The sequence below is a fragment of the Rhinolophus ferrumequinum genome, chromosome 4, assembly GCF_004115265.2.
Source record: "Rhinolophus ferrumequinum isolate MPI-CBG mRhiFer1 chromosome 4, mRhiFer1_v1.p, whole genome shotgun sequence".
Classification (NCBI taxonomy): domain Eukaryota; kingdom Metazoa; phylum Chordata; class Mammalia; order Chiroptera; family Rhinolophidae; genus Rhinolophus; species Rhinolophus ferrumequinum.
The window spans coordinates 86,657,625-86,719,904 of NC_046287.1; the positions used below are offsets into that span (position 1 = coordinate 86,657,625).

A 62,280-nucleotide genomic window follows, 5' to 3' on the forward strand; every position below is an offset into this window, starting at 1 on the left:
GGAAGACCAATAGTCACAGATCACTTAGGGTCGGAAATTGGACAATTAGGAAATTTTACAACTCTCCCAATTCTGGGATTCTGTGATGTGTTCTGGGATAAGTCAAATATTCTGCACTCTAGTCATCCTCTCCACTGCCTTGGAGCCTCGTGTCTGTCCAGAATGCTCTTGTTTGCCTACCCACTTCCTTCCCAGCCTCCTTCCCCCTGAATTGGCTGAATTGCTTAGTACAGTTTAATGGTTCACACAAGGACCAAGCCAAGAGTGCAAGCTTTCTGGCTTTCAGGTTCAGCCTCTTTTCACCAGGTTTGGTTAGCTGTTGCAAGACCCAGGTTCACCGGTAACTCCCGCAACACAGCCAATCACGTTGGAAAACACTGAGCTGCTTGAGCAGTTGTTCTACTTGCTTCAGAGCACAGGGCTCCACACCACTGAGTTCCAAGTTCACTACCATGTATTAGTTTCTCACATGTGCCAAGCACAGCACCACTTGCCAGGGGTTCAAAGATAGAAATAAGTCCCAATGCCCATGCTCAAGGAGCCCAGTCTAAGGGATAAAACCAATCATCTTGACGTATGTTGGGAAAACACACAGCCTACTGTGGGTACTTGAGAAGGGAGCTCTTGGCCCAAACTGGGGTCCAGGGAAGATTTCTTGGAGGAGTTGACACCCAAACACTCCACTGCCTCCCATTCCTTATGATCAGGAGTGTTCTTGCTATTTACATCTTGCTAGGTCAATGGATGTATTCCTGGGGCAAAGCTCCAGTTACTGGGTTGTCATTGCACCTTGATTTATCTTTCAGAGCTACTGTGAAGTGCAAGATGCTGTCGTGATGTCCAGCGTGTATGATGACATCAGCATTAAGCTCGTTCAAGAGGCCTGCAAGGATCTGGGTGAGCGTGAAAATGGCTTATTTTGGTTTCCTAGGGCTGTCATAGAAAGTATGATCAATTCTCATTATTCAGAGCAATTCTGTTCTATAAAGGCTTTGTGAACACTGAATTAGCAAATACTGAGCCATTGTTCTTAGGGGAACTACAGAGCCAATTCCCGGGAACCTCTGGTTACAATATTTTCATCAACTGATAAATATATAATCTTGTTTTGTGAATGTTTCTACTTAAAGACCCTTTACTAATATATATTGCTATTCAGTATCATTGGGCTCGCAGCTAGCAGCATATTAATATAACTCATGCCTGAATGAAATTGATCTAAGGTACATATTTTCTCCGCGAGGCATGTCACAACCTTGTTGGCACTGAACACTAGACAGCACTTCAGCACCAAGCTTGGGAACATTTGAAACAGCAGTCACCAGCAGAAAGTACAAAAATGCAAAAATGTAGTGCTAAAGAGACTGCCGAAAGAACACCTGTTTATAGTATGAGAATGGAAACAGAAACGCAGTGCATTCGTTGCCTTGTCTGACTGTAGCTAGAAATGTGTGTTGGACAGTTCAACATTTTATGTTTTGCATGTGACTGTGAATGACTCTGAAAGCTCTGTGAGTATTGATGTTGGGTTGCAAATAAATTCTAGCAACAGGTAGGTAAATTCGTACACACTCATTTGGAATCTGAAAATAATGAGGCTTGACTGTACCTCAAACTGGGTAGCTTAAAACAGCATTGATTCTGTCATAGTTTAGAGGATTAAAAGTCCACAATCAAATTGCTGGCAGGGCCATGCTCCCTCTGCAGACTCCAGGGAAGAATCTTTCCTCTTCCAGGTTCTGGAGTTCCCAGTTGTCCCTTGTGCAGCATAACTCCAGTCTTTGTTTCCTTCTTCACCTGACCGTCTTTTCCCTGGGTGTCCATGTTTCTATGTCCAAATTTCCCTCTTCTTATAAAGACCTCAGTTATATTGGATTTAGGACTCATTCTAATCAAGTATGATCTCATCTTAACTTGATTACATCTGCAAAGACCCAATATTCAAATCAGGTCACATTCACAGGTTCTGAGTGGTCATGAATTTTTGATGGGCACTATTTAACCCATTACTGGGCTCGTATTTGAATAGCCTGAGACTTTTGATGGACAAAAATTATGAGTGTCACTGAATTTCATCATCTGTACGACCATTGTGTTTGGCTTTGATATTGGCTTTGACAGCTGTTGCAATACCTTTGAAATGAACAGTCACGATTACCTCTGGGTGTCTGGAGGAACAGCACTGAGAATCCTGCTAGGCCAACCACACTCATGTTTATTTGGAAATGGACATGGTGTATTTTGTAGGGTGCTGAGGTCCCTTCTTCCCTTCTGCTCAGCCATGGGACATCTTCTCGTCTGCCTAGACACTAAAATGCCATTCACCATGTGTGGATGGTCCTACTTACAATGAACATGTGATACCAGGATGATTTCGCCCACGGATGTATCAACAAAGGATGGTTTATTATATTAACTTGCCCACGTCCTAGGCGCCCAGGGGAAGAGGAACAGGACAAAGGGAGAATTTAGCTCTTCCTCTTTCTAGTTTGATGACCAAGGACAAGTTATTGACTCAGTCCAAGGTTTCTCATTGGTCAGATGAGAATAACATCTACCCTTCAGAGTTGTTTTGAGGATTACATGAGGTAATGTATGTGAATATATCAAATGTGGTATCTGGTATATAATAAGCTCTGAAATTTTTTTTCCTCTTTCCCTTTGTATTAATTTCCTAGGGCTGCCATAAAAAAGTACCACAAATTGGGTGGCTTCAAACAACAGAAATTTATTTTATCACAGTGGTGGGGGCCAGAAGCACAAAACCAAGGTGTCAGTAGGGTGAATTCCTCCTGGAAGCTCGGAGGGAGAACCTGTCTCGTGACTCTCTCTCTCCTGGCTTCTGGTGGTAGCTGGCAATTCTTGGCTTAGAGCTGCATCACTCCCATCTCTGCCTCCGTCGTCACATAACCTCTGTGTGCCTTCACACAGCCTGCCTATAGGGACACATCATTGGATTTAGAGCCCACCATAATCCAGTATGACCTTATCTTCATTTAACTAGTTTAGATCTGCAAAGACCCCATTTCCAAATAAGGTGACATTTGGAGGTTCCAGGTGGACGTGCATTTTAGGGGACACTATTCAGCCCAGTACAGCCTCTTTTCCTTTATCCTTCCTTCTCACCAGCACCGAGCACACAATGAACTGGAAAGGAAGGGGCGTGGGCAACCTCGGTGTCCCAGGCTCTAGGGGACTGCGTGCAGGAAGCAGAGGAAGCCCCTGGCACTTCCAGGCTCTTTGACAACATGCCGCTTTCGGTGCCAGTGGAACTTCCTTTGCCCATTCCTCACAGACAGAGTGGCTTTGGGTCACAGTGAGACACTATTTAGGCATAATTGCAGGTGGACACTGCATCAGCATCCTCGCCTGGCACCTGAGACCCTGGGGCAGAGATGTTGGAAGTGTAGGTGAGACCTGGGCGTGCAGGACATTTAAGCTGGTTCCTGTGTGGCCTGTGGAGGGTCAGGTGGCAGGGGCTGTGGTTTTCAGCTGGTTTTCATGGTGTCTGTGAGGGCCCACCAAATTGGCCTGCTGTCCTTACGAGCGCTTCCTGAAGCAGTTACAGGTTAAAGCCAGCCCAGGCATACAATAACCAGCCTACCAGGTGTGCTTGAAAACACATAAGGGCAGCCTGCTAATGCTAAGCCTGCAGGGCCAGGTGGCTTTTCCAGACTACAGCAGTGATGTGTAATGTGTCTGTGTCGGGTGAGGCATAGAGATTATTTCCCTTTCCCTTGGATCTCAGAAGAATCCTTTGATTAAAAAAAAAAAAAGTGGCAGTTGATCTCATGCAGCTGGATCGGATAGAAAAGAGGCTCTCCCTCTATTCTCACATGGCAATTGGACTGACACCTGCATCTCTTCTCATGTTCCTAGTCATCTCCCTGATGCAGAAAACCTTCCGGGCATCGGTATCTGGGAGAAATCCCAAGTTGCTGCAAAGCCTGGAGTGGGAAGTCATTGAGGCTTAGGGAGCTCACTGTGTGTGATCAGCAGATCTACTCCAGCAAGGGGTGCTCACCTGCTGCCCCTAGTTCATGCAGCCACTCTGATCTGTCTTGGAGCCACAGAGCCAAGCAGGTGCCGGAGGTGCCAATGGGCGCTGGCAGGATGATGGTGATTGGAGCTAGGAGGAGTCTGGACCACCAGCTGGTCATTAACTTCCAACCAGATGTACGTTAGCTCCTGGCCACTCAGCACCTGCACCTCCTGATAGAACTAGACAAGGTCCTGTCTCAGGCCAGAAATAAGGTGCAGGGAGTGAAACGTTCATTTGTTCCTTCAGCTTCTGGAACTCAGGCTCCAAGAGCAGCAAACTTCCCAATGCCTTATAAAGCTGGTGTGACCCTCTGAGGGAGGACACAGGCAGGGAGAAGGCAGGGCTCATGTGGCCTCCCAACAATCACAGGGGGGCACCCCCTGCCTACTACCCCTTCCAATAACCCCACAGAACGAGTTTCCAGGAAAAAGATGGGCCAGGACCTAGGGTACCTGCCAACCCCAGTGGTACCTGCAAACCTTTTCCTGTCCAGCCTGTTTGGGGGGCTCCCATGCCCCTTTGTCGCTCCTATAGCTGATGCCAGGGGTGGGGGGTGGGTTTGCATGGAGCTGGGGCTATGAAGCAGCAGGTGGAGTGGGAATTATATGCAGGAGCTGGACACCAGGTGTGTCCTCTTCATAGCTCTGTGCCACCCCCAGATCCAGAGTCAGCTCAGCTCCTGTAAGTAGCAGCCTTCCTGCTTCACATGTAACAGCGTCACAGCGATACCTCTCGGTCTTCTGGTTGAACATACCTGACAAAGATAATGTGGTTTATTTTCTTAAACATCACTTTTTAAACCTCTAAAATATGGAATTATGATGTTAAATATGCTTTTTAAAATCAAACAGGCAGACCTCTGGCCCCCCCCCGTTATACTAATTTGCATACCTCACATGAGCCTAGAGGCCACCCTTCGGTGGGCAGCTCTGCAGGATTTTGAGTGTGAGCTGCTGGCCCACAGGCAAGTCTGAATGCTTACAGTTGTCTGCTTTCTTCCAGCAGAGTAGACGGGGCATCCAGTGACTTTCCCTCCACACAAGGGATAAAAATCTCTAGGTGGGAATTCTGTACTTGGAGGTGTCTACTGAGACTTGACCTGCAAAGCTAGAGTTTTGACAGAGTTTAGAAAAGATAAGAGCAAAGAAGCTTGGACTGGGTGGTGGAATGAAGCCCACCTTCAGTCTTTTCATGATTTTTATTTCAAAGGATCCCAGCAACAGAAGGCTGCAGTGGCTACATCCTGTCCCTCTGCCAAAGGGCATCTTGTCATTCGGGATGAGCACAAGGGGTTGGATTTTGCTCTGTCATGCCAGCTGTGTGACCTTGGGCCAGCGACAGAATTTCATTGAGAGTTGATCTCCTTCTCAAAGAGGAACAATCCCCCTAAACGTCATGGGAAAGAGTGAATTAAATCAGATAACAAATATAAGGCACTTAGCAACCTGCAGGTCACAGAGCAGGCGCTCAGCAAATGTGAACCGAATGGTGGATCTGAAGGGGAGGCTGGGGCATTTCTGTATTTTTTACCTCTGGCTGTTGCCACTTACAAGTAGAGACAAGATTTGCCATTCACCTTGAATGAGTGTGCTACAAAATAATGTTCTGAACCCTCTGAGTAATAGTCAGCAAACTACACACAGCCCACGAGCTAAATCTGGCCCCCTGCCTATTTATTTTTGTAAATAAAGTTTTTTTGGAACACAGCTATGGGTATTGTCTGTGGCTGCTTTTGCACTATAACAGCAGAGTTGAGTAGTTGTGACAGAGACCATATACATGACTGTAAACCTGAAAATATTTACTGTCTTCCCTTTACCAAAAATGTTTCGTCGTCCCATGCTCTAGAGAATGGATCTTTCACACAGATCTTTTTCAAAATTTTAAAAACCTCATTTTACTTAAGAACTATGATAGACTGAATTATATCCTGCACCCTTCCACCCCCCACATATTCATACGTTGAAACCCTAACCCCCAATATGATAGTATTTGGAGATGAGGTCTTTGGGAGATAATTAAGTTCAGATGAGGTCATGAGGGTGGGGCCCTTATCACAGGATTAGTGCCCTTATAAGAGGACACACCAGAGGGCTAATGCTCTCATCTCCCACCCCGCACAGCACAAACCATGTGAGGAGACAGTGAGAAGCCAGGAAGTGAACTCTCACTAGACAACCTGACCATGCTGGCACCTTAATCTTAGACTGCTAGCCTCCAGAATTGTGAGAAAATAAATTTCTGTTTTTAAGCCACCAGTCTACAGTTCTGTTATGGCAGCCTGAGCAGACTTGTACAGAAACTCTAATTAGTTTTAGATCTCCAGAAAGAAATACTACATATGTCTAATATCGTACCCAGGTCATTTTTGTAACTGTGTGATGGTGAACACTGTGGTGTGGCAATACCTTTAGCAGAGAGATGCCATCACACACCTGCCCTAATGCATTCACAGATCCAAAACAACCAATGCAATATATACAGAGGCAGCAACGAATTTATAGATCAGTGGGTGGGCTGACTCATATTATCTTTCTGCCAAAAGTTAAGCATATCACTGTGATTTCTCTCTGTCTAGCTTTGAAAATCAGAAGGGTGTTTTCTTCTTTTTTTTTTTCTTCTTTTTTTAAATTTTATTGATTAGGGTGACAATGGTTAGTAAAATTACATAGGTTTCAAGTGTACATTTCTATAATACATCATCTGTATATCACATTGTGTGCTCACCACCCAGAGTCAGTTCTTCCATCACCATATATTTGATCCCCCTTTAGCCTCTTCTACCATCCTCCCTCTCCCTTACCCTCTGGTAACCACTAAACTCTTGTCTGTGAGTTTTTGTTTCTCTATTTGTTTTTTTTTCTTTGTTGCTTTCAGTTTTGTATCCCACATATGAGTGAAATCATATGGTTCTTGACTTTCTCTGTCTGACTTATTTTGCTTAGCATTATAATCTCAAGGTCCATCCATGTCGCAATCCATGGCAGTATTTCATCTTTTCTTATAGCAGAGTGGTAGTCCATTGTGTATATGTACCTCATCTTCTTTATCCATTCATCTATTGAAGGACACTTTGGTTGTTTCCATGTCTTGGCCACTGTAAATAATGCTGCAATGAACACTGGAGTATATATATCTTTATGGGTAAATGTTTTCAGATTTTTTGGGTAGATACCCAGGAGAGGGATTGCTGGGTCATATGGTAATTCTATTTGTAATTTTTTGAGGAACCTCCACACTGCCTTCCATAGCGGCTGCACCAGTCTGCATTCCCACCAACAGTGTATGAGGGTTCCCGTTTCTCCACAGCCTCTCCAACACTTGTTACTATTTGTCTTGTTGATGATAGCCATTCTGACTGGGGTGAGGTGATATCTCATTGTGGTTTTGATTTGCATTTCCCTAATAGCTACTGAAGTTGAACATTTTTTCATATATCTGTTAGCTGTTTGTATGTCTTCTTGGGACGAGTTTCTCTGCCCATGTTTTAATTGGATTGTCTGTCTTTTTGTTGTTGAGTTGTATGAGTTCCTTATATATTTTGGGTATTAGCCCCTTATTGGAGGCATTGTTTGCAAATATCTTCTCCCATTTGGTTGGTTGCCTCTTTGTTTTGTGATGGTTTCTTTTGCTGTGCAGAAGCTTTATAGTTTGATATAGGCCCATTGATTTATTTTAGCTTTTTACTTCCCTTGCCTTTGAAATCAAATTCATAAAATCCTCTTTGAACCCAAGGTCTATAAGTTTAGTACCTATGATTTCTTCTTTCTATGCAGTTTATTGTTTCAGGTCTTATATTTAGGTCTTTGATCCATTTTGAGTTAATTTTGGTATATGGTGACAGATAGCAGTCTAGTTTCATTGCTTTTTGCATGTGGCTTTCCAATTTTCCCAGCACCATTTATTGAAGAGGCTTTCTTTTCTCCATTGTATGTTTTTGGCTCCTTTGTTGAAAATTATCTGTCCATATTTATGTGCGTTTATTTTTGGGTTTTCAATTTCAAAATCAGAAGGGTATTTTCTTCTTGATTTTTATCTCAATAACATGTGTTGTCCTATACCTGGAAGTTGTGTGTGAATATGGTGAGTGCATTTTTAAAATAAAAAGCTGAGATTCAAAATCAGGTAAACGCATGCGAGAGACTTGGAATCAGCATGGCCCTGGGGCATGGGCCGTATGCTCTGCCTATCTATCTATCTATCTACCTACCTACCTACTTTCCTATCTATCATCTCCTGTGAGTCAGAGAGAACAAAGCTCTGCCAGATGGAAGTTTGAAGGAAGGAAATTAAGGACATTTCACAGTTTAACAAAATATGATGGTCAGTTACGACGAATTTCCCCCTTAGACAAAGAGAAAAAGCATCCTTAGTTACCACCCGTTAGTGTTTTACCTTCCAAGTAGGCCCCAGAATGCCATTTCCTACCTTACCCATTGTTGGGAGTTTTCCAGACCACTCCGCCACTGCACAGCTCTGTGCTTTCTAATTAGCATAATTCAGGCTGGGACCAGATGGCAGGTTGAGCATTGCATAAGGAATTGTTCTGTGTATGAATAAGTGCCTACTTAGTGTGTAAGTGGGTTATTAGTGATCTGAAGTGACAATACACAACAGCCATTTGGCACAGCTGTGTCAGTCTCGACTTTGCTTGCTAAGGCACCAATAGTAAAACACCTTTCAACAGTTAGTTATCAGCAAATGCCAACAAGCAACTACCTTTTTAAAAATGAGGGGAACAATGTAAAACTTACACAGTCCTGAAATCAAGCATTAGAATATGTGCTCTTTATTATGGCCCTCTGAGGTGGGACAAGTGACCCAGGCCATGTGACCAACTGAAAATGGAAAGGAACTCAGGTGTCCCGACTCAGAGGCCAGAGGCTGGTGCCGAAGCCCACAGACTGGAAGATCAGCTGATTGGGCGGGGCTGAGGGTGGGGGCATGAGGTCTCTATGAAGGGCTTTGGAATCAGACAGACCTGCATGAGCCCCCTGGCTGTAGGGTCTCCTCATAATGTCACCTGGAGCTGTTCCCCATTGGTAAAACAGCAATGATACCTACAGCGCCTACCTCAGAGGGTTGTCCGAAAGATTGAATCTGATAGCGTGAGCTAAGTACCTAACACAGAGTGGGTACTCAACAAAGCAGTCCTTTCACCCTGTCCCCGTTCTCAGCTCTGCTAGCAGATTCCTACCCCTGTGCTCTGGTTCCTCGTTGGGCTGACTTCTCTGTTCCGAAGTTTGCCCGGAAGCAGGCAGCTTCTCCACCAGACTTACGGGAGACAGCCCCTCACTGCAGAGGCCCTCACCTGAGCTGCCTTACTCCTTTCTGAGCTTGACCCCTCCCCCATCTATGTCCTGATGAGCTTATTGCTACACCTGGAATCCAACCCTCTCAGTTTAGAGTCCGTTTCCTCCTAGCAACCTCTTGTACCGTGTCTCCCCGAAAATAAGACCTAGCCGGACCATCAGCTCTAATGCATCTTTTGGAGCAAAATTAATATAAGACCCAGTCTTATTTTAATATAATATAGGACCGGATCTCATATAATTAATATCATATAATATATAATACCAGGTCTTATATTAATTTTTGCTCCAAAAGACGCTTGGTGCTGATTATCCGGCTAGGTCTTATTTTCGGAGAAACATGGTATCAACAAGGATTACTGTTCCTCTCCTTTTCTTAAACTCCTCTCTCTCCTACTCACAAAAGATTTCCCATCCACTATCTCATGCTTGGCTTAAATGATACCATTTGAGAAGGAGAGTACTCTAGATGAATGGCTTTCTTCAGATATCTGAAGCTTATTCCTGTAGATACCAAAGCTTTGGGAAAATAAAAATAAAAAAATCAAACAAACCATTTCCAATGGTAAACTTTCTAATATGTTCAGCATACACTTCCCTGTCTTGTGGAAGAACACATGCTTCTCTGGCTGCCAGAGGTGGGTCACCATGAGGAATAGCTCTTGTGACCTGTGTGCTGGGTGACGGGAGGTGGGCTGGGATCTTAGGAAGTCCAGCCCCGAGTGTGCCTTTGGCCCAGGAACTCCGGCAGAGGCAGCTGTGGCGCTGGCATTCCTCTGCCAGCCTGCCCTCACTCAGGGTTTAGCAGTTATCTTCTCCTACCCTGGGCAGCCCACCTCAGCTGTTTCCAGTTGCTTGAGCTGTCACCCAGCAAGAAGTAAACATTTCCTGGTGACACTGATGAGCCAAACTTGTTCAATCAGAAACTCTGAATTTATACATCATTCCAAAGGAAAAGCTTCTTAGAAGTTTCCATACCTCTCCAGGGAAGCCAAGTGTAGACACTTAGTGGCAGTTATTTTCCTGTCAACAAAGAAGTCTCCTATTTTTTAAAAAAACAAACACTTTTTAATAGAACGTTTCACATGAACACTAAAGTAGAGCGAATTGAAGCCCATGTATCCTTGCCCCAGCTTAATAATAAAAAATATTACTGTTTTGCCAATCTTGTTTCATCTCTCTGGTCCCTCCACCCTTTTTCTGGTTTTGTTTTTGCTGGAACATCTGAAAGCAAATCTCAGGTTTCCCCTAATTTTACTTCTAAGTATTTCAGTATGAGCGTCTAACAAGATAAAGACATTTAAAAACATAATCATAATGTCCTGATTATACCTAACAAAATTCATCACATTGCAGATGTCTAGGACCCAGCGTATCTCAGTTGGCTACGGATAAATGTGGTCTTTGTGGTCTTATTATATGAGATTTCCTAAGGTCTTTTCAGGACAACCAGCAAAAACGTTTCGCTTTGACATAATTTCAAACTCACAGATGATTTGTAAGAATAGTACAAAGAATTCCCATATACTCTTCATCTATATTCCCCAAATGTTAATATTTAGCATATATCCTTGTCTCTATATCTATACCTGTAATACTTTTTCTGAATTGATAGTATATGCAGATACGATGTCTCTGTATCTCTAAAAATTCTCTTATATAATGCCAGTACAACTCTCCAACTAGGAAAATAGACATTGGTACAGTGCTTTATCTAATGTACAGACTTCACTGAGATTTTTCTAACTGTCCCATTGTGTCCTTTAGAACAAAAGAAAGCCCCAGATCATGTCAGTTGTCACATTTCTTCAATCTTCTGTAGTCTGGAACAGTCTCTGAGTCTTTCTTTGTGTTTTATAATACTGATATCTTTGGAAAGTTCTGGTCAGCTATTTTGTAGAATGCCCTTCAATTCAGGCTTATGTGATACTTCCTTCTGATTCAATTCAGGTTATGCTTTCTTGGCCGGAAGACCACAGAAGTGATGTTTTGCCTTTTTCAGTTCATCATATCATGAGGCATATTTATGTCAGTTTGTCTTATGATTGGTGTTAACTTTGATCGCTTGGTTAAGATGGATTCTGTCACGGTTCTCCACTGTAAAGATACATTTTTTCCCCTTTGTAATGAGTATCTTGTGAGAAGATACTTTCAGATTATGTAAATACTACCTTGTTGCTTCTCAAACTCCCCCTTCTCTAGTTTTAGTATTCATTGGTGATTCTTGTCTGAATCAATAATTCTGATGGTGGTCAAATGGTGATTTTCTAATTATACCATTCTTTTCACATTTACTAGTTGGATTTCCACTATAAGGAAGAATTTTCCCCTTTGTCCATTTATTTATTTATATCAATGTGAACTCTTGATTCTTGTTTTTTAAAATAGATGGAAATCCCTTTCTTTCACTATTTATTTTGATACTCAAATTCTCTGAGATTTAGGGGGTGGGAGCCTCTCCAAGCTGCCCCTTGTGTCCTTTAACATGTCCCCATCACTCGTTGGACACATTTTTACTTTCTGGAATGAGAAGATGTTATAAACTTATCCTTTCCCTGCCCTAGCCCTCATATTTGCCATTTCTCCAAAGAACCCTGAATACACACACACACACACACACACACACACACACACACACACACACACCCGTCTGTCTATCTATCGATCGATCTATCTATCTATCTATCTATCTATCTATCTATCTATCTATCTATCTCTATCCATTTATTTACCTAAACCCATGATCAGTCTTATGGTTTTATTAAGGTAAGTTTCCTAACCTACACCACAGGATTCATTCTGTTCTTCTTTCCATAACTATAACTTTATTCTCACACAGTGAGAAACCTGGATCCCATTATCCATGATATATTTACTTATATGCTTAGTCCTCGAATGTTCAGAAAGTTGTTTCAGAATTGCTAACCCTCACCATTGCGAAAAGGAAGCCTGCTAACTACAGTTAAATATTTGTTTAATATTTATTTTCTCTGTCTTTAGCATGAGGACAAAGCATTCAAAATACTATGTTTCAATGTGACTGGGTTAATTTTTTTCTTAGGTAATTAGGTTATTTCAAACTGTTGTGTTGGAATATTGTCCTGTTAATCTGTTTCTGTGTGTATTCCATCTTCGGGCTTTCCCTATCCTTATTGATCTTCGTTATTTTCTGTGAGGATATGAGTCATTAACATGATACTCTAAAACCAGAACCGTTCAAAAAGTTATGCTCGAGGGGATTGGAGGGCAGTCGGTGACCACAGGATGGCCACGGGGTTTGAAAATTAATCTGGGGAACGTAATTTAGTGGTTACCAGAGGGTAAGGGGGTTGGGGGTGGGAGATGAGGGTAAGGGGGATCAAATATATGGTGATGGAAGGAGAACTGACTCTGGGTGGTGAACACACAATGTAATTTATAGATGATGTGATACAGAATTGAACACCTGAAATCTATGTAATTTTACTAACAATTGTCACCCCAATAAATTAAAAAAAAAAAAATGTTCATACCTAAAAAAAAAAAAAAAAAAAAGTTATGCTCAACCAGTGTGAGTCCCCTGCCCCAGGCCACAATTTTCTAAACTTTTCACCTCATTCCCACCAATGCTTTATAGGTAACCAATCTCAATAGCCCCTGATTTATCTTTCTGGTGTTTAATTTTGCACAAATAAACAGATAGATGCCTATTTCCTTATTCCCCTTATTTGTTACATAAAAGATAGAATGCTAAGCATATTATAGATTCTCCTTTGCACTATCAAAAATATGTTAAGGACCCTATGACTTGTGTTTAGTTGTCTTTTGAATTTTTATATATATATATATATATGCAAATGTATATATATATGCAATATATATGCAAATATATATGCAAATTATATATATAAATGCAGACATGATGTCTCTGCATATACTATGTACATATATATATATATCTATATATGTATATATACATGTATATAAATGCAAAAGACAACTAAACACAAGATGTATATATATAGCGAGAGATATAGATATAGATATATAGATATATTCCTGACTCCTTGTGACTAGAGAGCTCATGGAATCCTAAGTTCATTGAGATGAAACTGTATAACAACACAATACATGTGTTGGTTTTAAAAAGTGACCTTCGTGTTCTGCTAGACAAGCATTCTCGACCAAGAATTCTAGAACAAACCCCAAACCCAGCACAGATGGAAAACACCACACCCAAATCCAAGATCCTTGTTCAAGGAACAGTCTGTCAGCCAGACGTCCTTTCCTATTAACAGAACTGGGCACCCAGAAACAAAATAACCAAGGTCTGGAACAAGCAACTTCATGGATTTTTGTAGGTTTACAAATTTAAAAGAACAGTCAAGGAGGTAGTCTTTCCACACTGGGCCGCCACAGTCACTTTCCTATAATTTGGCTTGGCTTGCAGACAGCCCAGGCCTCCTGGGAGAGGTCCCTGGGAAAAGGGAGGCCTCTGGGATCTGTACTTTCCTGGCAGGTAACAGGAGGCATCTGCTCAGAGCTCCAGCCTATGGGACACAAAACACAGCTGTTTTTTCCTCAATGTGAATGAGCCAGATTTAGCAGGAAAGGAGGGGTTGAAGGAGGAAAGAGGAAGGAACAATTTGACTCCTGTCCATGCACTTTTCAGGAGTTCTCCTTCCAGGGTCTCATATTCATTGAAAAGGACTTCAGTGGAATTAATTTCAGTTCCCTTGGGAGTTAGCAGGTGGCTCTTGATTGCTCTTATAGACAAGCCTGCCTGCATTCAGCTAGGAATGGACCCACAACAGAGAACTCAACGGAGGCAATACACACAGGCCATTATCACCTCCCATCTACTGTCCTGAGCTTTGTCTCAATTCAGAAGACCTGGCTAATCCATTGTTGGGACGTATGTATAACTCATCTCTGACAAGGCCAGACTAACTCAATGGGGACTCTATCTTGCTCAGATTGCAGAATGATTATCTGCCCTTCAGTCTGGCTGTGGACAATGAGTTATAGGGATTCTGTCAGACCAGCTTAGGAAGCAAGTAGAGGCTGGAAAGACCTCCTCTGATCCCCTGCCACCTCTGTAGGAATTGGTTGTGGATAACTCGAGAGATCTGGAAAGACCCTGCTGTGAATTCCAGACCAGTCAGAGAATCCTTGGCTCCTTCCAGGATCCAGTGAAGGATGCTGGTGATGGTGAATCTGGCAGGTCTCCCATCAACCTGGGTTTCCAGACCTTTCCTCAGCCCCCAGGACTTACCGTGACTCATCACACCACGTAAATAAGAGAATGTTCTCTCACAGATGATCCAGACTACCAGCATAGATGGTTGCCCTGTCTCCTGTGTCAATGATGTGAAAATCCATAAGCAGTCCCCCAAGTGTTTCTCTGACTGCTGCTCCAGACGCTGTGGGATATGGTACAAAAAGCACCAAATTTAGAGCTAGGGCTTCTGCCACTCTGTGGGATTTGGGTCAATTCACAAAGATGACTCTCATCTTCAGTGGGTTCACCTGTAAATAAGGGGACGTGATGTTAAAATTTTTTACGTTACAAGGTTTTGGGAAGCATTGAATAAAGTAGCATTGGTTAATGTGTGTTTTAGAAATTTAAAAATATTCTTAAAAAACACTGGCTGTCTCTCCACAGAGCAAATGATGGCACACTATCTATTCCAACAGCGCAGGAATTTATCAAGCACTTCTCTTTGTGTCTAGCATAGGAAGGTTTAGGACGAGGTCACTGCCCTTCAGAATTATCATATAATTAGGAAGAAAAGAAAAGTGCAACATGTAGGAAGAGAGGATTCAGTGTGACTTGGGATATTGAGAGAAATCTTTATGGATGATGCGATGTGAAAACTGCACCTCAAAGGGAAACGAGCATGTAGAGAAAAGAGAGAGAAAGGGGAAGTCATTGCAAGCATTTGATATCATCTTTTGGATAAATCAGGATAATGTAAGTTTGTCAGTATTGTTTTTTGGTTGCAGTATTAGTTATTTCTCAGAGGTAGCTTTTTACTTGGTTAAAGACCATTGTATAATATTTCAAGATTTCTAGAGGTGGCAGGAAAGATTACATTCACGGCCCTGCCAAGAGTGAATCTCATTCTGGATTCAGCCTTCACAGGGTCCTGCAGCTCTGCATCCCCTTCTGGACTGCAGAGAAATTTCCACCATATCACGGAAAAGATTGGAGTAGAGTTAGAGGGGACTCATGTTTAATGAGCACCTACCAGTTGCCAGAGCTTCACTGGGTTCTTTACAACATAGATGTTATCATTGGCATTTTACAGGTGAGGAAAGAGAAGTCTTGGAGAGAAAGTCAGTAAGTAACGTATCACACAGCCAGGAGTTGAACTGTTTGGAAGTAAATGGAGACCACCTAAATGAGAACAAACACTTGCAGGTGCTTTTATTTTGGGGGTCTGCTTTGGATTCCTCAGGTGTCTCCATGGAAGCCATTCTGAAACTATTTGGAGAATATTTCTTTGAATAAGTAAGAATCTGGCTATGACAGGATGTTACGGACATTGGGAGGAAATCTCATGGAGTTTATTGAAAACCTAGATGCCCTCCACAGTTTCCTTGCACTCTCTTATGGTAAGGTGTTTGAGTCTGGTCTTGGTGGCTCGTAAAGGAAGCAAGTGCCTGTAGCCATTCTGAGTCCTTCCGGGCCATCTCCCCACTTCCCCCAAGAGGGGTCAGCTGCAAGGGGCCTGCAGAATCCTTGGTACCTGGAGTTCTCTGGGGAAAGGAATGGAGAATGAATCCCTGCTGGCCACTTTCATAAAAAGACCAACAACAATCAAAGAAGGGCAAGCTGGAGAGGTCAGCTTTGTGATGGAGGACAGTCTGTTCTGATAGGGCTGGTGTGAGTTTGGAATTAAATCTAGAAGACTGATTACAACGGGAACAAAGGCTGGGAAACAGTCAGGTTTCAGGGGATTTGTAAAATCTTTCCTCAGGTTTCCTGGCCTGGATGGAGCTGATAAACAGCTTCTGCAGCCAGATTCATTTATTCATGTATCAGAACGAAAGACTTGACACGGCCAAGAGCCAGAATTAGACACCATCCAACTCTGAGTAACCCACAGGGTGACTGCCTGACGTGTTAGGAAACTAATTTCCCTTTTGGGATATGTCCCTCTGGAGTTCACTCTTTGGTTTTCTTGTTTGTAGAGATCATTGGAAATTCAAATACCTAGACTCCCTTCTCTATTTAAGAAAGAAAATGTCTTATTGAAAAGGTGATGTGGCATTTACACATATAACAATCATTCATCATTTTATATGAAATAATGTTTATATTTACTTTTAGGGCCCTTTTTAGTTTACTAAGCTCTTTCTTCACTATTTCTATAATGATCATAGCCATGCTTGAAGGATTGTCATGCGGATAAAATGGGATGATGTATGCTACAATGCCTCATGCACCATAGTGCACCCTTATAGATGTTAAATGGGAAATATTTATTATTCCCTTTAGTTTTAAAATAGGAAATAAGAGGCTTGAAAACCTTAACTGATGTCAAGTAGAATGAGTAGTTGGGTCTGTTCTGTTGTTATCATGTGATCAACTCAAGAATAAAGGGAATGGAAAGAAGCCTGGCTAGGGGATCAGATGTGGCAACTTACTAGCTGATGAGTCCAGACAAGTTACTTGTCCTCTCTGGACCTCAATTTTTTTCACATATTATTTAGTTAATATGTATTCAGTACCTACTCTGTGTCAAGCACTTTCCTAGGCATTAGACGCTCACAGAGACCAAAAGGAATAAATAGGGGGGAAAAAATCCTACCTCATAGTGAGGTGTGGATTAAAAGACGTAACATGTAAAAGTCTCTAACATTGTAATCAGTTCAAAAAAGGCATTCCATTTCTAATAACTTTCTTCCTTCCTCTTCCTTTTCTTTCTGTTCAATATGGCTAGTGTTAAAATTGTGATAATTCACATGGTAACTTTCTCTCAAATTTATTAAAGTGCTACAATTAGGATATAAAGAAATATAGTTAGACCCTTTCAATAATCTTTCATACTTTTTAATATCATGTCTGTCACCTGAAAATTTGGCTAATATTTTAAGTCAGTTCTGGAGAAAATATCAATAGTCTTCCATTCATTCCTTAAATAAGAAAGAAAATGATGGAATATCTTTTACATTCCAGATATTGTTCTCAGCATATTACTGTCACAGTTTTATGATAAGAGTGGAAGGAATCGAGGTTCTGAATTCCTAAGTCCATTGTTTCTATACCCCTTCCTGCTACATTTCCTCTGGTAGTTATTCCTTCATATGCCAAAACCAATGCTAGAGAAGCAACAGGACTTCTTCAGAGGTAAGTAAGGGCATTTTGCACATGAGGTAAATAAATGCATAAATGTTGCCATATGCAAGTTGAAATAAAATATATGCAATGATAACCGATATCTACATTGTCCTTTATATTGGGCAAAATATTATAGAGTGTCTCTGTAGGCAAAAATAATATAAGATAATACTGACTTTTTTTTGTGTCCATCTCTAGGAATTTGGCAGTCCCTTAAGGAATACATTTCTGGTTATAACTGTGCTTTTAATCTAGTTATTATTTTTAGCTAACTTTCATTGAGTGCTAATTATGAGGCAGGTATTGGGCTAAGTAATTCATAAACATTGAATTATCCTCTAACCCCTGAGATTAGGTACTCTTACTTTTCCCACTATACAGAAGAGGTCCAGAAAGGTCAAGTAACGATCCCAAATGGCCCGGCTGTGGTCGTTGAGCTAGGCCCCAATCCCAGGTGTGCCTGTCTCCAGAGACCGTGCTCTGGTCTGCTTCTCATTAGTTTCCCCGTGCCCTCATTCTCCACTTTCATAAAGCCCTATTTTAATCAAGAAATAAAAGTATGATCATATTATTTAGATAGTTGGAGACCCCAATCAGAAGAATTAAAAGCACAAAGTTCGGCAAGTGTCTCTGGGAGACAGCCTAGGCTGGGGCAGAAGTGAGGGTGGAGATGGTCCCCGGAAGTGTGTCAATTTTCATTTTAGTCCCTCTACACTCTGTTATTTTTCCCATTGTGTAGAGTTTGGATACAATTTTTTAAAATAACTTTTAATTTCCTGTTTTATCTTATGGTTTTTATATGTGCTGCCTCAAATGATCTTTAGATTCAGTCAAGATGTAAACACACATACCTATACACATACACTTTCTCTCCATATATATGTTTTTGCAAAGATAAAATCAATATTTGGAGAAAAACCTCATTTTAACTAGCAACCCCGAAACACACACACACACACACACACACGAACACACACGCACACACACACATACACACACCCCTATCCGCACACACCCCACCATGGAAGAGAACAAAGATCTCAGAAAGAACCCACCTCCTTAATCTCGTCCCTCACTCAGACCAAAAGCTGTGAGGCAGGGCTCTGGCTGCCTGTGATCGAGCAGGGAGAAAACTGCTTCTCTCAGGGATGCCCCCAGATAGAGTCTTCGTCCTCGTTTCCTGTCATACATCTACCATGACATGGTGCATACTTGGATGTCAGCATTTATTCCTGGAGAAAGATGATCTCCTCTGAGGTGTCCTTGGTTTTCCAAATGTGCAAGTTTTCACCACATACAGCATTATCCTCCCAGAACAAGAAATAAACTCTTTTTGCACTTGCAAATTCTGCTGAGCCCCTGATGTTCCTGATAGTGAAGATGCCCACTGTCACATGACAAGCGTGGCAGCCAGCTCCCGCTTGGAGTGTGGGGAGAAGCAGCATGGCATGGGGGAAAGGCTCATTTGGGGGGGGGGTCAAAATATTGTTCTACCATTAATCTAGCCATAACTGCCCTAAGCGTCAGTTTCCTCCTCTTTAAAATGGAGATAATACTTGCCATAGAGAGCTGATTCGGGGGTTAGGTATAATATAAAATGCATGACATATAGGGGCTGAAAACATGGTTGATTTTATTTTTGTGAGATTGGAGGGGGCTTTGGGATATAGTTTGGTGTGGTGCAATGGATAAGAGCTGTTGTTTCACAAAAACTTAAAAGCATAATTTAGACAACCTCCATTCACTGGGAAAAACATATTGTGTCTTTTAATTAGGAGATGCATGCACCATCGTTCCATTTGGAGAGAGGAGCACACAGGAAGATGCTTCTCCATGACTACTCTGATAGAAGTGGTCTGTGCCGCATTGTACCAGGTATGGGGATGGCTTAACTAGTCCTGCAGCTATGAGGTCTCTGGAGTCAGGATGGGTTTCCCTACAAATCCTCAGGATAGTTGATGCCAGCTGTGGAAGGAAGTTAAAACTCCATTTCTTCCATAGTTTGACTTTGCCATCTTGACCATTACTCCCAAAGTTTCAAGCCTTTAAAATGAGCTTCCAAAAAGCCAATAGAAGGCATCATTTCAGTTTTATTTCAACACTTAAAATTATGCTGGTTTTTCCATCATTGTGATAATTCTATAGACAATTTTATATCAACTTATTTTTGTATTCAGCATTATAAAAAATCATCTTTCCATGTTTTAACAGTCTGTAAAACCACTACCTTCCATGGCTGAATGATATTTGATATTATAATTAACTAGTCTCCTATTGTTCTACTTTTAGTTGATACTATGCATTTGCTATTGTAAACAGTGCTGTGATGAACATCTTCATGCATGATTTACCATTTTTATATTATAACCTGGGACAGAATCCCAGAGGAACACTTAACAAACATGATCCTTAATGCTTTTACAACTGAATTTTGCTTACATTATCTCCAGAGTTTATTTATTTGTTTGTTGAATAAGTTGAGTGCCTTCCATGAATAGATGCTGAACTAGAAATTAGAGTGGCAGGAATGTATTTGGTATCCAGCCATGTAAAACTTAAATCTCTATAAAGTTATTTTAATTTTTTATTTTATTGATCTGTCATATGCTGCCCGTCTTGACGCAGGGCCTGGACTTGGTGAACTCGGGAATATTCATCAGAAGTTGTATAACTTAACTATTTTTCTGAGTTTTATTGACACACTGCCTTGTGCCATTGCTCACTGACAGACAGCCTTCTGCTGGCTGCAGAAAGCTGTGGCCAAAGAGTTCTTCAACATCAATGTGTCCATGGATTCCCTAACATGAACAGGGAGTGGAGAGGACCGGGAAGAAGGAGAATGTTGTGTTTCTGATTGTGCAGAAGTCTCACAGATGGATGAGAAGGGCAAAGCCAAATAGGTTACAAGACAGTCAGGGCATCTGGAGAGACCAAGAAGTACTGGGCTTGCTGTGTCTTCAGAAAGCACAGTCCCTCCTAGTGGGAGAATCAACTGGGCCTCAATTTTTTCACATACCAGGGGTGCCAAAAAAAAATGTATACAAGTGGACACTTTGGTCAGCGTTGCTCAAGCAGTAGTTTGCCATAATCAGAAGTGCTGGACACTGATGGTAACCACTTTGAGCACCTCTTGTAATTGCAGAAGTCAAACATGACTTATGTTCATTCATCTTTTGTTATCAGTGTATATCGAGTATTACAATTTTAATATAGTTTTCCTTTCTTAATATGTGTATACATTTAAAAAAATTTTTATTTTGTGGTTGTTTTTTTGTTGTTGTTGTTGTTTTAATTTTATTGGGGAATATTGGGGAACAGTGTGTTTTTCCAGGGCCCATCAGCTCCAAGTCATTGTCCTTCAATCTAATTGTGGAGGGCGCAGCTCAGCTCCAAGTCCAGTTTCTGTTTTCAATCTTTAGTTGCAGGGGGCACAGCCCACCATCCCAGGTGGGAATTGAACCAGCCCTTGTTGTTAAGAGCTCGCACTGTAACCAACTGAGCCATCTGGCTACCCCTATATAGATTTTTTTGGCACCCTCTGTATATTCAGCACCTACCATGTGCCAAGTACTTTCTTAGGCATTAGATACTCACAGAGTATTTAATAATAGAGTGAAGGCAGCTGTTGACATTTTGGAACAGAAAATTCTTTGTTGTGATGGGATGTTTAGCAGCTTCCTGGTCTCTGCCCACTAGATGCTAGTAACACCTTGCCTCCCCCCTTCAATTTTTGCAGTAAAAAGTATCTCCAGGAATTGCCAAGTGTCCTCAGGGTGGGGGTAGGGGACAAAAATCTGTCCTGGTTGAGAACCACTGGGTTAAGTTAACCTGGATATACATTGGAGGCTTTCTGGGGTGTACCTTAGCCTGGAAATGTTTCACCTATAGGAATACCAATATAAAGGGCTTGAAATTCAGGTCTGGTGGCTTATTTTGCATTATTCCTAAACTAATTGACCTTTTAAGTCCTTAGTGCCCATTTCTGCAGCTGGGGCCAGTCATGGGTCTGGGGTCATGTATTTGGCTGCCTCAATTGCAAATTGTAGACCATTATCCATTTAGGAACCACATATATTAGGTGCACAACTCTCCATGTCCGCATAGCTTGTACAAATATCCAGGTAAGTCTGTGCTTCCTGGAGCACACAATGTTTGTATCTTACAGCATTCAAAGTCCACCTCAAGTCTGTTCACTGAAGCGTCTTTGACCACAGGAAAAAAGACGATCATGTGTGATTTTCCTACCAGCCCCCTCTTGAGATTTTATAAAAAGTTCCTGCTGCCTTTGATAGAGAATAGTATAAGGATTAAGTAGATAAAAATCTTGGGGCTTACGAAGTCTTGGTAGAATTGACCTTGCAGCCCTCACTGTTCCTGTGGCCCTAATAACAGCAAATGGGGCTTGTGCATCTCTAGGGTCACGACGAGTCACGTGACCAGGCATGTCTGCTTCTCTCCCTGCCATCTGTAGGCCTTTGAGGCAGCTTTCCTTAGGACGAAGGAGAAGTATTGGAGTGTCTTTGTTCATCCTGTGAAGAAATCCCGCTGGGAAGTTATGAGAAGTATTGTCATGTTTGGAAAAGATGAGTAAACTATTCTCCGGAGCTGGGCTCTCAGAGCACAGTGATTGCTTGGAGCACACAAATGGACAAAGTCCTTGTGATTATTATGTCACTGACGCTGCAGAGCTTGGATTTGGCCGACATGGTTTTTAACTTGAAAATGTCAGAGTGTAATTTGCCTTCTTTTGCCTGTTTTATTTGTGCTGGGTGACACACAGGCACAGTCTCCCTTGTCGTCAGGGAAAACCACTGGAGAGAGGAATCAGTCCCAGTTGGTGACTGTGAAAGAGAAGGACGATGAGTACTGACATATTATCAAGAACAATGAATTTCCCACAGCTCATCACCCCTTCTGGACTGGAAAGCACTTCTGGCCTACAAATCTGTGGATAAGAACCATAGTGTCCGGTAATGCAAAGGGTACTGTGTCAAGAGCCAGGAAAGCAGATTTCTGGCTCTGTCCCTGAGGTGCTGTGTGACCTTGGCCAAGGTCCTCCATCTTCCATCTGAAAAATGAAGACAGTAGTCTGTCCGTTGGCCCTGAGCTGGTCTGATGATCATCACTGAACGCCTGAGTTAGACAAAGGGCTCCAGCCCACTGAGAGAAGGGAGCTAGAGCGTCCTCCTCACGGCCCCTGGATCATGATGACATGCATCTGGGAGAAGGTCTGCAGGGCTCAAAAGGCTGCATTTTAAGTCCGTGTTGAGCCGAGAGCCGTGGCAAGCGACTCAAACACACAATTGACATCCTTTGTCTAGGAGATTTTCATATCAAAAAGGCTCCATTTGGAATCTCTACCCTCTGCCAAATAGGGCTGTTGGTTAAATTTTTATGTGCCACCCCAAACTGTCAGTCTAAAAAGCTCCATGGCAAATGTCCCTGACGCTGGGCTGGGCACACACACTGTGCTCTGCGAGCTCATTGTCTGGCTGTCACCGTTTCAATGCCGACTCTGTTTTCGTGGCGAGACATACTCAATTGGCCTAGAAACCCTTCAGCGGCAGGCAGAAACTTGGCAGGGGGCAGGGGGGCTTCTCAACCTGGTAGCAAGTTTTCTGTTTGTTTTAATTTGGAAGTGGAATTGCTGTGGCCATCTGGAGATGCTGAGGGAGCTATGCTGGAGAGTGGGGGACTGTACTTTTCCTGTGAAACATTTAAGATACTATCCTAAGCTCTGCTCTGTGCCAGGTTGGTGGCGCAAGTGGCCTGTGAACAGGACTCTCTTTTTCTACAGGCAGGACATCTCCTGAATGAACATCTTTGTGCTGCTTTATCCTGAGTGGCTCTGGATGGAATAGAAGACATTCTGTAATGCTTTTCCTTTCCACATTGTATTTGATGAATCAGTAAGAGACTCTTTCCCTCTGTAGCTTGGATTGGGGATAGGCTGGGGAACGGAGTTTATTGTATAATCTTTATGGCTGGTGGGGACTTTTAAGTCCCTGAGGAGTCCCCAGAGTTTGGGAAACCAGAATTTAGCTTGGTAGGACCATTGACTTTCTTTTCCTTGTGGCAGCCTCCAGAAACCAGAATGCAGGATCTTTTTGATAGCTATGGAAGGAAATAGTGCCAAGGGGTTTGAACTAGTGAGTACATGAGAAAGTTTGCCATCCGAGAAAAAGGAAGTGACACTAAAATTCACTACACCAAGAGACAAGAGAACATAGTCAGTAGCAATGGCAGGGTGGCATTCTAGACATGACCACTCATCATCCTCGTGGTCACCACGGATATCCGAATCCCACCAAAGTCACTTTCTGCATCATGAAGGTGGGGGAGAGGTCAAGGGTTATGAGAATGACCGTCAACAGGTCATGTTTGGTCATTTTCCATTTTCTTGGATAAAATATATGTCAACTAAATTGGTTATGAACTCACATAAAGGTCAATTAGGCAAAGTAAATTTGGTCCAAAAAAATCAGTTAAAATCCCTTCAGCTATTGTGATTTTTCTCTGCTATTTGTTGGAATGAATAGACATGTTGCTGCTATTTCTTCTGTTTCTTATTAGTCAGAAATATGCTTTTGAGTACTTCAATACTATTCTTTTCTCTTTCAGAGATTAGCTGCAGATTTGATTTTTAAAACAATACTTATTACTTCTCTGGTGTTTATTCCATTACAAACACTCCATAAGAAACAACTAGGAAATTATAAAACAGTGTACCTCAGCTGTTCCCTAATGCCACAAGATATTATTATTGCTACTATTAATATTTTAAATTCTTATCTACTTTAAAAACTCCCTTTCTGAGTTTTGGGCACAAAATAACAGAAACTTTAGTGATACTTATTCATAAGATTAGGTTGATTTCTATCACCTCAGAAAGTCCCTATGGTTAGTGAAGCTAAGTGCTCCTGGACAACTAGTGCTGGCATTGGGCATTTCATGTAAAGGGTACTCGTTTTGCTTCTTCCTTCTGTGTGTTCCCTGGAGAGAGCAATGAATGATGTCTCCCCAGCTCCATGATGGACTCTTTCACCCAGGCTTGGGTACCAGATCCAATGCTACAGAATTTACTACTTTCTTTCTTAATTAATTCTAAAAAGAAGGAGAGAGAGAGAGAGAGAGAGAGAGAGAGAGAGAGAGAGAGAGAGAGAGAGAGAGATCTCACAGAGCTATCTCACAGAGCTATCTCTCTCTCACTATTAGCCCAAGTGAGAGCTTTAACTTCTGTTTCTTATTAGTCAGAGATATGCTTTTGAGCACTCCATTGCGCAAATATTCTTTTCTATTTTAGAGATTAGCTGCAGATTTGATTTTTAAAATGATGTTTAACTACTACTCTGGTGTTTATTTCATTACTGACCTCTTTCCGCCTAATGAGTCACAAAGCATGGCCAGAATGATATTTCTAAGGGAAAGTTTATGGTGCAGGTTGCTTTTTATGATGCAGGTTCCTTTCCATTCTTCAGTGTTACATCTGTTCTCTGTGTATAGCTGAAGGTCAAGCAAGATGGAGTGAATATTCAGAAATCTGTCCCAGGACTCCAAAACCAGAAGATTCGATTAGATAAGTATTTCTCCATCATTCATCCCCAAGTCACCTTCAACATTTTCAGCATCTGCAAATTTATCAACAGTCAATATGTCCTGAAGACATGGAAAGAAATGATGCCTGAAGCCTGGAAACATCAACCCATGCTCAAACTCCGAGGTAATCAGTCACCCTTTTCCTCTTGTTCTCTGCTGTTTGGGAGATTGGCTAGAAAAGAAAGAAGAAGAGCCTTCCAATTTCTTCAAAAAACCTGGACGAAAAGTGGGGCAGGGACTGCATTCAGAACAGTTGTTTTTCTGACATCTCCATTTGGCTTGATCTGTAAGCAATATGTTTTATTTCTTCAACTGTTTATGGTTTAGATATAAATGGACTCTAATTATATAATATATAGAATATAATATATTGTGTCATATATGTAAAATTCTGGTCTCTGTTACCAAGATTTTCAGAATGCACGTGGTACTATCAGAACTAATTTTATGTCTCTTTTGTATAGCAGCATGATCATATGACCTACTGTTAATAGGGCATGCACATTTTTGTTTCGATTGTGGTAAAATTTACATAACATAAACTTTACCACTTTAACCCTTTTTGAGTGCTTCCAAATTTTGGCTATTGTGATTTATAGAGTACAAGTCTCTCTTGAAATCCCTACCTGCAAAACTTTTCAGTATATATCCAAAAGTGGACAAGATGGCTGTGGTAGGAGGACACTGAACTCACCTCATCCCATGAGCAAAATCAAATATGTATGTATAGAGGTGTCAGTTGCTCCTGTGAGACAACCAAGCACTGAATGAACAGCTTCTGACAACAAACAAGAGAAAGAGACTAAATAGAGAATGCTGGGAAGCCGAGGGAGGCCTCTGGGAGCTTCAGAAACTCTCTAGGGCTGGAGGAGTGGGTGAGCACCATTGTTTATGGCCCCTTCCACCTCCATGGGGTGGGTAGAGGCTCTATCCAGGTGCTCTGGCATGCCTGCAAGGTTGCTGCAATGTGTTCCCAGACACATCGCCTGAGCCCATTTTGGCTCTGCACAAATAGAGCAAGAGGATCAACAGGGCATTACTACATACCCCTGGCCTCCCCACTCGGAGATGCTCTGGCTTAATGGGCCAGTGCTCTGTACACCTCAAGCACCTGCTTGGCTCCTACCAGCCTGTCAAAACCATGCTGCACACAGTCCACACAGAGCCTGCTTCTATATAAGGCCACTTTTCCAACACGGGGAGAGACAACTATCTTGTCTAATTCATATAAACAAACATAGAAATTCAAACAAAATGAAAAGGCAGAAGAATATCTCTTAAATGAAGGAACAAGAAAAATTCCCCCGAGGGACAGTGTGGGGTCAACAGGGGAAGAACCCTAAGGAAATGGAAATAAATAATTTGCCTGATAAAGAATTCAAAGAAACGGTCATAAGATTGCTTACGAAATTTGAGAGTGGATAGAAGAACTTAGGGAGAACATCAACAAAGATTTAGAAACTATAAGAAAGAACCAAATAGATATGAAGAATACAATAACTGAAATGAAAAGCACATTAGAAGGAATCTACAGCAGAGTAGCTAACACAGAAGAATGGGTCAGTGGCCTGGAAGACAGACTACTGGAAATCACCCACTCAGAACAGCAGAAGAAAAGTGAACTTTAGAAAAATGAGGATATATTAAGGGAATTCTGGGATAACATCAAACATTCAAACATTCACATTATCGGGATCCCAGAAAGAGGAGAAAGGGAGAAAAGAGCAGAAACTTTATTTAAAGAAATAATGGCTGAAAACTTTCCATAGTGGGAAAGAAAACAGACATCTAGGTCCAGGAAGCACAGAGTTCTAAACAAGATGAACCCAAAGAGACTCCCAGCAAGACATATTGTAGATAAAAATTGCAAAAGTTAAAGAGACAGTCTTGATGAAAACAAGAGAAAAATTAATTACACACAAAGGAAAGAAACCCTATACAATTATCAGCTGATTTTTCATCAGCAACTTTGCAATTCAGAGGGGAGTGGCAGGACATCTTTAAAATGCAGAAAGAAAGGAACATACAACCTAGAATAATTTACCCAGCAAGGTTGTCATTCAGAGCTGCAGAAGAGATAGAGTTTACCAGACAAGCAAAAATTAAAGGACTTCATTATCATTAAACTAGCTTTACAAGAAATGTTAAAGGGTCTCCTTTAAGTAGACAAGGAAAGAAATAAGAAAACATGAGAAAGGTAAAAATCTCACGGGTAAAGGCAAATATTCAATAAATACAGCAAATCAAACATTTAAAACGTTACAACAGGATTAAAAGAAAAATGTATCAAACTCAACTCAAACTATAATAAATGACAACAATAACATAAAGCATGGAGGGAGGAGTAAAAATATAGTCCTTATAGAATATATTCAAACTTAAATGCCCATCAGCTTAAAATAGAGTACTATAGATAGAGAATAATATACATAAACCTCAAGGTAACCACAAACAAAAAAACCTACAAAAGGTATACAAAGAATAAAGAGAAAGGAAACAAAGTGAAAAACACTAAAGAAAACCAAACAACCACAACAGAAGAGATCAAGAGAAGAAAGGAAGAGAGGAGAACTATAAAAACAACCAAAAAACAATTTATAAAGTGACAATAAGTACATACTTGTCAATAATTACTTTAAATGTAAATTGATCAAATGCTCCAAACAAAGACTAGGGTGGCTCAATGGATTAAAAAACATGACCCATCTATGTGCTGCCTACAAGAGACTCACTTCACATTCAGGTTCACAGACTGAACCTGAAGAGATGGAAAAAGATATTCCATGCAAGTAGAAACGGAAAGCTAGAGTAGCAAGCAATACTTGTATCACAAGGATGCCAGTTCACAAGGATCCCAGTTTCTCTAAATCCTCATGAACACTTGTTATCTTCTGTTTTTTGTTTGTTTGCTTGTTTGTTTGTTTGTTTGATAATTGCTATTGTAATGGGTTTTAACTGATATCTCATTATGGTTTTGATTTTCATTTCCCTAATGATTAGTGATTGAGCATCTTTTCATATGCTTATTGGCCTTTTGTACATATTTAGAGAAATGTCTATTCAAGTCATTTGCCTATTTTTTAATCAGTTTTTCTTGTTGTTGTTGTTGCTGTTGTTGAGTTATAGGAGTTCACTAAATATTCTGGATATTAACCCTTATCAGAAATACGATTTGCAAATATTTTCTCCCTTTCCATGAATTGCCGGTTCACTCCGTTGATTGTAACCTTTGATGCAGAGAAGTTTAAAATTTTGATGTAATCCAACTTAACTATTTTTCCTTGTATTGCCTATACTTTTGGTATCACATCTAAGAAATCATTGCCAAATTCAATATCATGCAGTTCTTCTCTGTGTTTTCTTCTAAGAGTTTTATGGTTTTGTGTCTTACATTTAGGTCTTTGATCTATTTTGAGTTAATTTTTGTATATGGTGTGAGAGGGCACACATTTTGAACTGTCTTTTTATTAGACTGATGATTAGGTGTTCTAGGCATAAACATAGGCAGGGCTTTAGAGACATGTGAGAGGAAAAGGATGTGTTTTGGGAATCCCGATTGAATTGTAGAGCGGAGTGATGGGAGATGAAGCTGGCAAGATGAAGACTTAAGCTCTGTTGTGCAGTTGGAAACATTTTTAAGTGTCTACTGTGACCAGATTTGAGATTTAGAATGGTCACTCTGGAGGCATGTGAAGGATGGACGAGGGAATGGAGAAAATGGAACCTTGGAGATCAGGTGGAGGCTGCCATTGGAGAGCAGGTGAGAAACTTTAAGTGCTGATTGCATTCGGACAGTGGCACTGGGGTGGTGATCAAGGAACAGATGTATGAGATGATTAAGGCAGACACTGGTGACCAGATGTAGGAATTGAAAAATATTTAGGATAATTATTAGCTTTCTTGCTTGGATAACTGGGTGATAAAGGTATGATTAACAGAAAAGACGTGATGTAAACTTGTGGAGAGCAAGGACTTTTGTCAGTTTCAGTCACTGCTATATCCTTAATGTTTAATACTACATGCCTGGCTCCTAGTAGGGACTAAGCACATATGTTATAGAAGAATTAATAAAGAAAGAAAAGATTTGCAGAGGGCATAGAAGGTGAGTTCAGTTGCAGATGTTCATGTATAAATACCTAATTGGTAATAAAAAGAAATCACTTGATGGGAGTATAAATTGTCACAATCTTTCTAGAGAGGGCAATTTGGCAATATGTGTCAAAAGCCTTAAAAATGAGCATATTCTTTGTCTAAGTAATTCCATGTTTAAGGATACATTCTTTAACACAGTAGCCATGATTATACACAATGAGTTACTTCAAACTTGCTCTTGGCAATGTTGTTTATAGAGCGATAAACTAGATGTACTATAATCAATTCTAGCTTATTGCTTAAATAAAATATAGTATAACACATGTAGCCAGCAAAAATATGATGCATATCTATGTTTAATGATATGGAAAAATATCTATTAAATATTCGAAGTGAAAAATTCAGATTACAAAAAGTAAACGCCAGATAACCCCATTTTTTTTTTGTAATATAAAAATTAACAGTAATTACCTATGTGGTGTAATTATGAGTCATTTTTATTATTTTCTCCGACTTTTTTTCTTTTCTGCAATGAATGTGTATTACTTTTACAATAAGATAATAAGCACATATATTTTTTATATTAAAGTTTTTATTGAAAAATTAATCTTTATCATAAAATGAGTAACATATAATGTAAGTTCAACTTTTTAAAGAATCTCTGCCCTATCAGATTCGTCAATGCACTATTACTAGGTGCATATTTCTTTGTCTACTTTCTTTTTTAAAATTAAAGTTTATTGGGGTGACAATTGTTAGGAAAGTTGCATAGGTTTCAGGTGTACAATTCTGTATTACATCATCTATAAATCCCATTGTGTGTTCACCACCCAGAATCAGTTCTCCTTCCATCACCACATGTTTTATCCCCTTTACCCTCATCTCCCACCCCTTCCCCCCTTACCCTCTGGTAATAACTATTTGTTGTCAGCCTGGTGTACAATGCAGTTGTGGGATGCCAAAAGAGAAGACTACCAAGACAGAACCCTGGGGAACACCAACATTTAAGGAATGAACAACAATAACAACAACAACAAAACCCTAAAGAAATAGTTGAAAGAAGTAGGAGAAGTCTCAGGGGGAAAGCAGTGTCAGGGAAGTCCCTGGAAGCGAGATTTCAGGGAGGAGTGTCTGCTCTACCACACAGCAGATTGACTGAGTAAAGAAAAGATTGACAGACTTGTGTTGAAGCAGGTGTTTGGAGGCCATGGAGAGAGGGGGAGATGAGTACGTGGAGGCAGAAAGTATAGCTAACTCTCCCAAAATTTGGCTAAAAGGGAAGGAGCGAGACTGCAGCAGATAGAAAGTCACATTGCATGGAGAGCCATATCATCTCCTGTTGGTAACATGCTGTCATGTCACATGATGGAAAGGCCAGATGATCTGGATGGAGTCTATGTAGTGCATGATATACCTGTGCTCCCCCAAGCTCTGCAGCCTGCAAAAGCTGGAGGAGCACCAGATGCATCCTTCGGACCTCTCCCCCCATGACACCACCAGGGATCTCATCCTGCTGAACCAGCAGCGACTGGATGAGATTGAGCTGTCCACCCAGCTGGAGAGGAAGAAGGAGGAGCTGCGGGTTCTTGCCAAGCAATTGGCCATAGAAAAGAAGAAAACAGAGACTTTGCTTTATGCCATGCTGCCCAAGCATGTGGCCAACCAGCTGAAGGAAGGCAAAAAGATGGCTGCAGGTAAGGCATTTCCTTCCCTCCACAGGGAACTCTGAGCAGGAGGCAGTGTGCCTTTGTGGATAGGGACACAGAATCTGAAACCAGAGAGACCTGGGGTTGAATTCTGGATCCATCGCTTTTGAGCAACATGACCTTGAGCTAATTACTTAAGCTGTATATCTTCAGTTTTCTCCTCTACATTGAGAATAATAAAAATAATACAGGGGTGAAATATAAATTAAATAAAAATGCCTGTCAATAACACTAACATATATAACATTCTCTAAGGATTTAAAGCTATATCCTAAGACAGGCCTCTTTGCTCAGTGACCATGAATAGGATTCTTCTCTATGACTGGAAGTGATACACCTACACATTAAATTATGGGGTGCCTCTAAAGACCACCTGGGAGAGTAAGCTATTTCTGGAATGAAGGATGCCATGTTTACTTTGAACTCACTTTCCATTTGTAATGGGCTTGTGTTCATCCACCAGACAAGCAAGGTGAATGTACTCAGTGCCAGGGTGCTGTCCCAGGTTCTGGCGACCCAAAAGAGTTCACGGTTTTGTGGGTTTGAGAGATATACACAGAATAAATTAATGAGGGTGTGAGTTGGCCAAAGGAAAGGAAACTAACATGCATTAACAATTACTGTGCCAGGATCTGTGTTAGACATTTTACATATGCTATTTTATTTAATTTTCTGAACATTTCTATGAGAGAGGAGTTATTTATCCATACTGTACAGTTAAGCAAATCTACATTTACCTCAGCTTATGAGTAAAAGAGCTGAGGTAATCAGTCCAATAATGGACCAATAATCAGTCCATATAACACAAACATTCATACTCTTTCCATGACATAAGGTACTATGGAAACACAGATGATGGAAATTGATAATAAATAAATGCCAGAGAAGAAAGAGATGGGAGCAAGGTGGGGTTGTGAAGACCTATATAAAGTGTGTGGTACTTGAGTTGGGCCATGAGGCTGAATATCAGCAAAACACAAAATAAACAAACAAAAACCAGGAAGGGCAAGGCATTTCAGGAGAATAGGGTAGTAAGAGCAAAGGTAAGGTAATATAAAAATAAATACTGTTGTGTATTATCCTTAGAACATGAGGGTTTATGGCAGAGTGGTGCCTTATGAGGCTGATCAGATAGGATGAGACTCAGCTGATACCGTGATGAATCTGGATTACCATGGAAAAGGAAATCATCTTCAATTTTAGATGTGGGGATTCACTGAAGTTTTTTTGTTTTTGTTTTTGTTTTTTAATAATGGAGGTGACATGATTAGCTTTGTAAATATGATTTTGAGTGCAGTGCAGTGAACACATGTGAGGGAGGCATACTGAAAGCCCATCAATATGCAGTTGAGTGATGGTAAAGGCCGAATTCAGGCAGCACAAGTAGAAATTGACAGATGGAAGAAGATGGTGAGAAGATGGAAAAGGTAAGAGATAAGAGTCCGTGATGAATGTGAGGTTTCTAGCGGGGAGAGATGTGATGTTTTATCCTAAGACAGAATCAAAAAGAAGAATCCTGAGGGTAGGAAAGTAAGGTCAGTTTTAGAACTGTTGGATTTGAAATACCTGTGGGATACTACATAGAGCATGGCTGATAGGTAGATAGAAACTGTAAGGGGAGCTCAATCGAAAATTCTAGGACAGAGCTATAGATCTGGGAGTTATCGCAGTGTGGATGGTGATTCATCATAGACTATGAATGATGGATAAGGTTGTCTAGGAGGCATGAGGTGAGATGAAAAGAGTTGGGTATTGAACATTAGGGAACACCTATTATTTAAGAAGGGAGAAAAGCCAGGGAAATATATAAAAGGAGATGAGAAACGTAGGAAGAATATGAAGAGAGGATGTAGGCCAGAAGCCAAAGGGAAATGAAAGTTACATGAATAGGAGATTATTACCAGAAGTATAAATAATACAGAAGGCTCCCAGCTCTGTTCAAGGAGATATCCATTTAGTCATTCAACAAATATTTATTGAGCACCTACTATGTGCCAGGCCCTGCTCTAGGAGCTGGGGATACAGTAGAGATCAAAACAGTCTCTCGTCTCATGGAGTTTATGTTCCAATGGAGGAGATAGGCAATACCCAAATAAACAATCTCATATAAAATATCATGCCACTCGAGTCTCATGGAGCAGAGGGCTGCACTCAAGCTAAGAGGACAGAGAACTAGGGAGTGTTATTTTAGATAGGGTGGTCAGAAAAGTTCTCACTGAGGTGGTTCCATTTAAGATGTGAGAGACAGAGCCCCATGAATATGAGAAGACGGTGTCAGGCAGAGGAAACAGCAGGGGCAAAGGCCCAAGCAGGAGGCACTTGCTCTGCTGGAGAATCCCCAGGGAGGCCAGTGTGGCTGGACTAGAGCCAGCCAGAGGAGCAGTGTGGAGACATGAGGTCAGAGAGGTGGTGGGCAGAGTGGGGCTCTTTACAGGCCATGGTTAGCATTTTGCGTTTTAGTCTAAGTATGATGCCAGCTGTGGAAGATTGGAGGCAGAGGACTCAGAGCTCTGACTTAAACAGACCATCTGGCTGCTGTATAGAGTCAGCAAGAGTGAAAGCAGCCAGATGACTTGAGAACATGTGGCGGGTATGGTAGCTTCCTGCCGTACTTCGTGGTGACCAGTCTCTACCAGCCCTGACGCTGGCTCTCCTATAGTTCAGCCTCTGCCTTGGCCCACCTGCCAGGGTTTTCTCTGCAAGCGAGTGCCCACCCAATCCATTTCTGTCATTCCACAGCACTTGGCACATCTTACTGAGTGTTTGTTCACTCTTCTATCTACTTCTCTCGACTGGGCACTCCTGAAGAGCAGGGGCCACGTTTGCGTCGTGCTATGTGATCTTCCCAGCATGGTGACCAGCTCATAGCAGGCATTCCATAAATGTCAGCTGGCTGAATGGTAAATAGCCGCTGTTTCCTTTACCCCAAGGCACAGTCAGGTTTGGTTCCCAAGGGTCCCTTGAATTCAGAATTCATGGCATTACTATTCTAAATTCTAAACAACACAGGATGTAACAAAGGGGTTTAAAACCTGCACAATCCTTTTTAGTGATGTGGTGACATTTAAAAACATCTGTGCTGCCTGTGAACCTGTCCAAATAGTGAATATGCTAAATTCACCGTACTCCAAGTTTGACAGATTAACCAGTATCCACGAGGTTTACAAAGTAAGTGTTTGTGTACTGTGGGGTGTGTGTCACAGTGCACTCGGGCAGGCTGGTACTCAGTTGTAGGCCTTTCTCTTCACCGGTCTAGGGTTTGGTGTGGATGGGAGCAGGGTGAGAAGGAAGAGCTAAAAGGAAATTGGAGGTATTTCAGGAATGTTCGTTTTTTTTAGGAATCCTTCATAATACCCAATACTAAGGTGCATTTGAGGGCACACTTTTCCCAGAGCGTAGTTCTCCTACTCCTTAAATTCAGCAGCAAATCTAATACAAATAATACATATCTAATATATAGCATCCTACGCCTATTCCAGGAACTTCATCTTCTCTGGGATTTGTTTCAAAAGCAGAAAGGCCTTTTGGCTCTCTCTTGGTTGTCTTCTAAGTCATTTCCCTACCCCCTCCGTCCTCATACTCCTCATACCCCTAACAAGTAATCACCAGCTTTAATATGGCCCTTCCATCAATACGTGGAAAATTACACAAATTTCTGGTGATATGTTTAGTGCATCGAGGAAACCCTCCGAATACCATTTTTTCCCCTTACAGGTGGAAACAATAGGAGATGCTTATATGGCGGTAGGGGGTGTACCATGTTCAAAGAGTGGTTAATTTTGCCTTGGAGATGAGAATTTCTGCAAAAGAAGCAACAAATACTGTTACTGGAGAGCCCAGCCAGGTAGAGAGCAACTGAGTATTTTGCTTAATATCACCTCACACAAAAAAGTAGAATTCTGTTTATTAGTCGGCTCAAGCGATTCCTGGCTATGTTACAGTAATTAAAATGAGTGATTTCTCTCAACTCTTCTCTTCTCCTGCATATGTTACTAAGTAATAGACAGTACTGTGTTTCCCCGAAAATAAGACCTAACCGTAAAAGAAGCCCTAACATGATTTTCCAGGACAACATCCCCTGAACATAAACCCTAATGCATCTTTTGCAGCAAAAATTAATAGAAGACCCGGTCTTATTTTCGGGGAAACACGGTAGTCAGAATATTATTGTTCCAAGTTCTCTCGAATTTCAGAAGAGGCTGTGGCGCTCAGGATTTTCACGTGATTCCCTGCAGGCTTCTTTGTCCATAAGTTAGGATTGAGCTGAGCACGTCGCCTCATTTACTTTGTAGGGTTCAGTCCATCTTGGAAGCCGGCTCATTTATAATTCCTGCTTTTTTGTTCAAGCATTTCAACAAGTGGTCAGGTTTACTAAATAGCCAACTTTTCCTGCTGAGGGAAATTGTGTATCCAACTTGCTGTCTGACAGGTTCAGAACTCAGGCTGAGGTGTGAAACTGCCTCCAGCCAGCAGGCTAGACACCATGGTGCCATAAGATATTCAGAATAGCTTTCCTTCCACCACGTGGCCATTAGGGAGACATCTGCTCTCCTTTCTGCAGGAAGCTACTCTTCCAAGTACGGAAGTTTGTTCACTCTATAAAAGTTGAACAATTTTGGAAATGAAAAGTAGGTGTCCCCTTCTGTCTGCTCAGCAGATCTTAATTGCTCTGATGGCTTAGAGCAGTGTCTCTGCCTTTTGAAATCGAATCGCTTCCTGTGCATGTCGGTCAGATCTTCAAAATGAACTAAATAGCCAACTAAAAATAAATAGAGCCAGTTATAAGATGGAAATGATTTTTCCCATTATAACCTGTATGCAGGGGATTCTAAAAATGTGCTCCACTCACCCACACCACAATAATTTAGAAGCTGAGAAATACTGTAGAACCTGATTATTGTGTCCACTGCAGTCTTCTGAGTAAAGGTTGGCTTTAGGTAATCGCAAGAACAACATGTCCACAATACTTTGCCTGTTGTATACACACAGATACATCTGCTGAGTAAAACCCCCAATGTAAGAATTGAAAAATCAGGATGGGAGGTAGTGAAGGCATAGAGATAAGAAGGTCAGGTAAGAGAGGTTTCAGTTTAAGGACTAATGGAGAAAAAAATAATTGAAAATGTACTGTTGTGTAAACAGAAAGTGTGTGTGTGTGTGTGCTTGTGTGAAAGAGGCATAGTAACAGAGATGTGAATAATACTACAACTATAAGAATGAAATTAAACAATGAATTCCTGGAAACTCTCATGGTAGATATCCTAAGAAGTAAACAGGAAAAGACGTTATCAATTCTAAGAATAGGGACATAGGAACATCGTCAAATATCCACCAGAAAGGGCATGTCATGTTTATTTAGGGAAGTAGGGGAAAGGACTGGAAATATTTTCTCTCTTAAGAGAATTGTGCTCCATTTCTACAATTTTAAAGTTAGTACTCTTTGAGATCTTCTATTATTCCATTCATATAACTTTTAATATACATTTACTGAGGAACTTGTATGCATACGACAGTACTACTAAGTGCTTTGAAGGATTCAGAGAAGTATACAACCGGCTTCTTTTCCTAGAGGAATTTATAATCTTATTTCAAGGAGAAAATCTAGCATGAAAAGACGAAAAAACAAGTAAATATGGTTAGGATATTGAAGGCTGCCAGAGACTTCTGTTCCCATACTAGCAGTTAAAAAAAAAAAAAAAAAAAATCAGAGCACAAAGAAATACAAATGAACTAAATTCCAGAAAGTGACAAACCTTTTCAAGGAGAAGGCACTCTAATTACATTTATCCCTTAGGAGAACAGCAGGAGAAGTAATCCATCAGGTGAGGTTAAGGAGAAACCAGTCTAAATTTTAGTGAACTTTTAATGGCCACATTGGAGCTGAAATGGAAAGTTAGAATCCCAAAGATCCTGTATTTGATAAGTCCTAGCCACAGAGGCTGTACCCATCTACCAATTCTTTCCCACAGGCCTTCACCAAGTTCATAGGGTTATTCAGCCAAAGACTAGGGATAAGAAAGGATTGTTGAGAGAGATTACAGTCCCTGAGGTACAGAGGACCTTCCACAAATACAAGGCAATGGCCTATGGAAGGTGTTAGAGTACAAAAACTAAGAGAAATCCCTCTGAGATACTCTTGGCTTTCACCAAATGTACTACAATGACCCTTTGAAGTCTGAGGGCAGAGATAAATCTCCCAAGGTACAGAGAGCCAAGGTACTGAAGAGTAAGGAGATTCCCCAAAATCTCATTGTTAGTCTCTAAAGCAGAAGAGATCTCCCATAATTCAAAAGCTAGTGGTGTGGATATAAAACATAAGGAGGTTCTCAGAGCCTTACTAGTGCCCTGATCCCAAGCCCTGCTGGAAAAAAAGTCCTGATCTACCCTTCATGATATTTGAAATCAGCTCTACATAAATATAGCAATATCTCTGGAAGAAGCTCAGACCCAACTCAAATGCAGATTGTTTCATTCAGTCTCCAATCTAGCAGTCTGACAGAAAGAGGGGTATGGATTTTATGAAGGGTAAATGTTATCTACTTCAATCTCTACTGTACTTTCACACAAGATATGAAACATACAATTATATAATTTAAAATATTAGATGCAACAAAAAAACCAAGAAAATGGTGGTGTGGGGTATAGCCAAGAGAGGAAATAGTCAATAGAAGCAGGTCCAGAGATGGCCTAGATGTGGGAATTATCAGACAGTGTCTTTAAAAATGACTGTGATAAATATTTTAAAGGATCTAATGGAAAAGGGGAACAAGTTTGAACAGATGGGAAATAACACACTCTATATCTCTGTCTATTCATCTATCTATCATCTGTTGCTCTTTCTGTCTGTCTGTCTGTGTGTCTATCTATTTATCTATATATCCCATGGAAATGAAAACCATGATATCAGAAATAAATTATTCATTTTCTGGGCTTAAACGAGACTAGACACAGTAGCGGGAAGGATCAGGGATTTTGAAGGCACAGCAATAGAAATTATCCAAACTGGAACACAAAGAAGAAAACAGGAAAAATTGAAGCAGAGCATTCTAGATCTGTAGGATAATATAAAATAGATTACTATATGTGGAACTGGAAGGCACAGCAATAGAAATTATCCAAACTGGAACACAAAGAAGAAAACAGGAAAAATTGAAGCAGAGCATTCTAGATCTGTAGGATAATATAAAATAGATTACTATATGTGGAACTGGAATCCTAGAAGGAGATAGAGTGAGAATGCTTCAGAAGAAATATTTGAAGAGACAGTGTTGGAAAATTTTCAACATTGATAAAGGATATCAACCCACAAATCTAAGAGCTTAGCAAATTAAAGCAAGATAAGTACAATATATACAATATATATTCAAATATATCAAAAGACCTATCCAGTACAATAAGGCAAGAAAAAGAATTATAATACATAAAGACTGGGAAAAAAAGAAGTAAAATTATCATTATTCACAGAGCAAATAATGGTGTACCTAATAAACCTTTAGCTATGGTAAACTACTAGATCTAATAAATGAGTTTATCAAAGTCACAGGATACAAGGACAATACACAAAATTAGTTGATGTTTTATATTCTTAGGGCAAAAAAATTGGAAAATGAAATAAAAACCTTTAAATCTAGTCTTAAATCTTACAAAATAATAAAGTGGGAGGATTTACTCTACCTAACTTTAAGATTTATTCTAATGCTACAGTAATAAAAACAGGGTAGAATTGGCAGAAGGATTGAAAAACAAATCATTAAAACTGTATTATGTGTTCAGCAGTATACAGTACATATATTTAAGACCAACTAATTTTATAAATAATTTTTCTCAATTACAGTTTACATACAATCTTATATTAGCTTCAGGTGTACAACATAGTTATTAGACATTTATATAACTTATGAAGTGATCACCTCGATAAGTCTAGTACCTATCTGACATCATACAGTTGTTACAATATTATTGACTATAGTTCCTATGCTATACTTTACATACCCATGACTATTTTGTAACTACCAATTTGTACCTCTCATCTCTTCACCTTTCCACCCATTCCCTCAACACCTTCCCATCTGGCAACCATCAAAATGTTCTCTGTATCTATGAGTTTGTTTCTGTTTTGTTTGTTCATTTATTGTTATTTTGATTCCACATATAAGTGAAATCATATGGTATTTGTCTTTCTCTGTCTGATTTATTTCACTCAGCATAATACCCTCTATTCCATCCATGTTGCAGATGGCAAGAGTTCATTCTTTTTAATGGCTGAATAATGTTCCATTGTATATATGTACCACTTCTTTATCCATTCCTCTGGTGATGGACACTTAGGTTGCTTCCATATTTTGCCTATTATAAATAATGCTGCAATGAACAAATAGATGCTTATGTCTTTTCAAATTAGTGTTTTGCTTTTCGTCAGATAGATACCCAGAGGTAGAATTGTTAAGTTCTTTGTCTCTTGGTATAGCTTTCGTTTTAAAGTCTATTTTATCTGGTATAAATATTGCTACTCCAGATTTTCTTTTTTTGTTCCTATTTTCATGAAATATCTTTTTTCCATCCCTTTATTTTCTGTGTGTGTCTTTCAATATGAAGTGAGTTTCTTGTAGGCAGCATAGATAAAGTCTTGTTTTCTGATCCATTCAATCACTGTATATCTTCTGATTGAAGCATTTAATCCATTTAAATTTAAAGTAATTGTTGATAGATATGTAGTTATTGTCATTTGATTATTCATATTTATATCTTTTTCTTAAAGAAGTCCCTTTAACATTTCTTGTAATACTGTTTTGGTGGTGATGAACTCCTTTAGCTATTTCTTGTCTGGGAAGCTCTTTGTCTGTCCTTTGATTCTAAACGATAGCTTTTCTGGATAGAGTAATCTTGATTGTAGTTCCTTACTTTTCATCACTTTAAATATTTCTTGCTAATCTCTTCTAGCTTGCAATATTTCTGTTGAGAAATCAGACTGCTAACTGCTTTTCTCTTGCTATTTTGAAGATTCTCTCTTTGTTTTTAACCTTTGGTATCTTAATTATGATGTGTCTTGGCATGAGCCTGTTTGGGTTCATCTTGTTTGGGACTCTCTGCACTTCCTGGGCTTGTATGTCTATGTCCTTCTCCAGGTTGGGGAAGTTTTCCATCATTATTTCTTCAAATAAGTTTTCAACTCCTTGCTCTTTCTCTTCTCTTTCTGGTAACCCTATAATGCAAATGTTGGTACATTTGATGCTGGCCCAGAGGCCCCTTAAACTATCCTCATTTTTTAAATTCTTTTTTCTTTTTGCTGTTCTGATTGGGTGTTTTCCACTACCTTATCTTCCAAATCACCGATTAGTTCTATGCTTCATTTAATCTACTGTTGATTCCCTCTAGTGTATTCTTTATTTCAGTTATTGTATTCTTCATTTCTGGCTGGTTCTCTTTTTATGTTTTCTGTCTCCTTGTTGAAGTTCTCACTGAGATAATTGAGCATCCTTATAACCAATGTTTTGAACTCTACATCTAGTAGATTGCTTGTGTCATTTTTGTTTAGTTCTTTTTCTGGAGCTTTGTTCTGTTTTTTTTCATTTGGGACATGTTTTTTTTGTCTCCCTATTTTGGCTACCTCCCCGTGTTTGTTTCTATGTAATAGGTAGGGCTGCTATGTCTCCTGGTCTTGGTAGAGTGGCCTTATGTAGTAGGTGTCCTTTGGGGCCCAGTGGCACAGTCTTCCTGGTCACCTGAGCCAGGTGTTGAAGATGTGTCCCTTGTGTAGATTGTGTGTGCCTTCCAGTTGCAGTTGAGCCTTGGTTGCTGTTTTCACATTAGAGGGACAGACTGATTCTCAGGCTGACTTGTCTTGAAGACTGGCCATGACAATAGTGAGGAGCTATTGTGCAAAAGCTGACCCTATGGAGTAGGATTCACTTTAGCAGGTCTCTGGTGCCTACTGAGTCTTCCCTTTGGATGTGTCATCTGTGTGGGTGGTTGGATGGTGCTCTGGTGTGGTCTGAAGCTGTCCATTGGGAGTGTTGGTTCTGAGGCCTCTTGGGGTGGGGGGGGGTGGGGCTCTATTGAAGGTCAAGATCAGCCACTGTCTATGCTCTGCCTGGGGCCAGTTGGTATGAGCTACAAAGTGATCTGCAGTTGGTTGCCACTTGTGATGGCTTGGAGGTGCCTGGGAGAGGTTAAGCTGTGAACTGAGGCCAGATGCCGCTAGTGCCGGGCTTGAGGCTGCTTAGCAAGAGGTGTGAAGCATGCTGAGGCCAGGTTTTGCTTGTTTGGGGTTTGTGAACCTTTGAGAGAGTTTTGGAAAATCTGCAGCATGAGCCAAGATAGGCTGTTTGTAAGGAAAAGCCAACTGGAAGTGGCTTGGGTGGGCTGTCAAGTTGGGTGGGCTGGAGAATCACCAAGACAGGGTGAATGGTCTTAGCCAGGTTGATGCCCAACCTGTCAATCTGTCCCTCTTATGTGAAAACAGCAACCAAGGCTCAACTGTAACTGGAAGGCACACACAATCTACACAAGGGACTCATCTACAACACCTGGCTCAGGTGACCAGGGAGACTGTGCCACTGGGCCCCAAAGGACACCTACTACATAAGGCCACTCTACCAAGACCAGGAGGCATAGCAGCCCTACCTAATACATACAAACAAACACGGGGAGGCACCAAAATAGAGAGACAAAAAAAAAAAAAACATATCCCTAATTAAAAAAAAAAAAGAACAAAGCTCCAGAAAAAGAACTAAACAAAATGGAGACAAGTAATCTACTAGATGTAGAGTTCAGATATGGTGCCCACCTGCACATGCAGGCTAGGTGGTGGGAAGGTTCAACAAAGAAACAATGGCTTCTGCCAGCACTTCTGTCTGGGAGAAAGCTGCCCCTCCAGCCCTCATCACGAAGCCAGACAACTCAGTTCCTCACTGTATGTATGTGCCTGGCACCTTTTGAGCTGCTTCCCCAGTACTGAAGCTCAGAGTAAGTGAATCCATCGGTGAGTAAATCTATGGGTGGGCCCTTCAAGAGGAATACCTGTGACTCCAGTTGCCCTCCAGCTCACTTAGCCACAATCCCCACTGGTTTTCACAGTCACGTGTTATGGTGACTTCTCTTCTCAACACTGAACCCAGGACTAGGGAGCCTGGTATGGGGCTCCTCAAGGGAGATTTCTGCAGCCAAGATATCTCTCCTCCTGCTTTTTAACTGCCACAGGTTGGTTTGGGACCTGCCTGATCTGCATCTCTGCTCCTCATACAAGTCTCAAAGTGGCTTCTTCTGTGTATCCTTTGTTATAGGACTTTTATTCAGCTAGACTTTAGGCAATTCTTAATGATAGTTGTTCTGTAGGGTCAGCTCAGCATTTGCCTACTCCACCATTTTGACTGGCAGCCTAAGGCCACATAACTTTTGACCAATGTAGGAAGGAATCTCATTTTGAGAAATGGTTTTGTTACAATTGAATTTCCTTATAGAAAGAAAAATGTACCTCAATCCTACCTTACTGCATATATAAAAATTAATTTAACATGTATCAAAGTCCTAACATAAATGTTTGAATTATAAAGCTTCTTAAAAGCAAATCTAGGAGAATAGCTTCCTTACTTTGGGGTAAGCAATGACTTCTTAAATATAACAGAAAAAGCATTAACAGTGGGGGAAAAAGAGATAAAATTCATTGTTATGAGTTAATTGTGTCCCCTCTGAAATTCACATGTTGATGCTTTAACCCCTAGTACCTCACAATGTGACTATATTTGGAGGTAGGGCCTTTAAAGTGTGTGATTAAGTTAAAATGAGGGGTTTTAATTCAACCTGAACAGTGTTTTTATAAAAAGAGGAAATTATATATACGAGGAGATACTAGGGAGGCACACACATAGGGAAAAGACCATATAAGAATACAGTGGGAAGATACAGTTTGCTAGGTGAAGCGAGAGCCTGCAGAAAAACCAAACCTGCTGACACCATGATCTTGGACTTCCAATCTCTAGAACTATGAGAAAGTAAATTTCTGTTGTTTAAGCCACTCAGTTTGTGGTATTTTGTTATGGTAGCCCTAGGAAACTAATACATTCTTCAAAATTGAAAATTTCTGCTTATTAAAGAAAATGCATATACAAACCCACAGAATGGGGAAAATATTTATAATACATATACATTACATATCCAAATATATATAGAACTCCTATATATTAACAATAAAAGATAAACAACTCAATTTTTTAAATGAGCAGAAATCTTGAACAAACTTTTCACAAAAGAAGATACATGAATGGACAATATGTACATGAAAATGTGCTTAACATCATTAGCTATCAGGGAAATGCAAATTAAAACCACAATGAAATATCATTTCACACTCACTAGAAGACCAAATGGTGGTGAGAATGTGGAGCAACTGGAAGTGTCACATTGCTGACAAAAATGTAAAATGGTTCAAAGATTTTGAGGAATTATTGAGCAAGGTATTTTTCATTTGTTTGTTTGTTTTGTAATAAGTATACATCTACCTTGTGACCCAGATGAAAATATATGTCCACAAAAAGAATGTTCATAACAGCTCTAAAATGGAAATAACCTAATGTTCATATTCATGAAGAAAAGACTGGATAAATAAATTGTCATATAGTCTTACAATAGAATAGTGTTCAGCAATAAAAGAATGAACAACAACGTGGGTAAATCTCAAAAACATTATGTTACATAAACAAAGCCTGATATAAAACAGGGTGTACTAAGTAATCCCATTTACGTAAAGTTCTAGACTAGGCAAGTTTAATCTCTGGTAAAAAGAAATAAAGTGGTTACCTGTGCAGAGAGGATGGCACTGAACTGGAAAGCGGCCCAAGATAATTTTATGAAGTAATGGAATTAGTCTATATTTTATTTCAGATGATGGCTATAAGGATTTATGCACTTGTCAAAACTCATGAGCTCAACACTTCAGGTCTGTCTTTTTTGTTTTATGTAAATTATATCTCAGTTTAAAAATAAAAGTAAGAGAGAACCTCTTTTCAGTGAGGTTCTCTCTGTACAGATCAGAGTGGGGATTCATACTAGACCTGTTTTAGCAGGTGTTGTAGGGGACAAGATGCCCCGATACTGCTTATTTGGTGACACAGTGAATACAGCTTCTAGGATGGAAAGTCATGGGCTTCCTGACAAAGTGCCCCTGAGCCCCACAGCCTACAGATAACCATTCATTCATTCATGCCTTCCTTTGACTCTTCTCCTTCCAGAATTTACAGAGGGCCTAGCAGCCATGGGATGGATGGGGTAGTGGAGGACACCCATGTTTTCTCTTCCACATCACACTAGCTTAGAGGAGACGTTGTGTCAGACAATAAACATTGTTGAGTCTCTACTACAAGATAGTTTTTGCTCTCAAGGGGCACATCGCTAGTGCGGGGATTGGCAAATTTTGTGCACAGGTCAAATTCAGTCTGCCGCTTATTTTTATAAATAAAGTTTTATTGGAACACAGCCAATATCTATGACTGCCTTCATGTTAAAATGGAAGAGCTAAGTAGTTGTGACAGACAGTATAGACTGCAAAGCCAAAAACATTTACTATCTGATCTTTTACACAAAAAAAGTTTGCTGACCCTCAGCCTAGTGGAAGAAGAAAGAAATATTCACAGATCATTATTTTAAAATTGTGATAAGTACAATGATAAAGATATTCATAAAACGATACTTTTGATTTCTTGAGAACTTATAAGAGGTCACACTCTGTCCTAAGTTTTTTTACATATGTTAATTCATTTACTGTTACAACAACTCTCTGAAGATATACTATTGTTATTGTTATCTATAGATGAGAAACATTAGGCACAAAAAGGTTAGTAAGGTGCTTCAGGTCATAAGTAAGCTAGGAAGGAAAAGAGTCAGATACAACCCAGGGAATCAGGCTTGGAGGAAATTACAGGGTGTGTTATGGGAGCCTGAGGCAAGGGTGCCCAACCCAGTAAAGAAATTCTTTGTGGAAGGGGAGATTCCTGAGCTGAATCTTGAGGAAGGATTCCCAGAGTAGGATTTAGCCAAAACTGTGGTATTGGGAGTGAAAAAACAAGCAGTACAAACACAGATGTAGAATAAGTGCAGAGAACTATAACAATTTAGCTTTCTGTGGTAGAAAATATGAAGCAGAAAGTGGGGAGAGCTATGGGTGCCTTATTAAAGAGCAAGGCTTTACCCTGAAAGTGAGGAAGAGCCCCTAAGGAATATGAGATCGGAGACAATGGCCAGGTCAGGGTCCTATTTGATACTGACCACTCCAGACTGACAGAGATTCAGGAAATGGGAAAGAGAAGACCTGTTAGGTGTTTGGTTTGAACCAGAACATGGGTGGTGGGGATTGGGGGTAAGTAGATCAGCTGGACTTGGTAATTTCTAGAAATGGAGAATGAGAAAGAGAGAGGACCTTTGATTATCTCCACCTTGGGTGACTAGGGCCTGAATTTTACTATCTGAAATAGAACAAAATGGACTTCAGGATATAGGGGCAGACAATGAGTGCTGAATTCAAAGGAATTGTGGAGAATCTAGGTAGAGGTACCATTAAATGGATGGATGAAATTTGTAATGGAGTTGTTGGCTGGCATCCAGACTTGGAGTAAGCAACATTTAGGTAGTAATTAAGCCATGAGAGTTGATAAGATCATCTAGAGAAGGATGCAGTGTGAGAAAAACAGTGGAAAGAACTAACATTTAAGTGACTGTTGGAGAAAGAGGAGCACATGTAAGAGGTGGGAGAAATAGAAAAGAACCCAGGGAAAGTCCAGGGTGAGAAGCACCCTTATGGATATTTTCAGGGAGCAGGAACTGAACAAAAATGTCAGATATACTAACAGGACTGAAAAATATTCACCAGACATTTGTGGAGACATTATCAGAAGTGGTTGTAGTGAAATGGTGGGGGTAGACACTGGATTATGGGTTGAAGGATAAATGGGATTAATGCAAGTGAGTTTTTTGTTTCTATTTAGGATGAAAGAGACCTTAGCATGCTAGTAGAGTGAGAAGAGGATGCAAATGGAGAGGGAGCTGAAGATGAGGGAAGAGGTGGCCATGGGGCCAGGGCCCAAGGAGGTAGGAAGGGAACATGGATTGGGTGCCCTTGAAAAAGATACCTTATCCTCTGAGGTTAGGGAAAAGGGTGAGTGTGGTCAGTGGGGTGAGAAGTTGCTGGATTTCACTATAATGGTTAAAATTTCATAGATGAAACAACAAGTGCTGGCGCCTATGTGGAGAAAAGGGAACGCTTGTCCACTGTTGGTGGGATTGCAGATTGGTGCAGCCACTATGGAAAACAGTATGGAGGTATCTCAAAAATCTGAAAATGGAACTACCCTATGATCCAGTAATCCCACTCCTAGGTATCTATCCGGAGAAATCCAAAACTCCAATTCAAAAATCTTTATGCACTCCTATGTTTATTGCAGCACTATACACAATAGCCAAGACATGGAAACAACCAAAATGCCCATCGGTAGATGACTGGATTAAGAAACTGTGGTACATTTATACAATGGAGTATTACGCAGCCATAAAGAAGAAAGAAATCTTACCATTTGCAACAACATGGATGGACCTAGAGAACATTATGTTAAGTGAAATAAGTCAGACAGAGAAAGATAAGTACCATATGATCTCACTTATTTGCGGAATCTAAAGAAAAGAATAAGTGAATGAACTAACCAGAAACAGTGTTGGAGACAAAGAGGAAAAACTGAGGATTGCTAGATGGGCGGGGGGGGGGGGGGGGGGGGGAAGGGATTGAAGGGCAGTCGGTGACCACAGGATGGCCACGGGGTTTGAAAATTAATCTGGGGAATGTAATTTAGCGGTTACCAGAGGGTAAAGGGGTTGGGGGTGGGAGATGAGGGTGAGGGGGATCAAATATACGGTGATGGAAGGAGAACTGACTCTGGGTGGTGAACACACAATGTAATTTATAGATGATGTGATATAGAATTGCACACCTGAAATCTATGTAATTTTAATAACAATTGTCACCCCAATAAATTTAAAAAAAAAAATTTCATAGATGAATCAGATCACAAAGAAGGAGGCACAGTCAGCTGCTTCACAGTGAGGCGAGCCAGTGCCAAATGGGGGGAAATGAGAGTGGTGAAGGTCTAAAACCTCCAGGAAGCCGGCCAAGAACAAGCGAAGGTTGCTGTGTGCTGAGACCTGGCTGAGGCAGCTGACCATGAATTTGAAACATTGCCGGTTGGCACTGTTCTGTGGTTTTTCTCTCAGCGTCCAGTAAATAAATAAACATTTTATAGTACTTCCATAGCTCTTTTCCTGGTCCCCTCTCGATCCTCTTCTTCGGTTCCTTAACAGCTGGAAACCATGCAGAAGCTTGGGAGTTAGGATGAGCATGATGACAGCCTTGGGGCATATAGGGTGCTTGGGGAAGAGGGAAAGAAGAGGGCTGATCTCCAAGGAGCCTCCTGTTTCAGAACCATGTGGGGCATGGCTTAGAGGTCTGAGGACTGCTGGTATGAGCAGGGCGTTGAAGAAAGGAGAGGTGGTGATGGAATCACAGGGTTTTGGTGGCTCCCCTGTGCTGTCCCTCTGCCTTTGGCACCCTGTTCAGAATGTCTGAGCTTCATGCCTCCCTCCTCTCCCCACCTGCCTCTTTGCACCCCTCAGCAGGCCCTGCAATCTCAGGTTCCCATCCTCCTCCATTGTGTGTCCTGCACCCCAACTTCTCCTCTCTCATTACCGTCCCTTTGCAGCCAACTCTCAAGTTACAGACCTGTGATCTTTGCTATCTGGTGCATTGTTTACCCCTCTGTGCAGAGCCCTGGAAAATTGAGTGTTTGAAAGAATTCAGAGGGGTGAAATCGAAGTGAAAGGGAAAGGGAAAACGACCACATACTTTCTGATCCAGAATTTGAATGCCTCAGAGGATAAGATCATGGGGAGGCCTTGAACTGTGCTGGATCACAAAGGTAAGCAAACAAGGGAAGCCTCGTCATGAGTGTTGAATGTATTTCCCACTGACAATGTCAGATGTGGTCCTTGGGTTGCAGGGTCAGTGTGGGCATCATCCATCTGCACAACAAGATGCCATCTTCCATTTGGTAACAGGTCCTGAGGATCAGTGCCGCCATTTTGCCCTGAACACTCTTCTCTTGCATCCTGGATATTATGATGTTCCTTGAGCTGGGCTGATGAACCCAGTCTAAGAACCTTATTTGCAAGGTTCTTCTCTGTCTTACAAAGGGGCTTTCTCCAACAGCTTCTCCTGCAGCCGGGGGCTAATTCCAGAGTCTCCCTCTGCTCCTCAGCCTCAGAGGCCTCAGAATAGACTTTGCAGAAACCTGGAACCTTCCATCTTCCTCATTTTCTGCTGCCTTCCAAAACCGGGAAGAAGGACAAAATCCATGACTACCCAGCTCAAGGGATGACAAGCGAGTGAGTTGAGGTCAAATCTCCCAGCACTAAGCTGGACCAGGAAACATCATGTGGCTCGTGGTGCTCAAAAAAAGCAGCAGCTACAATTCAACAAGGAGGTCTCCATCAGCTTCAAGGCAGATTCCATCCACCCCGTGCAGTCAGGGACCCTTAACAACACCCCTGCTTAAAGCTGGGAAATGCTGACCAGAAGGGGAAACCCAGTAGCAGGAAGCAGACCTTCCTGAACCTCAGAAGCAAACAGGGGAACAATATGGATTCATTCTGACAGGAGCTAATCTTTAGCTGCTCCAGGGGCCTGAAAAGAAAAATCTCCAATTCCAGAGGTTTCTCGTTTACATAGCTAATATATGCGAATGTCTCTTTGGGACACGAAATGTGGTTATTATTTTTAACATTGGGGCTATACCAATGAAGAGATGGGTATTTGAAGAAGCTTTTAAATTGTTTTCATAGTGCTTTCATTCAAATAACATCTAACCGTAGTGTCCCTGTGAGCTGTGATTGGTTTTGGCTACATTTTACTGATGGAGACACTGAGATAGAAAGATGTAAACTAGAAACTAAAAATAACTGGCTAACAAAAACCAGGAGCTACCCTCATTAGAGGTTTTGGTCTCTGAATTTCTAGGCTCTTTGCCCACCTACATGACTCCCTCTGTCTCACCATGTCCTTCCACAGTACAGAGTGTTGCTAGACAGGGATAAACAAACATTTTTCCCCTTAGTTTTTCTTTGTTATCAGAGAGAGACAAAATAAAGGGGTGAGGTGTGTATTTTGCCACCTGCTCATGGGAGAGAGGAAGATAGAGCTGGAGGTTTTAGCATGAGGACAGGGCAGAATCTTGCTTGGAAGGTGTGCCCAGTTCAAACCTGATACTACTAATTTCTCCTAGTCCCACTATAGGGTTCCCCAAACTTTCCAGTTGGAGAAACAGGATTCTAGAACACGGTCTGTGTCCATAGACTCTCACCCACTTTCAGTTCTAAGCTGGAAAAACAAAACAAAACAACCAAATAGAAAATGAGTAACGGTGCCTCAACTGAAGATCTCAGTGTGGACCCCAAGGAAGAAGAAGGAGAAGGTTTATACAAACCGATGGGGGTAGCCCCTCCCAAATCCTAAACAGTGTCTGTGCAAACCGGGAAAAGGCACCCCTTTGAGCATAGGTAGTCCCGAGGCATGGTTTACAATAGAGGAAAGTCACCTCTTTCTGTGGGCTGATGCCAGCCCCCAGCTGATCCCCAGGTATCCCTGAAGAGAAATGGCCGTGTGTGTGGAACCCAGCGGGGGGATCTCGGCATCCTTTCTTTGCATGCCTCTGTGCATTTCCCTCGTCCTTTTCCCCATCAGCCTAGGATTTCCTGCAGTGAGCCTCAGCTGTCAGGCTCTGGGGAAGGGGTTGCCTGCCTCTCCGGGCCCACCCTCCCATCCCCACTGGAGTGCAGGGCTGGAGACTCCAGCAGGAGCAGGGAGGCCAGGATCCCTCAGAGGAGACCGGTGCTGACACTGCTTCCTAGTGTCTAAGTGGCTCCAGAATGTGACCCCACTAACCTCCAGGGGTGGAGTCTCTCAAAGTCAGTGAGGGAGGAGGGAATACAGACACATGAATATGCAAGATAATGCTCCTCCCGAATTGGCCTGTTTCCTCCGATTAACTCCCATAAGACACATATATTGGTTTTTCAGGCGATTTTGGGGAGATGTAGGAGGGAGACCAAGAAGATGAATTTGCAGAATTCAAATATACAGCCAGTGCAGTCGTAGACTGCAGCAGGACAGGGGGAAGGGACCTCAGTGTGTCCTTCTTGTGTCTTCATGACGGAATGTCCCTCCCCCCAGCCCTCTGTCCACCTGAAATGAAGACACCAAGGAGGTAACAGGAACAAGTCCTCAAACTGTCCTCCTTTTCTCCCTTTTGTATTCCAAAGCAGGTGCATTTGCTCATTCTTCTTTTGGGTAGAGCATGCCTTAAATGTATTAAATATCCTGCAGCCTCCCCACAGTGACAGTTAACAGTAAGGACCCCTGTCTCTCTAGTCGTTCACACGACAGGCACCTGAGGAACGACCCAGGGGCTGCTGATGTCAGAGTCATGGAAGAAAGGTCCCCCACCTCTGCCGCTGGTGAACTCTGCTTGCGCGTCTGTTCTTACTTTTCCTTCCCCTCACTTTTTGCAAAAGCACGTGCTCAAGGAAGTTGAGGATGGGTCTTGTTGCTGTCATGAGAAGCTCAGCCAGCTGGCAGCTGTTCCCAAACAGTGACGCCACAGAAAGTGAGGACTTCAGACACGTGACAAAGACCCCAGTGCCTGTGTTGTATGTGAAGAGAATTGTGGCTTCAGAGGTATGACTAATGGGGGGTGGGAAAGAGCCAGAAAGGGACAACTCAGGTGGAGTTTGCGGCCCCGGGGCAGGATTCTTCTGACTGGTTACTCACTGTATTTTGAATAAGAGTTTTTTGAATGCTGCCCCAACCCATTCACCTCCCCACCCCAAGTGTCCCCGGGAGGGGTGTCTCGTTCTGAAAGGGACCTCTATGTCCCTCTCCAAAAGAATCTCTAATACTCTAATACTCAGAAAAACTTACTAGCCTCCATGTACCTACTAAATGAAACTACTCCGAACACTGTGCCCTCAGGGCCTGCCTCCTCTTAATAAGGCGTGCTGGAGGCCATCTCACCATTCCATCTTCCGGTGCTCCACAGAGAACTCAGAACACTGACACGACCACACAGCGTTGGCCCAGTGACCCTCTTCTCCACTTTGTCCCCGAAGGTGATAGAGATGGGAGGTTTCTCTCAATTCGTGCCTACACTTGACTGCCCTGTTGAGCCATTCAGCTCCCTCAAGAGCCATTCTCAGGACTGACACAGGTGCTTTCTGAGGATGGGTCACAAAGGGGTGATGAAGGAGCAGGGATGCGCCTGCAGGTGAATCACTAGCGCAGCCCACCTCGCACCTCTCCCCTCTAGCTTTGTGCAGCCACTGCCACCCTCTCCATTTCTGGAAACCGCATGCTAAGTGACCCAAATGGAGTTAAGCTTTGTGACAAGGGAGCAGTGAATGTCTGTTACAGAGGACAACGTCCCTGGGATTTTTCAAAATCCATCCCATGTCCCTGAGACAGTTTCATGAGACAATCCACATGAAGAGTTAGAACAGCATAATAATCCATGTAAAGCGTTAGCTATTGTTATTTTTTTAAAAGATTTTTTATTAAAAGATAGCTAACATACAACATTATAATAGTTTCACGAGTACACCGTAGTTATTCAACATTTATATGCCTAAAGAAGTGATCTGCATAAGTCCAGCAACCATCTGACACTGTACCACACTTTCACCATGTTATTGACAATGTTCCCCATGCTGTACATTACATCCCCATGACTTTTTTGTTTTATACCTGGAGACTTAAACCTCTTATTCCCCTTCATTTTTTCTCCTTCTTAAATTTTCAATTACAGTTGACAGTATTATTTTATATTAATTTCAGGTGTACATTATAGTGGTGAGACATGTATATAGTTTAAGAAGTGATCCCCCTGACTAGTCTAGTACCCACCTGGCACTATACACAGTTATTACTATATCGTTGTCTATATTTCCTATACTTTACTCTACATCCCCATGACTATTTTGTAACTACCAATTTGTACCTCTTAATGCATTCACTTTTTCACCCTGTCCCGAACCCCCTCCCATCTATCACCCCAACAAATTTAGTATCAATATGACTCCATACATAGTTATTACAATATTATTGACTATATTCCTTATGCTATACCTTACATTTCTATGATTTCTGTGTAACAACCAATTTGTACTTCTTAATCCCTTTTCCTTTCACACTCATCCCCAACCCTCCTGCCATCTGGCAACCACCAAAATGTTTTCTTTGTCTATGAGTTTGTTTCTGTTTTGTTTGTTTGTTTATTTTGTTCTTTAGATTCACATATAAGTGAAATCACATTGCATCTGCTTTCTCTGTCTGACATATTTTGCTCAGCACAATACTCTCCAGGTTCATTCATGCCAATGCAGATGGCAAGAACCCATTCCCTTCCATGGCCAAGCAATATTCCATATGTACCGTCTCCTCTTTATCCATTCATCCACCAACAGTCACTCAGGCTTCCTCCACATCTTGGCCACTGTATACAATGCTGCAATGAACATATAGATACACACATCCCCTAAAAGTAGCACTTTGGATTTCTTCAGATAAATACCCAGAAGTGGGATTGCAGGGTCCTTCTTTGTCTCTTGTTATAGCTTTTCTTTTAACGTCCATTTTGTCTGGTGTAACTATTGCTACCCCAGACTGTTCTGTTTTTTTTCAATTTCCATTTTCATGAATAATCTTTTTCCATCCCTATACTTTCAGTCTACGTGTGTCTTTCAATCTGAAGTGAGTCCTTTGTAGGCAACATATATAAGGGTTTTGTTTTCTTATCCATTCAGCCCTTCTATGTTTTTGATTGAAGCATTTAATCCATTTACATTGAAAGTAATTGTTGATAGACATGTAACTATTGCCATTTTATTATTCATATTTCTGATTTTTATTTTTTTCATCTTAAAGAAGTCCCTCTAACATTCCTTGTGACACTGGTTTGGGAGTGATAAACTCCTTTTGTTTTTTATTGTCTGGGAAGCTCTATCTGTGCTTTGATTTTAATGATAACCTTGCTGGATAGAGTAATCTTGGTTGTAGATCCTTGATTTTCATCACTTTGAATATTTCCTGCCAATCCCTTCTGGCCTGCAAAGTTTCTTTTGAAAAATCAGCTGACAATCCTATGGGAGCTCCCTTATAAGTTACTAGTTGTCTTTCTCTTGCTGCTTTTAGGATCCTTTATTTGTCTTTAACCTTTGCCATTTTAATTGTAATGTGTCTTGGTGTGGGTCTGTTTGGTTTCATCTTGTTTGGGACTCCCTGCGCTTTCTGGGCTTGTATGTCTATTTCCTTTGCCAGGTTAGGAAAATTTACAGCCATTATTTCTTCAAATATGTTCTCAATCCCTTGCTTTCTTTCTTCTCCTTCTGGTACCCCTATTATGTAAATGTTGTTATGCTTGATGTTTTCCAGAAGCCCCTTAAATTATCCTCATTTTTTTTAAAATTCTTTTTTTCCTTTTGCTGTTCTGATTGGGTATTTTCTGTTACTTTGTCTTCCAAATTGCTGATTCGATCCTCTGTTTCATCTAGTCTGCTGGGATTTCTTCTAATGCATTCTTCAGCTATTGTGTTCTCACATCTGACTAGTTCTTTTTTATGATTTCTATGTCTTTTTTATGCTTGCTATCTCTTTGTTGAAGTTCTCACTAAGTTCCCTGAGCATCCTTATAATCAGTGTTTTGAACTCTGTCTCTGGTAGGTTACTTGCCTCCATTTTGTTTAGTTCTGTATCTGGAGTTTTCTCCTGTTCTTTCATTTGGGATGTATTTCTTGGTTTCCTAATTTTGGCTGCCTCTCTGTTTCTATGTATTACTTAGATCTGCTATGACCCCACTCTTGGCCAGGTGGCCTTATGAAATAGGTGTCCTGGGTGGACCAGTGACACAGTCTCTCTGGTCACATGCACTGAGTGCTCCATGAGTTTCCCTTTTGTGGTTGTGTGTGCCTTCTTCTTATAGTTGAGCCTTGGTTGCTATTGGCACATCAGTAAGTGGGATTGTCCCTCAGGCTGATTGACTGTGGGGTTTGCCATATCCACAGCTTACAAGCTGCAGTGCAGGGGACTTACCCCAGTGAGTGGTATTTGCCCTAGATGCCTGTTGAGACTACCCTTTGTGTGTACTGCTTGTGGGGCTAATTGGATGGCATTCTGCTGTGGTCTGAAGCCAACCTCCAAGTGTGTTGATACTAGGGCCTCTTGGGAGAGGCTCTGGTGCAGACTCAGGTCACCATCTGCTTGTGACTGGCTGGGGGCTACCTGGTAGGAGCTACAAAGCAATCCATGATTGTTCACTGCTGTGTTAAACCTGGAGGTGCATGGAAAAGGTCACACTGTGAATGGAGGATGGCTGCCACCAGTATCAGGCCTGGGGTAACTCCACAGAATGCCAGGACACCTGGAGGCCTACTGCCACCTTAAGGTTCAGCCACAGATAAAGCCCTGGGCAGTAAGTAAGTTGGGTAAGGCAGGTTCTCAGGGAGTCACTAGAGTGGGAAGAGTTGTGGTCACAAGATTAATGAAGACTCTGATTTGGTGCCAGTGCTAAACCTGGATCTACTCAGCAAAAATCTCAGAGCACACTGAGGAGGCCAGTCTCCACCCACCTGGGGCCTGCCAGACCCTGATAGTTTCCCAAGAAAGAGTGCAATGTGTGCGGTGCTGGAGTTGAGTGTGGTGGGGTCCCAGCTGAATCAGCAGGGAAGAGCATCAGAGGTCAGCAGGTCACTCAGATTCAAATCTGGCCAGTGGGGGCAGGCTCAACATAAGAAAGATGGTGCCCACCTGCCTCCTGCAAGGTAGAAGGATGCCTCACCAGGAAAATGCCAACTGTTCTCCAGTCCTTCCCCTGAAGCAATATTCCTTGGTCTGCCCCCTGAATGTCTCTGAGGCCCCTGAGTCACCATCTCTCCATTGGAGCCCAACGTGAGCACCTGCGAGCTAGTGAGTCGGTGTGGGGACCATTTAAAAGGACATCTGTGTTTCCTGCCACCTTCCATTCCACCCGAATGATCAGAATCCCCACTGTTCTTCACAGCCAGAAGTTGTGGGGGCTTCTCTTCCTGGCACCAGTACTCTGGGATGGGGTGCTTGGTGTGGGGGGCTGGGGTCCCTTGCTCCTCCGGAGGGAACTTCTGTGGCTGAGATATCCCTCCCCATTCTCAACTGCCACACGGATGTTTGGGGTTAGCCAATTCCGCATCTCTGCCCCTCCTACCAGTCTCGACTTGGTTTCTTCTCTATATCCTTAGTTATAAAACTTCTGTTCGGCAAGACTTCAGATGGTTCTCCAGGTTGATTGTTCTATAATTCAATTGTAATTTTATTTTGTTCACAGGAGGACACAGGCACAGTGTTTGTCTCCTCAGCTATCTTGCATCTTCCCTAGCGATTGTTATTTTTATTAAACAATATCTCTTAGATTGAGTGTCACTAGAGCCCTTGGCCTTGGGCATTACTCAAATGCCTGAAGACTTCCCTCTAGTTTGATCCCAGAATCTGAGGTTGAGGGAATGATCAGCACCCTTCTGTTCAATTCTGGTGAAAGGAGACAGAGCAAAACTCTACTCATTCTGATCCAGGGTCAGGTGGAATCTTGGATTCTGGGATGTGAGGAGTTCAAAGTAGACTTTCTACTATTACCCAGAGGCATTTTCCTCCCCTCCCCAGTCCCTACCTCCCTATAGTTTCATGTTTCTGGCAATGTACAAGCCCCCGTAGTCATCCTATTACACTATGGAATGGCAATATTCATAGATTCATTCAACAACGTTTCTTGGAAAACTGTCTATGGTCCAGGAATACAGAGGGTTGACGGCAGGCACCGTGTGAGAACTGATGTTCCTTGAACTAGACACATGAGGTCCCTGCCTCATACAGCTTGCGTTTTAGTAGGGGGAGACAGACAACATGTAACAAAAAAATTGAGATCGTGTTAGATAGCGATAAACATCAAGAAGAAAATAAAACCAATTAATGGAGAAGAGGGCCAGTGAAGGCTTCTCTGAGGCAGCAGCATGTAAGCTGAAAGGTGTATAAAGGGAAAGAGCCAGGCGTGGCTCTCTGGGTAGGGGCTTCCAGGCAGTGCCATGCTCCAAGGCAGACACAAGCTTGGCAAGTTCAAGGGAGAATAAGAAGGTCAGTGTGTCTAGAGATGAAGGGAAGAGGAAGGGAGCAGTAGGGGGTGTAGTCAGAAAGGGGGGCAAGAGCCTTAGACTGTTTGCCCTTGAACTTTCCTATCCACACACACAAAGTATGAGCATGAAGTCTGAGGCAGGGTGAGGAGCTGCTGGGGGCCTCCATGGGGGCATTCAAAGGAAGAAGGTCTCTCCCATTTTCATTCCTAAATGGCTGTTCCATTAACAGCTCAGAAGGGGAGGTCTAAGAACTCCTTATGCTTCAGGAAGGTGATCAAATTTATTTATCAAACTTCTGCTGCATGGAGGTCCCTCTACAGGAGAAACCAAGAGGGTTGGGCAAAGCTGGCTATCTTGCTTAGAAGTAGGGGGCAGAAATTTCTCCACTGGGACCCTGATTCAGTACCGCTTCTAACTGTTGCTTTCCTGGACAAAAATCAATGCCAACAACTAGAGAAGGAGAAACTGAGGCCACCTCCATTTGGTGGGGGGCAACTGAAAGGGTGGAGGACTGGGATTTGTTGGGTAACTACTTTGTGCTGGGTATTTTACCCGCATTATTTCATATGATACAATAGTACCATGACTATTCCCATAGCAGAGGTAAGACACAGAAGTTCAGAAAGGTTATATAATTTATATAAAGTCCTACAACTATTAAGTGGAAGAAGTAGAACTTGATCTTCAGGCTTGTCTGTCTAGGGCAGACCATGTCCCGATGAGGCCTCTTTGAGTAACAGACCACAGGACCACAGTAATTTCATAGTTTCCCCAAAGGGCAGGCAGGGCAAACTTCTTGGCTTCACAATGGCCCAGCCATGATTCTCTCAGATCCTCTGGGCCCCCTCTGAACAGATTTCTGATTGTTGGGTGTGGTTAGCAGATGTGTTGATAAGGAACAGCTGACATGCTGTGGGTGTGGGCGGCTGATACAATGGGCAAGGTGAGCCAGAGGCTTGGAGAAATGAGAACAAAGCCAGCTGGGCCATTGGACCTCACTCTAGCTGCTCAAATCCAGACCTACCAAATCAGAAATTGCTTTTAACAGCCTCCTTAGGTAATTAGAGCTTGAGTTTACCATGACACAAGCTTCTTCCTTACCTGTGAGGGTTGGCAGCAGACATAGAATTTAGCCTTGAAGGATTTGTGTCACCTGTTCCCAGGGCCTGTCTTTTCATCGTGGCTTAGGTCCCAGCTCTGGTGGGTTTTTGGCTATATAAGCCATGCTTAGCTCTGAGGAACCTAAAGGTTGCCAGAAGGTCATTGCAGAAGCCCCCATTCTCACCGCCAGCCCCAGGGCCATTCCACCTTGTTCCTATGTGGCTGTCGTTAGGGGAAAGTGTTTCCATCAGTAGCCAAAACCTGTCAGGACTCGGAAGATTAAATGGCTGTTGGATCTCACTACCTCAGAGATCTGCCTGTTTCCCAGTCTCTCGGCAGTTGGGAGGACATTCCAGGTTCAACTCATTGATCACCTCTCCATGACCTCTGCCATGAATCTCACCACGTTATCACCTGGTTGACAAACTTATGACCTCTCTCCAGGGCCATTGCCATTTGACTTGGCTCCCTGGTGTGGGAAGTAGGCACTCCCCTGCCTCCCTCTGCCCTGTGAGGACTGTGCTCCTGAAAAATATCTCAGAGCCTTGGCAGCACACACAGCTGTGGTGGCAAGGAGCACACCACATGGACGTCTCTCTGAAGCCAGCTGAGAGGTGATGCTCACCCTTCCTTCAGTTCTTTAAACAGGAGGCCTCTTTGAATGGCTGTGAGGCCCAGCCAACATCTGTCTGCTGGGGCAATAGGATGCCCTCCAGGGACCCAGGCCGGCAGGCTGCACCCAGGACCTCATTTGCACTTCAATACCATGCTTTTCTTTCACTCCACTATGTATTTGGGTGTTAGAAGTGTCTGTGGAGAGACTCCCCAGTGCAATTAAACAGGAGTATTGAGCAGAAGTGAAATCAGTGTGTGTTGACTCAGATATTTCAGCAACCACCTTTCAGTATTGACTAAAAAATTGGCCTTCCAGCTGTCCCTGCTGGCAGGCTCTACTGGCATCTCATCAGACCCCTGTTAATATGTTTTTCAAATTTCAACTTGCTTCAACTCGTCTCCCAACGATTATAATAATGGGTTCCAGACTGACCTGCATACAGCACTTAGGCAAGTAGCCCTGGCCCCTCTCTGTTAGTGGTGCCTCCTTATAAATCACAGGCTGAGGGTGTCCATTTGCTGGGTTCATGGCAGGTTAAGTCAGTTTGGAGGACTTCTTACACAGATTTCTAACCATCCCTCTGAAAAACGTTAGTGATTCTTCAGTGGGTTTGTGGTCAGTTATTGCCAGGTCCTTACCCCTCACTTCACAGAGTCTTGACAATACAAGTGTTTGTCCGATGACCTAGGGTCCAGCTGGTTCGGAGCCAGGTTAAGGAGCCTGGGCCCCTATTCTCAGCCTTTCAACAGCCTTTCTGAGGCCTTCATAAGTGTGGCTGTGGCTGTCAACCTCTCCTGATCTTTTCTGTTTAGGGCTGATGAATGGCCTATCTGTTTTTTAACCTTGGGCTTTCTAGAAGTTGAGCTGTTAACACAGCAATGTTTTATAGATGGAAGCTCGCGGCATTTTTCTCATCCCGAAAGCTGAGATGATAGAGTGCCTGCTTTCCAGGGTTGCTTTGAGGAATATATGCAATATTATGTATCATCTGCAAACTGAAAAGTGCTGAAGACATAGCAGGTATGCCAACCCCTTAATCACTTACGGACCCTATTGTTGGGAATTCATTCACTTAACAAATATGTGGATCTTGGCACAAAACTGTAAGAGGTAATACAGGAGTGTGAAAAAAAAATGTAAGAATGATCTGCTGCACACAAGGGCTTTAGCTCAGCAGACAGAAGGAGACCCACGTGGAAGTCAGGCCTCTCACTTAGGGGAAGGTGCTGCAGGGCCGACACCAAGCACACGTGACGCTGGATACACCCCGAGGAGATGGAAAACCTCTAGGAGAAGGTGCGGGTGACGGCAGAAATAGGGACAGCAAGGACATGGCCTCTGCTCTGATCTCTAGGGAACGCAGGGTTTTCTGGAAGCTAAAGATCTAGTCCTCCAGGGTGTGGCCTCTTTTGCCCATGGATAGAAATAGGAAGCAAAGGAATGACTGATTCCAGAATGGCAACCCTTCCTGAAACCTGAAGACTCCATTGCATGCTTTTTATCATTAAGATAAAAGGTTCTCAATGGTAGAGTTTTCCTCCAGAAATATCACTTCTAGAATTCATGGCTCTTTTCTCTGTTCACACCTCTTGTGTGGTTAACCTGCCTTTCTCCCAGGCAACTTAATTCATTGTAAAATTAACCCAGAAGGAACCAGGTGAAAGGAGATAAAGTGCTCTGCACGCCTGGAGACCAAAACGAGTCAAGGCCAGGATGGGGCCAGGCGGAGCGGTATGGCGGGACGGGACGCCCCGCAACAGGCCTTATGCTGGGAAGTACCAGGACAGGTGAAGCCCGGATGACCGAGACGACCCGACTGAGAGTCTGATTTCAGGCTCAAGCCAAATCCCTCACTCTAGTCATGGAGAATCACTATTGAAACCACGACGTGGTTTCCCATATCTTATTCTATGTAGGAGGTTAGGAACAGACGTAGAAATGCAGATAAGGAATAATTTTCATTGCAAATATAAGAAGCCCTTCTTGTAACCCCCAATCATACCCTTTATGACTCACAGAGCCCTGCCTGTAACAACCGGGAAATGATCCAAATACCACCCGTATTTCTCAAGGTAACAGCATTCCCCAACTCCACGCTGCTGTCACTCCTGCACCACAGCACCCCTCAGATTCACATTTGAGGACATGACTATGTAATGGTTGTTTTCCAAAGAGAAGATTTTTCCTGCAACCATTTATTTAATGTATTTTTACTCTATATCGAAATGTGTTTCTGTGCTGCTTTTAATTCTTGATGGGTCTGCATTGGTTTGTTCAACTAAGACAACTTATTTGTATATTTATTTACATTATAGAAGGAATATTTAATTATTATTATTTTTTAAAACCAGAAAGTACAGATAAAACAAAAGAAAACAACAAAAGCACCTGTAATTCCCTCACCCAGAAAGACTGCTGTTAAAATTTTGGTGCCCATCTTCCCAGATTTGTGTGTGTGAGGATGCATGTGTATGTGTATACATACAGAGGGTGCCAAAAAAATGTATACACATTTTAAGAAAGAAAAAAATCTGTATTAAAATGTGCTGTGGAGGTAACAGACATGAATCAGCAATGAAAAGCTAAGTGGAGAAGATTTTGAGAAGAGGAATTAGAAGGAAGAAAAACATGAAAAAGTGTTGAATAAAGAGGAGACCAAGAGAACTGAGAAATATTATTTTCTAGTGTTGAGTTTATTTCCAAAATTCTTTGTGAGAGTTTAAGGCAGAAAATAGATTATTCATCTTGGGTACAAAGAAATCATGGTTCTGTCTGGAAGTGGGAGCGTATAATAAGTAGAGCCTGAGTATTGATAGGTGAAGGGAAAGTTTTCAGTTGCTATATTTCCTCCTTTTGTTTTTGCAACTCCAACACCTCCTGGTTCAGTGTTTTTGTTTGTTTGTTTGTTAGTGTAACCCCCACATTTGGTACAATTCAAAGACTCAAAACAAATAAGTTCTGTGATCACAGTACTATTTTGAGGAGATTTTCTCACATAGGTCCTTATAAAATTTCTGTAAGTTGAATGGGAGATAGATGTATTGTTTAGAATCCTTTTACATCTGGAGAAACTGAGGCACAGAGAGTTGTTAGATGGAGTACTGATGGGCAATTATAGACCTGGAGGCAGACAGCCATACTTCTCAAGAGAAAAAAATTGCATTTCTATCTGTAATCAACTCCTTCTTCCTTTATTGGCAGTGATACCGAAACAAAACTGACTGATCTCGAACTTTCAAACGCAATGTCCTTATCATGTATCCTGCCTGTTTCCATTTTGAAAAATTCAATTCCTTTTAAAAATAATAATAGTCCATCTCAAAGAAAAACAGTGCTGTAATAAACTCTGTAATCCAAAATGAAAGGAATAGAGTATTTAGAGGAATAAAACTAGTAGAGAATTAGCAAAAAACAAAAACAGAAACCCATATCTGAATAATTAACAATTTCCAAAGACATTGCTGAGCATGTTTTAGTCTTTGGGTGTGGGGGTTGGGGAGGATGTGCTAGCATGCTCAGATGAACATGTAGCGAATGACAGCTCCACTTAGCCAGTTCCGGTTTGGCCATGTCCTATAAAATTGTCACACTTGAGGGTGTTATGAACCTTCATTCCTTGTCAGAATAGCCCCAATTTATGTCTGAGCTAAATACTTCACATCCCAGTGACATGATTCTGGGTGTCCCAGGAACTTCCCCCTTCCTTTCCCAAAATTTTCACCTTCTCCAAATTTTCACCTCATCCTGGGCCTGAAACTGGGGAGAAGTCCAGTGGCCCAAATATTTCCACATGTATATCATCATTAGCACATTGAGCATTCTCTCGGTCTAATTGTTGGTGCTGACAACTACCCATTGCTTTTTGACAAAATTAATCACTGACCCAGGTTCAGAGATATCTGAGGTATTAACAGCTCATCATGGTCAAAAAAAAAAAAAAAAAAAAAAAAAGTCATTCATTCATTTGGGAACAGAAACCTAACAATAGAAGCCCTTCCTGTATTTCCTGAGTTCTAGAACACTAGAGCCTCAAATCTAATACATGAGCCTCTCTGAACTCGAATGTCCCTGGAACAATGATTAGTGTGCAAAAATGGGAATGATATAGGACTGTAAAATCTTAGATGCTAACCTTTCCAAATGAAACTGCAGGGAGAGCAGGAGATGGAGACCATGTCTTCCATCAGGCTTGTTGCCATTCTCCTCTGACTCTTGCTCCCTACCTCACAGTCCCAGAGGTGGTGCTTTTCCAG

At 41.7% G+C, this 62,280-nt stretch overlaps 1 pseudogene; it reads left to right on the forward strand.

Annotated features, from left to right (window-relative positions):
* Positions 1-15,802: 15,802 nt before the first annotated feature.
* Positions 15,803-48,007, forward strand: LOC117021561 (guanylate cyclase soluble subunit beta-2-like; annotated as a pseudogene).
* Positions 48,008-62,280: the final 14,273 nt, after the last annotated feature.